This window comes from Tauraco erythrolophus, chromosome 10, assembly GCF_009769465.1.
Source record: "Tauraco erythrolophus isolate bTauEry1 chromosome 10, bTauEry1.pri, whole genome shotgun sequence".
Lineage (NCBI taxonomy): Eukaryota > Metazoa > Chordata > Aves > Musophagiformes > Musophagidae > Tauraco > Tauraco erythrolophus.
This window is the reverse complement of record NC_141474.1, coordinates 6,856,384-6,915,004: the sequence shown is the minus strand read 5'-3', so window position 1 is coordinate 6,915,004 and position 58,621 is coordinate 6,856,384. Positions and strand designations below refer to the sequence as shown.

Here is a 58,621-nt window from a genome sequence, read left to right as displayed (position 1 = left end):
ATTATTTTTTCACTCTCAATAAAAGCCAACAAAACAAATAAAACAATACGAGGCAGGCACTGATTGGAGCTGACAGAGCAGTGTCCTCTTTTGCTGCGGTCACAGGTCTGGCTCGGGATGGGGCTGAGGGACCTTCCCAAGACTCTTGGGCAGCCCAAATCAGAGCAGGAACATTGCTTGAGATATCACTGCATGTGTCGATGGGCACAGTTCTCTGGCCAAGAGAGAACAGGTATTGTTTCTTCTTCCTCCTCCTAAGGCAAGACCTGGAGAAACTTGCTGCTTTGAACCAGAACATTTCATTCTACCATCTTAAAAAGAATCTCTTGGACTCTTTGAATTAGTTCTAAAAGTGACTATTTCATGTGCTTTTTCTTTTTCTGAGCTAGTCCAGCCACTGAAGGAAGAACTGAAGTGCTTCCTTTTGGTCCAGGTGGAGTATTTTGGGATGACCCAAACCTGGTGTTCTCATGGATAATTTTCTTTTTTCTGAAGCTTCATGGATCGTGTTGTCAGGCTTTTATTTTTTTCTCCACTGGAAACAGGCTCTTCAATCCCAAATTTATAATCTCATACCTCCATAGGCGAAACTTACAGAGAGGGAAAGCACAAGACACTCTAACAAAACCTGCCTCAAAGATCTGCCTGATCTTTCCCCTGCTCAAATGGCACTGCTGGAGCTTCCCTTCGCAAGCGAGCTAACCAGAGTCAAACGAGTTAAAGACATGAATTTGTTCAATACATGGAGCTTATCCTGATGGGAAAACGTCCTCCCAGGAACCCAGCAAAACTGCCTGTATTATTATTCATAAAACAGGTGTAGTGTTAAGTGATCTGCCCTTTCTGACCCTCTCAGCAGACAGTGCGGTGAGATGCAGCCGTGCTTCGTCTGTCCGTGTGACAGATTGCAATGCTGCCGCTCGGCGACTCGGGGAAGTTTGGAGGAAAGGAGGAGTGACAATGGGAAAGAAAGAAGGATAAAAATGAAACATTTTGTTTTAACTCCCACACGGGGACATGATTCATTCCCCAGTATTTCGTTGTGAAAAGGAGAGAGAATCAAAAAAGCAGGAGAAAAACAAAAATCCAAAATTATGAAAACTCTAATACCCTTTTTTTTTTTATGACATTGGAAAAAAACGGAGAATTTCAAAAGAGGTGAAAAGCATTGACTAAGGGGCTATTTTTAATTGAAAAGGTAATTTTCCATTAAAAGGGAAGTGTTTAAAGACAGGAGCTATTTAGCCTGCTCATTGTAAAACCTTTGCCAGAGTTTGAGAGACTGCATGCAGACCATGCTGGGGTGGTACCCACACCATGGTGCTGGTTAAACAAAGCAAGAGGTTACCTCCAGCCTGGACTGCTACAGGCTTCCTCCTCTAAGAGCTGTGGGCTTCTCAAAGCTGGTCCCCACCTAGCAGGGTTGGGTTTCTTTTCTGATTACAGAGCCCTGGGTTTCTCTTGACCTCCCTGCTCTCAGGTTTGATAGTTTAAATCAAGGAGGCTTAGCAAGAGAAGGGCTGCGGGAGCTGATGCCGCTGTCTGAAGGTAGACCATGTGGTATTAATGTTTTTTGTTGAAATATATAGAGGAAAACTTGAGGGTCCTCATGCATGCAGCAGGCCTCTCGCTAAGATGGTGTCCGAGTGCTATTTTGGAGCCTTGCAGCACTCGGTGGTAATTCAGAGCGTGCTCTGGGTGAGCTGCTGCTGCGTAATGGGCTGAGCCAGCTGGAGAGGACAGGATCCTTCCACACCAATACTGCTGTCCCTTTCAGGAGCTCACAGGCTGTCCTCAGCACATGGTTGTTGTACCTGTGATCATAAGTGTTTACACAGAGTTGCAGGGTTGGAGTTTAGTTTGGCCAAGACATCCAAAAGTGCTTTGGGCCATACTTAGCCCTCTCTGTTAGGGGTTTAACATAGTGTGATGGCTTAATTTGAGTCCATGATGAAAGATTCGGAGTCCCTGATATTCCACATTGGCAGAACAGCTCAACACATGGGTGACAGAGAAAATAAACTGGACAGAAGAGTGGGATCCAGCACCTAGCCCAGATGGCCCTGAACGTGCCCACTGCAGTCAGTGCAAGTGGAGCTTGCTAAGTCCCATGAGTGACTCACCTACTTGTCTTGATGTAGATCTCGGACTGCTGTCTGCAAGCAAATCCAGACCACTGCCTGCAATATGAACAGTCACTTTTTGAAGTTGGAAGGGGGCATACGATAACCAAGAGTGGGTCAAGAAGTCTCAAAGTGGCCATTTGTGGCTCCTGGGTGCCCCTACTCTTAGTAGTCTACCTTCAGATCCTGGAAAGGCAGGCTCTGGGTTCTGGGCCACAAGGTCTCCAGGTTGTACTCTGAGCAGGGCTTGTCCTCTTTCTCTTCATGACTAGTGGGGTTTTTTTGAAAATTTTGTGTGCTTGATCATCTGCTTAATGCATATCCCACCGGACACTCCCCCACACTGTGGCTGGGCAGCGAGACCACTTGCTTGTCTGAAAATGTCACTAGGAGGTGGCTGTCCTATGCAGAGGAAAGAAGTCACTGAGATACTGAGCTCTCTCTGCAATCATTGAGGACCTGGGGTTTGATGTGATCTCCTGGATTTGGCCCTAAACCCTTGGATTCCTCAGGGATTCCTGTTGTGGGCCTCTGTACAATGGTGTCAAAATGCTGCCTAAGAGCAGTTCTTCCCTTAGATTTGCAAAGCAGAGGGGCTAGTCCCTACAGGCACCCTGAGGAGCAAATCCTGCAACAGTTAGTAATAACTCACTGGTGTAGTTTTCCTTCAGCATGAATTGCTGCAGAGGAACAGGAGCTTGGCATGGCTGGAGCTTACCCAATCTGCAGCCCTACAAAAACCTGATTTTCATAAAATAACAGAAATTACAATCATGGATAAGCCAAAAAAACCTTTTGTCCTTGCAGCGCACACATTCAGCCTCAGCTTGTGTGGAGTTATAGCTGCACAAAGAATTAGAAAACAGCACTAAAGAACTAAAAAATCAAGAAATACGGATGTTTAAGTCCCTTCCAATTTGGGCATTTTTCCTTGCAGATGTATATCATGATGGTGCCTTCAAAATCCACTTTTCAAGCATAACAAGGAGAGCATAACAGGGTCCAGCTGCCAACCCTTCCTACTGATACCTGGCTTCTCCTCTCTCCTCTGAGTTTTGTTCTTGCCAGATTCCAGTTGCTGGGTCTTGCCACCGCTTTTCCTGAAGATCCGATCCTTGAATTCCCCGTGAAAACCCTCACAGTCTCAGGTTGAGCTCTGACGTTTTTTCCTTTGCTCTGGGAATAGTAAATAAATCAGGCTCGGTTAAAGACTGGTGAAAGGCAAAGTGTCATATTCTCTTTCCCACCATGCATCACATCTCGTGAGCTTTCTGAGTTAGCAGCAGGTCACCCGCAACCATGGACAAGCTTTGTTTTAGTGCACAGGCCAAATGTTTCAAAGCATTTATTAATTCTGAGCTGCTCGTTCTGTAGTGCTCCATGAAGGGGACTCCAAAAACTAGAGGGTTTAGCCACTTACGATGAAGACCTTGGAAAAAGGAAAAAAACCCTTAAACTCCATTGCTTGTGCGAAGCTGGAGTTGTTTCTCACCCAGAAATCAGGATGATGTGTTTTCCTGCCCTGTCTTCATTTGGGTTCTGTAGTGGCTGCTTCGGTTTCTACTGAAGTTCAACAACAACAGTTCTGGATTGGGAATTAAAAAAAAAAAATCCCAAAGGTTTGAGCTGGTTTGCATTGAGTTCAGCTCTGGGCTCCCTTCTGAATTTAGTGATTCAAGGGCACGTCCTATAGACCTGAGATGACTTTTAGGCACTGACAGTGTGACCCTGAACTGAGTGCCACCACCATTTGGCCTTTCCTCGAGGACCTCTTGTCTGAGCTGGGCCCCGGACTGCCATCACCATCACACCTGAGCTCCCCTGAGATACTCTCTCTGCTCATCCCCTCTCCATCCCTTACTCCCAGGTCTTACTCCCAGCTCTTCGCTGTCCCATCAAAGCCCCAGGTGGGAAGCAGGAGAGGCTGTGCTGACTTGTTACCTCCTGAAGCACCAGAGGTCACAGGGGAGAAGGAAGAGGAGGAATTGCACTGGTTAGGAGGCACGTGGGGCTCCCAGAGCTGATGGTGGTGGTGGGGTCAGACAGAGTGGCTGGGAACCAGGGCGTGTACCCTCTTTTGGAGGATGATGGCTTTTATTTCATGATGGGGAACATTGTGGTGGAAAGCATGATACGAGACAGAGAAGCCCTGACAAATCCCCAGGCATTTGTCAGCATTAGTGGACAAGGACCAACTGATATGTACGCAAGGCCAGTGGCTGCCACCCCCTGCCTCTCCCACCTCTCCCCTTACGCCCTTTGTGCAATTAGCTGTACTTGAGGCAGGCTTGATTTGGGGGATTTTTGGTGGTAAAGGGAAAGGATGTTACCACCCCAGGGATATTGGGCAGCACTGTGCCTGTGGGATGATTTCTGGCTTGCCTCTCTACCCAGAGCCAGCCCACCCAGTTGGGTGTGCAGCAGCTGATGCCTATAAAGGGCTGTGATAGTGGCAGGAGGGAGAGGGTGGTGTAGAGGGGTGTGTTTGTGTGGTGGGCAGTGCTTTGTCTTCTAGGTTGAGTTGGCTTCAGGCATTAGAGGCATCCTGGTGATGCTAGCTAGCGTCAGGACATCCAGTGCCTGCTGTCCCCAGGGAGGTGGCTGGAGTGTGTGTAAGGAGCACAACTCATCATCATCATCTTCTTCTTTGGTCTCCTGTGTGCTTGCTTCTGGGTCTAGACCTCCCTGCTCCTGTGTGGTTCTGCATCTACTTTGCTGGGCAGAGTTAAGGTGGTGTTGGAGGAAGGATCTGCCTCCCTACTGTCCAGGACCATGTCTGCTGCTGTGACTGTGGTTACCCACCCTTGGAGCAGAGCGCTGCTGACCTCCTTCTGACAGTGAATAGCAGGGATGTGCTGGTCCACCCAAGCTCCTCAGCACAGGATATGAGAGATAGGCAGCCCCAGCGGGTAGGCTGTGGGGAGAGATGTGCTCTTCCAACGCTGCAGGCTTGTTAATTTGTTAAGCAGCTTCTGTTTAATGCTGTTTTTCCCAGATTATCTGTCTTTTGTAACACCTGACTGCCTGCAGACCCTACAGCTAGAAGGAGAAAGCCTAGTCCTGCTTCTCCTCTGGTTTAATTCTCTTCAGCTGCTGATGCTGTGTGCTGCTGTGCCTAACTGAGCCCTGGGTGAGCTAATCATGGAAACCTTGGCCCTCAGAGGATGCAGTGAGCTAGCTGAAATACTCCCCCCAGTCTTTTGTAGCACCACTGCTCAAGGTGAAGGTGTATTTTGAGAGGGGAAAGGTGAAATTGCCAGGGGACCCTGTAAATGCTGTCAGTGAGGGGGTTTGCAGAGTGTTTGTTGCATATTTTACTGGTTCACTGGGTGATTATCCTTTGCACGAGAGAGAGTGTCTCCAGCACCTGAGATCTGTGTGGTAGTTGGTGTGTAAATCACAGGCAGCAATACGCTGGTGCAGACCCCTTGGTGTTACGCACTGGGCCTGTCCCTCAAGCCTGATCCTTCATAGACTGAGCTGAGAGCTGTGCAGCCTCCAGACCCCTCCTTGCCTGGAGAGGAGGAGGGAGGGGAACATCACGGAGTGACAACATCTAGGGAGGAATGACTTCCCTCCCAGCTGTTCCTTCATCTCTGATCAGACCAAATCAGCTGGGCAGTCTGAGCACATAAGCAAGGTGTCCTAGGGCTATATAGTCCTTAGCAGTGCTGAAGGATGTTCCCATTCTGTGGGGCTGACCCCTGGCTGTGTAAGGAAAATCTGCCCTGCCCAGCTCTGCAGGTGGGATTGGATGGCTGTGCTGGTTTGCACAGGGGGGAAGAGCAGTGTGGGGTGCCCAGAGCCCCTGGTCACGCTGCAGTCCTTGCTGGGCTGGTGTCTTGGCAGCGTGACTCTTATAGATATGGCTGCCCAGAAACTTGGCTGGAGCTGCTCAGAGACCTTCAGGAGAGACAAAGCAAGAGGCTTCAGAGTTCAGTGCCTCCTTGCTGCAGCTCAGCCTTTCTGGTGTGAGGGATCAGAGCTGTTTCATGCTGACCTGTGTGATGATACCAATGCTTTTGCGCCCAGGCTCCCTGTGTAGTTATACTGGGATACAGTGGGGCTGTCCCAGGGCTCTATTTCCCTCTCCCATGGGATTTTGGCAGGGCAGTGATATACCTGTGCTAACCTATGGCCTCTCCTTCCTAAGAGCTTCCAAAGGACATGACCTTGGTCCTTGCATCACCCACGTCATCTGGGCGTGGGGAACACTTGGTGACGAGGATGCCTTATGGAGAGGCTGGGAGCTCTCCTGCCCCTGGTGCCAAGGTCACCGGTGAACACGGGAGGTGAGCCCCTAAAAACCTCCCAGAGCCTAGGCTGGTCTCTCGCAGCTCTGCAGCCGGTTTCTCTCCCGCCAGCTGGACAGGGGACACCCAGCCCTCCGCCGTGCCGGGGGAAGCCGCTGCCCGGGCTGCTCCGGCAGCGGCAGGTACGCGGCCCCGCTGCGGGTGGCTCCGGACTTGCGGGGCCCGTGAAACCCCCCCAGAAATAGCGAACACCTTCCCCCGGGCACGAGAGAAGGGGAGAGCCGGGCGGGACGGGAAATCGACGGAGCTGCGGGAAGGCTCCGAGTTTCGGCTTCTCCCGGCCGGACGGGATCTTTCCTCTCCGGGTTTCCCCTCCCCGAAACCGATGCGGTTTAGCGGAGCCGGAGCGGCGCTTCCCCGGGGCCGCCTTCCCCTGCGGCTCCGCGGTACCGACACCCGTAGCGGACCGGGCCCTGCTCGGCGCCGGCGATGAGCCCTGTGGGGCAGCTCTTCGGCTTCGGGTGTGTTTTCCCCCCCCCCCCCCCCTCTCTTCCCATCACTTTTTCCTTAAATACTCCAGAGCGGTGGGAGCGAGACGCTCGGGGCAATGCACAGGGCGGGGAGCGCATCCCTGCCGGGGACCGCATCCCGCCCGGACCGGGGACCGGCTTTCCCTAAAAACTCCCAGGCTGAGCTTCTCCTAGAAGGAGGAGCTGATTTCCAGCCGGTTTCACTACCGGGAGAGCCGCGGTGGCGGGGCACCACCCTCCACCTTTTTTTTAAAAAAAAAAAAAATTTTTTTTCTTTCTTTTCTTCTTTTTGGCTTGCTTTCTAAGAAAAGAAGAAAAAAAGCCAGGGAGCGGAGCGGAGCCGGGGCTGCCCCAGCTCCCCACGGGGCGGCCCGGCCGTGCCCCCCGGAGCCGGGAAGGGCCGCCGGCCCCTCGAGGCGTGGCGGGGCCGGTGCCTGCAGCCAGGCAGGAGAGCGGGGAGGAAACTTATTTCGAGTGGGGTGGAGAGGGGAGGGCAGGGGGTGGGGGTCGGGCAGGGAGGTATCAGCTCCAGGAAATGTGCCTTGGCAGCAGTCGGACGGGCGCTTCCCCGCAGGTTGGTGCGCTCCGCTCCGGAGCCGTCCAGGACGTCGCGGCTCTCTCCCCAGCCCGGGCAGCTCCAGCAGCGGGGAAGCCGGGGGAGGCCGGCCCCGGGAGGCAGGAACCGCCGCAGGACCCCTCCGCAGCGGTGGCTGCGGACACCTCTCCCGCCGGCTTCCCGCAGGAAGGCGCCGCCGGGGCAGCCGCAGGTAAGCGGCCGAGCCCCGCAGACGGCAGCCCCGCATCCTCCGGTCCCGCTGCCGCGGGGGACCCCGGCGCCGGCCGCCCCCCGCGTCGGGGCCGCGGGGCCGGTGGGACACTGGCGAGCGAGCTCGGGGCGGTGGCTGCGAAGCCGGAGCGAGGGGTCGGAGGTGGGTGGGTGGGTTTCAGCGGTGGGGCGGGACGGGGGGGTGCGGGGAGCCTCGGGAACGGGCGGGCGGGCAGCCGGGGCGGGGAAGCCCCGGCTGGGGGGCGGCGGGGCCGGCGACCGGGGCTGAGCGCGGCGTGTCCGGGCTGTGTTGGCAGGCGGGCGACGCGGCCCCCTCTCCCGGCCCGGCTCCCCACCATGCTGGACGGGCTGAAGATGGAGGAGAGTTTGCAGAGCGCCCTGGGCCCCGCGGCTCCCTTCTCCTCCCTGCTGGGTAAGTCAGGGCACCCCGCTCGCCCTGCTCGGGGACCCCCCCAGGGTGGAGCACGGCCGGGCGGGCCCCGAGAGATGGGCATGGGGGGAGTCCGAGGGAGTTCGGGGGCAGCTTTACTCCCAGCTCGTTCCTGCCCGGCGCCGCGCCGCTCCCTTCGCCCGGGGAGTGCCCCCGGCGCCCGCCTTCTCCGCTCCCGTTTCGTTCCGTGTTTGCATTAAATTGTCCGTGCCCCCCCTCAGTGCAACGAAGGCCTTTCCTTCGTATCGAACAATAAGTAATTTCTTTTATTTTTTTTTGTTTTTCGTTTTTAATATCGGTTTCAAACCATCGCCCTCTCTCCGAGCTGCAGCTCCGCCGCCGCCTTTCCAAGAGGAACGAAATTGGGAGCGATGTCCCTCCTCCGGAGCTCCCCTAAAGCACAGGTTCCCCCTGGATCCCGGAGCAGCGCCCCACACACCCCCGGCCCCCCAGCCCCCCTCCGACCCACCAACCTGCTCGGGGGAAGCGAGAGCAGCAGGATCCTCCATCCACCCACCCCTCGCCCGCTCCGTCTTCCCGTCCAACTCTCCCTCCACCCACTCCAGTCCCCGGCTCCTTTCCCGCAGGCAGAGCCGCGACCCCCAAATCCGTGTGTGAAGGGTGCCAACGAGTCATTTCGGACCGGTTCCTGCTGCGCCTCAACGACAGCCTGTGGCACGAGCGGTGCGTCCAGTGCGCGTCGTGCAAGGAGCCCCTGCAGACCACCTGCTTCTATCGCGACAAGAAGCTCTACTGCAAGCTGGACTATGAGAAGTAAGTGCCCCCCTGCTCCTCGGTAAGCCCCCCTCATCCCGCTCCCACCGCCCTGCCAAAAGCGCGGGGGGCTCAGCGTCCTCCCGCGACTCCCCGCTTCCCCTGCCCCGTGCGTCCCAAGAGGTGTCAGCTTTACGGTGCTGCGTGGCGAGTTGTGCTTCTCCCCCGCGGTCTTGTTGCACCCCAGTTCTCCCCTTTATAGAGATGTTTCGTTGTGCTCAGTTTGTGCCTTGGAAATTTAGGAGCCTTTTGTTGGGAACCTGTGAGACTCCTGGTAACCCCGGGGCTGTGGAGAGACAGGGACAAGCGTATTCCCATCTCCTTTGGCTGTATTTTCCTACTGAGTATTTGTGGGAGGAACGTTCTGTCCTCCCTGATTTGGTCCTGGACAGGACTATTTTCCTAATATCCTCACAGGCAGGACAATGCTGTTGCTCCCCGCGGTCAGGTGGGGAAACTGAGGCAGTCGGCAGGGACCAGGGAAGGCCCTGCTGAGTTTGGGGTGTTTGCTATCACACACCAGAGGCTTTGCCTGCATCTGGGGCTGCGATGGAGCAGTAAATTGGATGTAGGTAGTTAAAGCTTCCAGCCCCGACACTTCCCCTTTGGCAAGTGTGGGGCTGGGGCGGGGGGGGGGGGGGAAGGGAGGGGAAGAAAGATGATGAGAAAATTTATTTTTCTTTTTTTTAGAGGAAAAATCTTTCCAGTGGGAATGGGGAGAAGGCTGTTGAGTCTTTCGTCTCCTGCAGCTGCTTTCGTTTTCTTCCTGCTCATCCTCTTCTTGCCGTCCTGCCGGACCCCACTCCCTGGCCGGGTTTCGGAGCCGTTAAATTTATGTTGCCTCCAGGCTGGTTGTTTCTTGAGGAGGGTGTAGGTGGGGGGCCGGATCCCTTGCTATGGAGATAGCACAGCTGCTGGAGCCCTGCAATTTAATTCCCAGGTTGCCAGTTTATGAGAAAAAGAGTTGTCGGCGATGCTCTCATCCCTGGCTGTCGGCGGGTCGGCGAGCGTGCCGGGGGCTAGCCCTGCTCTCCAGGCCTTCTTAAAGTTTTTTTTCCTTTAAGTCCCGTATTGTGGGTCTGAGTTTAATCACTATGGATACAAGGCAAATTGAAAGCAGAATTTGTGCGCGTGACCTTGTTTTCAAATGTTTACGAAAGAGCGGAAGAATTAGCTGCTGCGAGAGTGGAAAGGAGAGAGCTGCGTTACGGGGGATTTTATTATTTTTTTTTTAGGCAAAAATTTTATGAGATTGGGTGTGCTGCATGTTTGTCCATAGAAATTTAGTTACCAGTTCCTGTACATTTCCAACACAATTTAATTCGCGTTTTCTGCTTTCTTGGTGCCTCCAGTTGGAGCATTAAGGAGAAATTGGGGTGGTTGTTACCACAGAAATGCCTTTCCCACTTGCAGCGCGCGTGGGTTTTACTTTCTGCGTGTTTGGCTGCGGCTTCTGAGCGCTGGAAGCCGGAGCGCTGAACCTCTCCTCCGATGTCTCTTGGCCGTGAAAGAAATCAGTGCCACAGTTGGCTTCTTGCTGTGCCCATCTTGCTGTCGGGATGGACAAGGATGATTGCAGAAAAAAAAAAATAATGCCACAAAAATATCAAATATTTCCTAGGCTCCGGCAGTGGCACCGTTTTTCCTGGTTATTTCGCGGCTGCGTTTGAGTTGGTAGCTTCTGCCTAAGTCAGGCAGGCGGTTTCCCCGTGGTGGGATCGTTTTAGCCCCGAACTGCTGCTGGCCTCTTCCCTCTCCTGCACCCGCCTGCCCCTTGCTCTCATGTTGTTGTCCCCTTGAATTTTATTTTATTTTATTTTATTTTATTGGCATGGGGCTGCAGATCCGCGTCCCTGCTCCCTTCATTCCCCTGGTGGGGCTCTCTGCCGTGCCGGCACTGGGGACAGCAAGGACACAGGGCAGAGTCCTAAAGAGCTCTTTCCTTCAGGCTCTGTGGAGCTTTATATGTGACTCTGTATTTAACAAAAAACCTTCTTTCTTTGCCCAAACTACCCATCCTGTTTTTGGGCTGAGCCCTTTCCCCAGTCCTGGGTGCAGGAGCCCCGTGCCTGCCTCCGCCGCAGTGCCGATGTCGATAATGGGGCTTTCAGTGTGAAACACACGGGGGAAGAGCTGCTGTTCTTGGACCCGGCTAATTATCTCGAGCCGAGAGCTGGTTAATTATCGTGAGTGACTGACACTCCTTGCGCAGCGCGATGGTATGAAGCGGCCGATCCTCCCAGCGGCACCGGCAGTCGCGCTAGTGGAGCCCGGCTCCGGAGGCCTCTCCGTCAGCGCGGAGGCAGCAGCACTCGCCAGGCTGGGATGTCTGTATGCGAGACGCCGGTGTTGGGGGTGTCAGGGAAGCGGTCGAGATCATAGCTGCCAGTGTCGTGGTGTTGGTGGTTTTGTGTTTTTTTTTCTTGATTTTTAATTGAAAGAAGGGATTTCTCTTCCAGGTGGTGACTGTTGGGATGTTTTACCGCAGATGGGTATGTGCAGTGTTTTCTGTCTTTGCTTTCTGTTTGAGTTCCGTTTATAACAAGGCAGCAGAGGGTTAAGGACGGAGCGTGAGACGGCAGCGTTATGCCTTTAGTTATAAATACACCCGTGGAAAGTGTTACGGACAGCTTTAAGGGAGCATCTGACTTGCCGGGCTCTAGAAATTGAGGAATCATTTATTAAAACAGATGTTTTACATTTCTTTGTCTTTCATAAAAGAGGAAGACCTTGGGAGAGGACCTGGAGAGGGATGAATTAAAGACCAGGGATGCTGAGCCAGGTCCTGACATCTCTTTGGGGTACCCGGGGCCGCAGCTCAGGACCCACAGGCCGATCAGACAATGATGCTGATGGGGGACTTGGAGGGGCTGGAGGTCGGTCTTGGACCAGTTTCCCCAGTGCTGGCGGGGAGGGCTCCTGGGGAGGGACTGCTCGAGCCCGTGCCCCTGGGACGGCATCTATTTGGGGCAGAGGACGTTCGTTACAGAACATCCTGAATCCTGCGGCAGCCCCCGGCGCTTGTCCAAACCTGATAAGTCTCAACTATGACAAGGTTCAGGCTTCGCCCTGGCCGGCTCCCCGACTGCTGGGCGGCCCCGGGAACGCACCCCGGCTGTGGGGCCTCCGTGCTGGTGATTTGTGGAGGGGAAGGGGCAATGTCAAACTTGGCCATAAATGGGGAGGGAAACTGGAAGTGATGGGAAGAGTAAGGCTGCCCTGGAGGCTCAAAATCCACATGAGGACAGGAATGGCTGAGCCCCACTCACCCAGAGATGTTTCACAGTGGGCTTGTGTGGGGCGACCAGAGCCATAGGGAGGACCTGGAGCTACGGGGACATCCCCATCCAAAGCCCCACTGCGGGCAATGCCGACAACGTGCAGAAACCCCGGAGGCCGGGAGCGCTGAGAGTGGCGTGGTCGTGACGGGGGGCGCAGCTGGGGAGCGTGGCGACGGCGGGACGGCTTGGCACGTCCCCAGCCACGGCGCAGAGCCCCGGCCCCAGCCCCGGCTGGCGGGAGCAGATGGCCAGCACATCTCGGAGCAGGCCTGGCATGTGGGCGCCGGCAGCGGAGGGGCGGCCGCGGCCCCTGAGTTGTCGCCGGTGCCGTGCCGGGCTCCCCGGCCGAGGGAGGCAGTTGTGTGATGCTCGCCCTGTCTTCGCACGGCTTGATGGCTCTGTGCCGTTGCCAACTTCTGTGCCGTCATTGCAAATCTCTCCCTGCTTGGTAGGCGCGCCCAGATCCCCTGCTCCCGGAGTCATGAGGTTGCGTGGGTGCATCCACCTCCTCCTCCATCAATTAAAATGAGGAGGTGCGTCTGGCTGCGAAGGGGGAAAGAAAAAAAAAAGTGTGTGAAGAAACCCATCGGTGTTGGGTTTTAAAAATCACATCCAGCATCTTCATGTGGGGGATGAACCTGAATCCCGGCAGCGTGGCCCCAGCAGACCACGGCTGGCTCTGCCCAGGGGAAGGTGGGATCTGCCCGGCTCGGAGGCTCGTCTGGCAGCTGCCACCGTAGAGGAGAGAGTGGGAAGAGGTTCGAAACATGGTGGCTGTTTATCTTTGCTTAGCGTGGGTAATGAATGTAATTGTGCAATTAGCTGCAAACCGTGGTGCTGCTTCCCTGGCCCAGAGAGGTTGCAAGGGGGCTAATCCCAAATGGATTGAAGGAATAAGGTGACGCCAACACTGAACGCTTTAGGGCAGCCTGGTCCCACTGACTGGAGACTTCTGATGGTCTGGGGGGTTTGTGCTGGCAATACGCTGTCTTCTGCCTTCTCCAGCCTGGAGAAACGGGACTTTCTGCTCCTCTTGTGCCTGATGGGAGAGAACGGCCCGTCCAGAGAGCTACAGGTCAGTCCGACTATGGTGCAACGTGTCCTCTGGAGGTCCTTTTTCCTTCTTGTATGGAGATGATGGTGGTAACTTGGGTTTCTCCAACTGGCCAGGGGCTGGGGACGGTCAGGCTGGCCTGGACTGGGTAGCAGAGCACGTGGCAGCTCTGCGGCATGATGTCGCTCTTGCCGGTCTCTCTTTTCCCATCCTTCAACCTTTTCTTCTAGCGCTTCCCGTCCTTCTTGGCCACTCTCCATCCCCACCCAGCGTCTTGTCTTCCGTAGCAAACCCCTCTGTCCTCACCCCCTTTCCCACAGCTCCCAGAGGGAACATGCCGACTCTTTGCAGGCTGGGATGAGTGTGGCTCTGGGGCAGCTGAATTTGGCCTCATCCTTGCTAGGGATGCAGTGGTGGGTACCACCGGGCTAGGACCCGGTACCAGTCCTTTGTTTTGCTTTATTAAGTTGCCTTGTTGTGCCAGCAGGGGGGAAAAACAGGGAAATGGTGGGATGTGGTGATGAGAGGGGCATTACGGAGGCGGCTGCGGGATCCACGCTGGAAATGCCAGGCAAGCAAAATTCATGCTGCCCCCATCCTCCCGCTCACGGGGCTCCCCCTTTCCAAGGGGAGTGGAGAAGAGATTTGGCGTCTTGCCCCTTCCCCCTGCCCTTAATTAGATTTGTGTCTTACAATTAACATTTCATAGAAAGGCCTGGAAGGGAGCGATGTTTGGCAGCTTGGGAGCGAGGCAGCTGAATATACTCGTCAGCTGTCCCTTCGTGGTGGGGACAGAGGTGGCTTTGGGCTCACCCTTTCTCCTGCCTATTGGCAGGGGTGCTGGCATCTCTTTGGGGTGGGATGCTGTGCGTTGGTGCCGGCAGAGCTGGGACCTGAGCATCCTTGGGACCCTCTACAGTTTCTGCCATCTTATTTTGGACCTGCAATGATTTTTTTTTTTTTTTTTTTTCCTTTCTTCCTCCCCTCATGGTGCGGCATGATCAGCCCTGGCTGGGGCTGGGGGAACTGCTTCAGATCTTTGCAATCCCAATGAAGGCACGGAAGAGGAATAGGCTAGGGGGAAGAAAGGGGGGTTTGTTTCATTTTGATGAGAATTTTGTCTCCACCAGCTGGAGAAACAGCTGGGGTCCTCTCCTGCCCCAGCTCACCAGCCCTCTCCTCGCCGGTCCTTCACCTGCTCGCAGCCACCAGGCGCGGGGAGGGATTTGCCGAGCTGTGGATTTAAGAGAGTGCGAAATTTGTTTTCTTGCTCAGTCCTTCCTTGAGAACCTTTCTGCCAGGGTCTAAACCCGACGCTGTGGTCACTTCACAGCCGGTTTTGGGTGTTAGCCGTGCTGCCGGTGGCTGTGCATGCTGCCGGGTGTGCTGAGCTCCACCGGCTGCCCCCATCTCCGCTGGCAGCGGTGGGGTGTCCGTGACATACCCAAACCCGCAGTGGTTTCTGACTCTGATCCTGCACACTTGCCCCAGGGAGTGGCCAGGGAGATCCCAAAGCACCTTTTGCCTGGAAAGGGGAGAAGGGGACTTTAGAGGGCAAGGGTTGGTGTCCTCTTCTGCTCCCAAGGGTGAAAGTCTTGATTCTAGCTGAGGATGGGGAGAACCCCATGGTTTGAGTCAGGTTTGGGTCTGGATTCATAGTTCCCCACTTCTGGTGAACCCTGCAGTGCACAGCCAAGGCAGGGCACTCGATATGTTCCTGTCCCCATACTGGTGCCGATGTCCCCAGCCCGTCTTCTTGTCTGCAGAGGACACGAGCCAGAGACAAAAGAGAGCACAAAGGGACAAAGAGCATCTGAGAAGAATATCCAGGGCGCAGGATGTATTGAGCCTGGTCTGGAGGACTGTGCCTCTGCCTGCGATTTAATAAAGCATCTCCTCTGTAGCAGGAGTAAAGCAGGGAGAACATATTTGCATTTTATTAAGGTGAAATACTGGGGTTGACTCAAATTTTTTTTTTTTTAAATATGTTTTCATGAGAAATTTACATTTCTGCGTATTTGTAAGAGATTTCAGACGGGAGAGGCGGAGGGGACTAACGGTGCTCCCTGACGTGGCAAACACTGCAGAGACGTGTGTGAAAGTTTGTACCCACAGTTACGGTGTCCTGTAACTTTGATTTTGTTCCTCAATACTTTTGACCTGGAAGGAATCCTGCCTGGGCACAGGGAAGCCAGCTGGTCCCCAGGTATCTTCTCCTGGTGCTGTTGGTCCTCAGGGGCAATGGATGCACTTGGGTTGTCTCATCTGTCTCTGTGAAACCGTCAGGCATCTCATTGCAGCTCTGTTTGAGGTTTGGGATGGTTGGTGGTTTTTTGTTTTTTGTTTTTTTTAAGATCATCAAACCTTGGTTGCCCAGGAGAGGAGTTCTGTAATCCCTGGCTTCCCACCTCAAATATTTACGGACAGCCAGATCCCGAAGCTCTTGCAGAAAGCGTGGGGCAGAGTGACTGCTGAGCAGTGCCGTGCCGTGCAGGGTGGTGCCAGCAGCAGGGGCGCAGTGTTGGAGTGGGGGCACCAGTCTCGATTTATTTGGAAGGTTTTCTATCACAGGGTTCCATCTTCTGGCTTATCTGTTTTGCTGTGCGTTTGTTAATGAAAGACCAATTTCTTCAGCTTGTCAGGGATCCTTCAGGTGCTCCGTGTTTTGTAGGCTGGCTATCTGAGAGCGGTGTTTTCTCCCACAAAGGTTGGGATTTTCAGGGGGTTGGAGTGTACGTTTCTCGATGTAGGGGTGAATTTTTGTCACGCTCGATGCAAACAATGTATTTTCTCGTACTGCGCTGTGTGCTTGTGTGCACCTACCTGTTTTCAGTAGACTATTTCCCATACCTGTGGATATCATCCTGGTTTAGGTTCAGGTCTCTTGCGTTGGCGCTAGGTCTGGCTGTGATGAGCCATGGTGAAACGCAGGAGAAAGAGCTGAGACTTGGCTCCTTCACCCATGAGATGGAGCTGGAAACACGAATATAGTTAAAAAAGGCTTCATTTGTCATTGCAAGTGCTTTAGGCTTTAGTTTGAATTCTCAGTCTCTCTCCAGATGTGCCTAATTTTAATGTCATGCTTACCTCTGTGTGTTCCGCCTTGGACTACCTTTGACCAAAGGTGACCGAGAGGTGGTGTTGCGGAGATAACAGCTTCTCCCAGTCATTGTTTAGGGAGGAGAACCACTCTCCCCTGTATCCTGGTACATCCTGGCAGGCAGCGATGCTTCCTCTCATCCGAGAGTCGCTGGGGCTCTGTGGCCACCGACGAAAGGTTGGCCTTGTGACGAGGCATCCTGCTCTTCCTCAGGGCAAATGTCAGAGGAGGCTTCCTTGGCTGGTACCGGTGCTCTGCGAGCCCATTGGGGCTCGGCATTGATCCTTCCCAGCTGTTCCCCTGTTGCCGTCGTCCCTACATTGTCTCTTGCTGCTCCCTACCCTTCTCCTTCCCGTGCGGCCTTCGTTTCCTAACGCTGCTCCTAGGGAGCGCTTTCTGTCCTTGACAGCGGAACAAATCCCTTTTCACACAACCATCACTCTGCGGCCCATTGTCCTCCACCCCCGCCGCCACCGTGCAAAATCTCCCTCCCCGGTACGTCTGTTCCTCTGGAATGATAACCACCATCGCAGTGGGGCAGGGAGCCCCCGAAATCCCTCTGGGCAAGGTCTTCTGCCCCACGAAGGAGCAAAGCAGGGTCTTAAAATTACAGCAAGAGGCAACAGTGATTCCCGGAGAAGAGCTTTGTTTGACACCATTTGGGTGTGATTCTTCTCTTTCGGAAGTGCATCCTTTCCTCTGGTTTTGTGCTGCGGAGCTGCTGGGATGAACCTGGAGCCTGTGCGTACCGAGGGCTCCTTCTTCCCTGGCCAGGGCCAGAGGGGGCTGCGTTACAACTTGATTTTTCACTGCGTAGCATCGACCAAGGCAGCTAAGCAGGAAGAGGGAGGTGAGAATTTTCTCTTTGCTATTGAAAGCTCAGGGAAGCGTTTGGCAGGAAAAATTTGGAAAGGAGAGGAATAGGTTAAGGGACCTGAAGGCAGTTCTCAGATGCGGCAATTTTTTATTTGAAAGAGTGAGTGTTAGAATTTCTTCCCCCCCAGTCCACACCATCATAAAAACATAAGGATGCTTTGATTGTCAGAATTTCTGCTCGGCGTTTGCCAGCTCTGTTAAGAGTCTTTATTCCTGGAAAACAGTGTCTTAGCTATGCAAAATGCTGCTAACCTCTGCAGTAATGTGTGTAAACGATTGGACTTGATGATCTTGAGGTCTTTTCCAACCTAAATGGTTCTGTGATGCTGAAGAGGAGAGGAGGGAGAAGCAACATGGGAAACAACATGAGAAGTCCATGTTCCCAATTGACTCCACAGTGGTGATTTTAGCACCATTGGATGAAAAAAATCCACAGATGCTGATAGTGGAGGTGACTGTTGGATCTTCTGATCTGGATGTTTGTCAAGGTGCAACCCCAAATATCTTGCCCAGTGATTTCTGTGTCGAGCCCGTAGTTGGGACTGCCCTACAACGCACTTCTGGGGCATCTTTTCCATTGCTGATCTTAAAGAGGACTATCCAGGCAACAGAAGAGGAGGGAACAGCATGTATGCAGCATGTGTGTTGGGTGCACAGGACCCCAGCCCCGTGCTGGGTGTTGAGGATGGGGTGATAGTCACCTTTCTGCTTACAGACCACTTTCTGTAGACTCCTGCAAGGGTTGAGGGGGAGGGAGGAAGCTCCTCTGGAGCACATGGTTCGGCCAAGCCAAGGTCTGAACTGCCTGATGAAGATGCTGAACTCCAGGCCTTGGCTGCAGGGAGAGCTGAGAGCACCTTGCTCACCTGAACCGTGTCCATGAACCCAACCATCCCCTTGGCCCAGGCACCTGTGGTCTCTGGTGCAGTGGGATGGCTCAGGTTCACGTGTCTTGAGCCTTGCTTGTGCCAAGTGGGTGGCCAGCTGGGTTGGCAATGGAGAACTGAAATACTGAATTATGTATATCTGAGCATCTCCACTGCCGGGCAGAGCACTGGAGTGGTATCGAGCAGATCCTTTTAAATAGCAATGTGGATGTGGGAGCTTGGTTAGGAAAGCCATTAAGCATTTGAATCTTCTTGATGCCTGCTCAGGTGAATGTTACTCCTTTCTTCTGTGTCCATAATTGTGAAAGGCCAAAAGAGCAACCTCAACGGACTGCCTTAAAAGTTTAATGAAGCTTAAAGTCTTGTAGCTTGGGCTCTTGAGTCCAATCTTGTTTCAGCCCTGGCCCTAGGAAGGAGTGTTAACCAGAAAGGAGGAGAGGCTTCCTGCACGCGTTACCTTGTGGACATTAAAACCCACGTTAGCGGGAGGTTCTGTTATGGAGATGGATTAGGAGAAAGTGATGGGAGAGGAGGTCTGAGATGGGTGAAGGGCCGTGCATGGGGAAAGTAGGCCCAGGAGAGATGAGTATCTTTGGTAAGGAGAAAGCTGCCCCTGGCAGAGACGAGATTCTCTGGCCGCTGCTGTACAAGACACGTGTGATGGACACCCTTTGCTCTGCAGCTCCAAACTTGGGCAGCGCTGAGGGATCTGGGTGGCTCACCCGCTCTGTCTGGTGTGATATGCTTCTCACAGCATCCACCAGAGATGCTCCAGGCTGGGGAGGGTTGCTGGAAGTCTCTGACTGTGTCCCAGCAAGAGCTGAAGTGTCTATGTCCTTGGCAGGGTCTTTACCGGAGTTTCCTCTGCAGCACCAAACCTATCTTTATTTTATTTTATTTTCGGCCGACTGAGATGTGAAGCCGAGGCCCCAAGCAGTTGACGGAGCTTCTGGCTGATACGGGACTGGGGGAGAAGGACTCTCTCTCCAGATGTGCTGCATTGCAAGTCTCTGCTGGATCTGGTTTTGAGTTTCGTGGTGATGGTTTGCAGTGGGAATGACCTCTGGCCGAGCATGCTGGGCTCCTGCCTGTTCCCAGCACTTCACCTTTCTCCTCCTCTTGCCTCGCAACAGAACTGTAGCTCTTTATGACAGGAGAGAAGATGGAAGAAGTGTGGTCAATGCTTTGATGCTGGGGTATAAATGAGGACACAACTAGCCTCACAGGATTGTTTCTCCATGGCCAACCAAGTTGAAAGGCACCGATGCCACCTATCCTCATCCAGGCAGGGTGACATGAAGTGATGAATCTGGCTGCTAAACCAGAGAGTCCAAATCCATCCTGCTCTGCTGGGATGGCCCATCCCCATCCTCCAGAGAAAGTGCGATTTCCCTGCCAATAATGTCTCTATGCTATTTCCAACTGCATAACAAAAATCCCAGAAACTCCCTGAATCCTTGGCTTTGAAAGTAAATATACTCCCACCTAGAACTGATTTATTTTTGCCTGTTTCAGGCACTTCTGCCTCCAAACATCAGCCTCGGTCCTTCCCTCCCCGGCCTGATGCCTGCAGAGACCGTTCTCACGCAGAGCAGCCGCTGTCCTCACCTCGGGGCGATGCTTCGCAGGTCTCCTTGGTCGACCGGGGAAGCATATAGGGCATGTTGTGGGTGAAGGGTGCTAATGAAATGAAAACCAAATCTACATCTTCCCCTTTAGTGCCCTCGTGCTGGAAAAGTGCCGCAAAAGTCAACTGACAACGCATCTTGCTGAAGCTGCGTGTTTGTTTTTTTTTTTTTTTCCATGAGGATTAGTGGTTCAAGAGCGGGGGTTTTCAAACTGACAAGCCCTTGGCAGAGAAATAATTACAGGTTTTTTATGCTTTGTGTTTCCTAAGTAGTTCTAAATGACTTTTTCCCTTGGGGCACTTTTTTTTAAGCCCACAAAAAGCGGGGAAAAAATGTGTATTTCCTCAGTGTCCTTGAAAATATGCAAGATGGTTGTGGACACCATTCAAGTTTCAGCTATAAGATTTTTTTTTTTTTTTGCGTGTATGTGTTGTCTTTAATCACGTCCAATCAACTAAAGTTTCTTGGCTGATGATGCTTCAGAAATGGATCTTAGAAATGGGAGATGGAGGGAGATAGATGTGATCACTTCTCGGCCATCTCAGGAATGTGGCTTTTGCCTCTGCACTATATTCCCTGGGGTTTTTACCCCACTCCTTGCTGTGAAAAAGGATTTCTGGGTCTAGTGGAGCTGGTTTTCCCCATCAACATCCCTTATTTGTTTGCACTGAGTTGCTGTGCATCCCGCTGGGAAACCCTCACCCTGCCCCTTCTGTCAGCATCTCACCTTTCTCTCCAGCCCCCAGCCACAATTCCCGGGGGGCTGTGGGCTCGCCCAGCCCTGGGTCCGCTCCTCACCTGCATCTCCATCCTTGCTGCTTTGGTCAGCCTTTTTAATTTTCAAAAAGGCAGTGTGATGTGTGAAAAGTCACCTGGGGCTGGTTGAGGGGCAGCTCCAAGGAGCACGTCAGCTCACGCCTTTTATCTCTAGCAAAATTCGCCTCCTGTAAGTTTCTGTGCAAGCTTTTAACGAGGTGCCCTAATTGTCTGAGCGCAGCCTACACCTCTGTGTTGCAGCACGTTCTACAGTGGCGCAGTCCCAGCCTGGAGCTCTTTACTCCCAACTTTTTTGCCCTTCCCTGGGAAGAGCCCTTCAGAGGATACGGTCCTAAATCTGAGCTATGCCGCGCCTGACTGGGGAGAGGATTTCCATTCATCCATCCATCTATCTGTCCATCCATCCCTGATATTAAATGCCACTTGCGATCTAAGGGGGTACCTGGGAGAGGACCCCCCTGGTGTTTACACTCACCATGATACAAAAGGGCAGCACCGGGGCCCGGCGGGGCTGCGTTATTGCATCCGCTGTCGGGGCAGCGCTGGGATGCTCCCCTGGGATTACTGGTGCAATATTCCCATCGTTGGTGAGGAGGGGGGCCGGGCTGCTGTTAATAACGGTGTTACTCTACTTTGCCTTCATTAAGTGAGGGAAGCCTCCATTCCTTGCTTCCCAGATGTCTCTGGGTCTGGGCTTCGTGGTGAGAGGGAGAGGATGGGAGTGAAGGTGGGGAGATGGTGTTTGAAGTAATTAGAGCTGTTTGGTGGAGATGGGGAAGGGGGGAATTGTGGAGAGGGGGTGATGGTGATATCGCATTGGGGATGGGGTGTCCTACCCCAACCTGCTGCAAAACCTGCCTGTGGGCTCTGCTCAACCCACCTGGCTCCTCTCCCTTGAGGGTACAGCTAAGGGGTGGTGAACGCCTCGCTTTCCCTGCTCCCCCTCTTCCGAAGACCCTCTTAGATTAGCTAAAGTCCAATTGACTTTGCAGAGAGACCATGCCATAGCCCCAAGGTCTCTTGTGCCCTGCAGAAGGACACAGTGCCAAGCGGGGACCTGCCTCTCCTATCTCTTCTCTGCCCCAGCCACCATTTCTCAAGGGAAAGCTTTTTTTTTTTCCCCTCATCTTCCCTCGTCCAGACACTGTGAATCCCACTAAAACTTTTGACTGGAGCAGGGATTACGTGCTCAGGTTTCAGCCCTTGTCTATGAGCGGTGTAAACTTTCTGCCGGAGCTCAACTGACATTTTGTGGGAGATAGGAGAGTATTAAGTGTTGGTCCTTGCAGATAAAAATAGCCACTGGCCCGACGACGTTTTCTGTCGTCTTGTTGCTGGTCTGACCCGGCTCCATCGGCTCCATGCCGGTGTTCCTGACCTGGTCTTTTCCTACCATTGGGCGCTGGGGGCACCTGCAGCCCAACCAGACGTGGACCCGCTCGGAGCATCCCCAGTGATGCTTCTTTCCTCCTCTAAGCACCATGCCCGGGATGGTGCTGGGCTCTCAGTGTAGGCTGGAGGGCAAACTGGATTGGGAACAGCAGTTCCCTGGTTTATGTTCGCAGGGGCTGGAAGGAAATGCTGTCTGTCCTGCTCGCCGTGGGCCCGGCATCCCCCTTCCCTGAAATCAGAGCCTGTGGATCACAGCGAGTTGCCCGTTATGGCAAACCTTACTAACGTAGAAGCAATTCCGATTGTAGGAGTCCTCACGTGTGCACACGTGTCCGCCTGTCTGTTTTTCCCGTTGCTGTGTTTCAGAGCCGATGTTTTCATCCTGAGGTTATAGCCAGAGCTGGCTCGGGGCCTCTCGGCAGCATCGGCAGAGCTGACTCTTGCCGCTCCAGAAACGCGGGGCTGGGGCCGGTCAAAAGGAAGGGGAAGGAGAGGAGGAGGAGGGAGCGGCAGGGTCTGGCTCACTGCTGAGCTGGGACCAGATCCGCTGCTGGGAGAGGCTCTCCCACCCTGCCTGCCCTGTGCCTTTCCTGGGCTTCAGAGTAGCATCCGCCCGTTCAACCTCCAAAAACAGCCAGTGTGGCTCTGGAAGAGTTCGTGTACAACTGGTAGGATGGCAGCAGGGATGACTTTTGCTGGTGTTGAGTCTTTTTTTCCTCATGACTGGGCTGGTAAGTCCCCAGGTATTGACCTCTGTGGCCTGGGCACCCTTTGAAGATGCCTCCATTCCCTCTGCTTGTTCTTCTGATGTCCACCACAGCATCGTTCTCCCCGAGGACCTCATGATGGACCTCCTAGCTGCACAGTCAGGCTGCTTTCAATGCAACTTTTTAATTGCAGTCCTTAAATACCTTTCTCAAACAAGCAAAGGCTTTTGGGAACAGCATCTTTTCCAGATTCCCTTCGCTCTCTGCTTCAAGGCCCACCTGCTGCTGGAGGACTCATCATCCTTCACGGTGTCAGCCATCAGCTGGAGCGTCTCTCCCGCCAGATATAAGGAACAAGGTCCTCATGTGTCTGGAGCCGAACCGATGCGATGGCACTTGGCCACTTACAGTAGTGGGCGATTACTGAGCCCCTGCCAGGAATTCTTCCAGTGGGATCGGGAACGCTCTCGGGTGTTAAATTTGTCCTGCGGTGTGTAACCTCTAAGTAGAGCCCATCGTGTTTTGTAACAGATCATATGATGCCGGCGGTGGCAGTCGTCCCCCTGTGTTTCAAGGTCAGTGCTGAGCACGGGGCTGGAGGGGCAGCTCTTGGCCACTGAGCCGGCTCACGGGGCTCTGCTCCCTCCTGGGCTAAAGCCGCGGTGGCCTCGGGAGCTCAGGTTTGGAGATGGAGGCTGTTTTGCTCCCACAACTCGGGCTCTCCCTGGAGCGCTCCTGGGATCAGCGGGGCTCTGGGATGTAAACCCTGCCTGCGTCTGTCCTGCAGCCCCGTGAGAGATTCTTGGGTGCTGCCAACATGCTTGTTCCCACATCTGTAAACCGCTGTCCCTGAGGCTGTGCATCCCATGAGAGTTTTACTGCATCATGCTAAGGACAGGACCTTCCAGCATGCGTATAGATGGTATTCCTTCTCTCTTAGTGCCTTAAAATACCTCCCAGTAAGGACTTCGTCTTGTGTCCCTGAACCTGGGGGAACTGCTGTGCCAAGGAGGGCTTGCTGGCAGAGGTGAGGAGTGCAGGGTCCTTGTCTCGATGGACAACCAGTGCAGGGATGCTGCCGCCTGCCCTGTCCCTTGGCTTCTTCACAGGAAAACACAGCCATCCCTGTGGGAAGAGTCTCCCACGGTCTTTATCAATACATAAATGTTTTAGGCCCGACACTGTATCGAGCAACGAGAAGGGGCTTTTCAGACAGGTCATTAAATAAGAGTTAGCGGGGGTTTAAAATATTAATGGGCAATTGGCCCTCACCAGATCTCTTGTTACGCGAATGTTTTGTTTGTAATTTGGACCCGAGCTGGGATGTGCTGAGAGATGCTGAGGCTGCAGCCTGCGCATGGGAGTTAACGTGGTGCTCTCTCCTGCCAGAAAATAATAAAAGCCAGGGACTGTCTAGGGATCCGTGCGTGAAGGATTAGGAAGAGGATATGCACGGGCCTGTCTGCAGCTGGTTGAAGTCTAGCGCAGAGGGCTAAGCCTGGAAATCATTGCTTGCGGATGGCTGCGAGGGGGCCAGCGTGGAAGGGAGCGCGTCTCCTAAAACCTGGGGAGCTCTGCAGCCAGTCGGTGTTTGTAGTGGGAGGCAGCGAGTCGATCCGCTCTCCCTGAGAGATGTCTGTGCCGGTCGGGAAGGAGGAAGTGCCATGGGGTGGATGCTTCTGCCTCTGCTTTCCAGGTGCTGCAGTTGTTCAGGGTGAGTGGAGGATGCAGGGCCCTAGGGATCGGGATTTTGGTGTGAATGGAGGATATTTGGCTCCAGGGACTGGGGCTTTGGTGTGAATGGAAGATGTTTGGCTCCAGGGACCAGGTTTTTGGTGTAAGCAGAGGATGCTGGGCTCTGAGGATTGGGCTTTCTTGAGCGAGCAGAAGATGCTGGGCTCCAGGAACTGTGGTTTTCCAACTTTCTTCAGGATGCTTCATCAGATCTCCAGATTCTGATGGCAGTCTGGCTTCATCCATAGCATCACCTGTGGCTCTAAAGCTAGAGGTCCTGGAGTCAGGTGGTTCAACGAAGCCGTCCCTTACCTTTCAGCAGGGAGTGCTTCCAGCTTTCTGGCTCTAGGGAAAGCTAGAAGGTCTTGTGTTTTACTTCTTCATGTTGGCAGTGCTGTTCCCTGAAATGGTCACTTCGAACTGGCTTGGGAAGCTGGAGTCACAGCTCTCCAGCTTAGCAAGTGCGTGAAGATTTCCTAACATCAGTTATTCAGCATTAGGAATAACCTTGCAACCACCATGCTTGTGGAAGGTGTCTGCTGAGATGGAGGCATCCAAATTCCCTAAGACGAGCCAGGCCTTTATGGCCCTCATCCAAGAGAAGCACGTTGCTTTTGTGGCAACTATTAATTGCTTCCTGAATTTAAAAAGCATAAACAAACTCGCTTGCCAGGGAATGAGTTACCCAGCGTGTAAATGCTTTGCCATTAATGAGTGGCTGACCCTGACCATGATGCGAAGACCAGAAGAGCTTTCAAAGAATTTACCAGAAACCATTTCAGGGGAGGCTGTGTGTTGTAAATCCTTAAGTAACGGGACGGAGGGAATTAGATTAGATAATAGTTTGCAGAAACTGGGCACGATTCCCCATTGAGGATCTTGAGATCATTAGGAGCGTAGCTTGGTGAGGCGAGGCCCCTGTGTGTCCCGATCCCAGCGACCAGTGAGTGAGTTTACAACCTGGAAAATGAGATTATGGAAGGGTTTGTTTTACACACCGCAATAACAAGTGGTGTTAGGCAGCAAAACAGGGTCCTGTTACATCCAAAGGCGCGTTGTAAAGCCGCAGCAGTTCCTGGAGGAGCAGCTCAGGACGGGGCTGGATGCACTGGGTCAAGGATGCTCGTTGCATCCCGCACCCATCACAGCAGCACCAGGGCACCTCATGGCCTTCGGACTGTGTGGTCCCATGCCTCTGCTGAGCTCACCCCAGCTCCGGGAGCCGCTTCAGGAGACTTCCAGGTGCTACAGCAAGGGCGGTGGTGTCCTATCTCGCTTTCACCCTCTGCCCCGATGAATGTCTTTCCACCAGCTGCCAGCTGTCCTAAAGCTTTTTGCTGGTTTCTAGGGGGGTTCCAGCCCCTCCTCGCCAACTCCTCCAGCCCATGGACGGAGCCGCTGAGCTAATTCACAGGGAGATGCTGGCACGTGGGGCTGTTTGCTGCCTCCCTGCTCCAGCAATGCCTTTCATTTGCTTGCTGCCTCCACTGGTTTGCTCTTCCTCAGGCTCCCCTGGCTCCAGCAGGATGGGATTGGGTAAGCTTTAGGGATGCCGGTGGCTTTTGGTGTCAGATCTGCCTTTACCATCTGGAGCACGTGTTGAGTTTTCCCCAGATGGTTGGAGATGGTGCCTGTGAAGAGCCAGGGAGCTCAGCAAACGGCATTAAACCACTCTCATTTGAAAGAGCAGGCACGGGGGGAAAAAGAACCCCGACGTTTTGCCCACGGCAAAGAAGTATTTCCCAAATCCAATATCTATGCAATGAGGGGTAGTGTGATGGGAATTGTGCATCTTTTCGTGGGGCAGTGATTGCAGGGAAAGCCGTCAGCAGTCAGGCCGCCTCGAGCCCTAATAATAGTCTTGCTGGCTGCTTGGGGCAAGGCGCTGGTGCTTAAAAGATCAAATGTAGTGGCTGAGGTTCGGCTGCCTGTTACCGTCAGCGTAGCAGATCACATCTGGCTTGTCCGTCTGTCCTGGCACGTGTGTGGGTCGGTGATGTTTTCAGGACGACAGCGCTTGACAGCAGGGAAGGTGTCTGTCTAGGTTAGCGTTGGAGTGTGTGGTTTTACATCTCCAAATTTCACTCTCTCCACAGCAGAAGGACAGAGTTCAAAGAGGCTCTGGCCTTCCCAGAATAGGAAACAGCAGGATCCACCCCGAAGCCTTTTCTCGTCTTACCCAGAAGGGTCCCACCCCAGCCAAGAAGCCCCAAATCCAGCTGGGTGTGGAAGTGGGGGAGGAAAGGTCCATGCAAGGACCATGCTTCGTTCCTACCTCTCCAGTGCTGGTTGTTCCCCAGCACATGTGAGGTTGTGTTTGATGTGGGTCTGAGCTTGGCATTTGTCTTTATTCCCCTTTAGAAAGGGAGGAAAAGAAACTCAGGAGGCCCCGGTGAGCTAGGCTTGGAGCGGGACAGCGCTCGCTCCACAGAGCAGGCACTGGCGTCCAATTTTCTGTCTTGCTTTGTTTAATGGACCCGCGAACCCGTTGCAAAGCCGAGATTGCACAGGCAAGCACCCTGCGGCCAGATTGCAGGGTCTTGCTTAACCCAGAGCTGCCGGGTTTCTCCCCGCAGTTTTCATGTGAGGTCTCAGCTTCACCTTTTCACCAGTGAGAAATTCCCCAGAGTGGCACAGCCGACACTGGGAGATGGGATTTTCTTTTGGAGGTGAGTTTTATTCAGCACCTTTCCATGCTGGTGACATGGTTAAGGCAACAGCTCCCTCGTTGCCTTAAGCAACTTGGAAGGTATCAGCTCAGAAGGTGTTCAATGGATTGGCAGGTGACGTCATTAGGTTTCAGGGGTAACATGCTGTGGTAGTAAGCAGGGACACTTGCTCAGTGGTTGATTCCCTAATCTGGGGCTCCGTGTTGCTTTGGTTTGGACTCTGTTCATGCTCAGATAGTTTTCTTCCTGATGGGGACCTTCCCCACAGGCTTTCGCTGCAGGCTCGAGCAGGCGCAGGCTCTCAGGCTGGCTTTGGCTTTCTGCCTGCGAATACACAGCCTCGTGTCCTGGGGTGACATTACTACTGTGTTTCTGCTCTGTGCAAGTTCTTTCCCACCTCTGCATCCTGCCGAGGACTTCCAGGACAGAGGAGGCACCTGAGGGAGGGGAGATGCTGTAGAAATCAAGGCACGGTGACCTGGTGTGTTGCGTCGATTGCTGTGTCCATCACCTCTGCCCAGTAGGTCACATCCCCGCCTGGCTTTGGGGACGACCAGTCCCAGAGGCAGGGAGCACCCAGTGCTGATTTTTTTCTGGGAAATAGGGGTAGAGAAATACAAACCTCACATTTCCAAGCCATCAAGGACGTCTCTGGAAGAGGAGGTGTGGAGGTGCTCAGAATGCAGCTTGTAGAGGGACTGGGGTGAGTTTTGGAGGCTTGGAGTCCCCTGCACACTGATGCTGCCAGGAAAGGCTGTTTTTATCCGGCATTTTCCACCTCTCCGGAGGGCGAAGGGCTCTCTGGCAGGGCTGTGCAGGCAGGAGGCGGGCAGGGAAGGGAAGGAAAGGAGGAGAGGATAACGCCCCGGCCGCGGGCCTTGGCCATTTCTGGACAAGTAGGTCATCTGGGTGTGGGAGGGGAGCCGATGTCCAAGCCAGCCCGGAGAGGCTGAGGTTTTGGGTGTATGTGTGATTTGGGGGAAAGTGAGAAGGGATTTCTTAGGCGAGAGGAATGTGAGTTTCCTCCTTCACATATGTCTCCTGTTCTTCCAGTTTGCAACAAAAGTCATCAAATTGCCCAAGACCTGGCAGCAGGGACAGTCCGAGAACAGCCCACAAATCATGGGGAAGCATCTCCCCGCCTGCTTCCGGATACTCACACATCAGAAACCATTTTAATCTCTCTTTGGATGATAAAACTCCTGCCCCTTCCCGATGCCGGGCGGTGGCAGAACCCAGACCTCTGGAGCTTGTGCATGTTGTACCCCTGTCCTGGTGGGTTAGAAATCTGGGTTTCACTTGAATTGGTTGCACTTTTAAACCCTCCAGATGGTCCTGAGAAGGGCTGGGGTGCTCAGACGTCAGAGGTGGCAGCAGCCATTTGGAGGAGGCACTGCTGGTGTGGCTGGTGTGACTTTCCTTGTCCCCGGGTGGGGGGGACAGGTGGCAGTGACTCAGGTCCTGCTTGATCCGCCTGAATTATTGGGTACTGGGAGATGATATACTGAATCCTGAGGATGCCCAGCTAGGGACCACCAGGGTTTAGGGGTGTGGGGCTCCAGCTGAGAGGCTGAGGAGCAGCCGTGTGACAGGATGGAGGGTGTCCTTGCAATCCTGCCGGCTACTGGGGTTCTTTTGGCAAAGAGCCATTGGCGAAGCTGAGCTGCAGAGTTCAGGGGAACCTTTTTGAGCTCTCTTGTTCACCCTGTGGATCATGGGGATGAGCAAAGTCCCTACCACCTTTGTAACTGCCAGGTCAGGACTGCTGCTAAAGGGATGTTTCATATCGTCTCATCTGTCTCGCCTGGGGCTCCCAGAGCAGCTCCAGTCCCACCATCCTCCCCCTCTGAGCGCTCCCATCCTGCCTGGTTTTGCAGCCACCTGGTTTGCACCAGGAGGTGCTGGTCTATTAGCATCCCTGTAAGAAAGGCACTCAGGGTACCCCGTTTTGGTTGTTTGAGTTATTATAGGATTTTCTTTAGAGGATCTACAAGAAAGCTGGAGAGGGACTTTTTACAAGGGTGTGTAGTGACAGGACAAGAGGCAATGGCTTTAAACTGAAAGAGGGGAGATTTTGATTAGATATAAGGAAGAAACTTTTTACAATGAGGGTGGTGAGACACTGGAACAGGTTGCCCAGAGAAGCTGTGGATGTCCCATCCCTGGAAGTGTTCAAGGCCAGGTTGGATGCGGCTTTGAGCAAGCTGGTGTAGTGGAAGATGTCCCTGCCCATGGCAGGGGGGTTGAAACTAGATGATTTTGAAGGTCCCTTTCAATCCAAACCACTCCATGATTCTATGATTCTTACAAGAAAACAACTCTATCCGTCTTATTATTAAGTGTAGACTAGCAGTGATACCAGGTCAAGGACCGCTGAAGGTGTCCCACCCCTCATCTCATGTCCCATAAGACAGCACTGGTGCAGGTTTCACCAAGCGGTCCAGGGCCTTGTGTGATGGAGGAGATGTGGGTGGGCTTTGGCATGACTCACTGCTCGGAGGAGAGATGTTCGTGTGATGGGGCTTCCCAAGCCCCAGGCAGGGGAAAACAGCTCCAGATGAAGTCGAGTTGCATGGAACAGCTCTACTTGGGATGTTATTTTTTCCTGCAAGGCACTGCCACAGACCAGCAGGATGCCCTGTGGGTCGCCAGCACGCAGTGCTGGTCCTTCTTCAACTCTCCCAGTGAAACCTTGCAGGCAGCCCCGGCTCGCTGAGCTGCTCGTGGGCAAGACCCCTGAGCTGGTTTCCTTCACCTGCCTGGCATGCCGCTCCCGCGCCCAGCCGCTTTCCGCTTCCCTGCTCCTGCCTTCCTCCTCCTGCCTCAGCATCTGCTCTGGATGTTTTTCCTCTGGCCTGCAGAAGCTGCATTTTTCCAACCTGAATTTCCTTTGGTTTTTCGTGGGTTTTTTTTTTTTTTTTTGGTCCCTCCAGGGTCCCCTTCAGATTGTTTTGCTCCATTCCATCCTCTCCAGTTTATTATCTCCTGCTAACGTTATTAACATGCTAATTAGTCCCTAATTGCAATTGCCAATGAAGATGTCAGATAGGGCTGATACTAACCCTGATCCTTCACAGCACTCTTTTTCTCTGAATTCTGCAGATTATTCTGTACTTCCTCCATCATCCTGATTATTTTATCTGGTTTGGCCTTGCAGATCGATGCTCGTGTCTGCGTAAGCACTGTTGCTCCCCTAGTAAAGACTGGCTGAGACACAGCATAGGGTGGTTGATGAAGCCCCTGTGGCCAGGTTGGCCATGGGTGTAGCTCTGAGAGGCATTTGCTGGCTGGTCCCAAGGTCTCATCTAAAAGGGAGGTTCGTGCCTGGCTCTCCGTGGCAGCCCCTTTGGGAGGCAGAAGGAAAAGGACTTTGGAAAGTTAAAGAGTGGCATTTGCCATCCCGCCTATACACTCGACCCTTGGACTGCTCGGGCATTGTGCAAAGGTCTTCCATGGCTATAAATAGGCAGCGAGGTAGGCAAAGAGATGGTGAGATGGGACGAGGACAGGCGGCGAGCCAGCCTTGCCCGGCATCTGGAGCTCTCATCGCCTTCGTGCGCAGAAGAGGTGCGCTTTGTTCCGGCGACACTGCTCTCGCCAGGCAAAGTTTGCCCCCGCAGAGCCTATTTTTGAACACGACTCCCCCTCCTCGGTTACCTCTTGGAGGTCCCGCAAAGAACCGGGGCCGGCTTACGGCGAGATGCCCCGGCGCTGCTGCAGGACGTGGGGCCACGTGCTTGGAATAGCTCTGTGCAGACGTGGCCTATGGAGATGAAATGTGGCTCTTGACCGATTGCGAATAAATCAGGGTCAGGAGCTTGAATGCTGGCCAAGAAACCCAAAGGGATAAAATATAGCCTCTCTACAGACTGTTAGCAAACAGCACGTGGGCTGAGGTCTGCTAGATAAATTTATGCGCTGTGAATTGTTCACCCAGCTGTAGTGGAGGGATGGACGGACCCATGGAGAACTAATAACCATATGTGGTGGACATGCCTTTGGTGCTGACCTTTAGAGGGTTCAGTAAGGCTGGGAGGTGGCATGATGATGTCTTCCTAGGGATGTCACCAAGAGGGAATGGATGCACGTGTTGCTTGGCGCGAGGGAGGGAGACTTAGGCTGCCTCTGCCCTGCCTGTCCAGGAGATGGGCTGGCAAAATAAATTCATACCCCTGACCTTGGTTTTCCCATCGTGTCATTTGACATGAATTGAGGACGAACACTGGGCTCTTTGCCTTCTCCTGCTTGTTTTGGAGCTCGTGGGACTCGATGGCCTGAGAGCTCCTGTTCCTTATGCAGACCAGGGTGATAATTTTAAAATGAGAGGAGATAATAGGGAAATAGTGAAAAGATGGGATTCTTCCCCTATCCCAGGCTGTGGGGAGGTGCAACACTGGGAGCTGGCAGCGCTGCCCTGGCCCTGTGGGCTGCCTCCTCTCAGTTGCCCCAGATCCCTCGTAGCCACAAAAACACGGACTTCACGTTGGGATGAAACGTCCTGGCGGCAGAAGGGGCTCCAGGCAGACCGACGTAATGAGCCTTTGGGCTCGGTTCAACTGCTTTAAACTGGAGAGATGGGCCAGAGCCCAAAACACGAAGCCAAACAGCCTTGTACTTGTCCAAGCTGCAGAGGAGTGTGAGCGGTTCATGGCTGGTCCCTCCTTTCTCTAACCAGGCATCTGCTTCCCACCCTCCGCCCCGGGACTCTGGATGTGTGCATGCTGTCATGGGATGGGACCAGCTTATACATTATATGTCAACATCTTATGTATTTACATCTCTGTCCTGGCTTTAGCTCAGCTTGCCGGGGGGACCCGACGCCCCCGTGGGTACCAGACCCCGTGCCCTGGGTCTGACTATGGGAGGACGACCACTCTGGTTTTTTGTCTCATTTTACGCCAGAGCTGCAGGGGGAACCTGAATTCCCCCGGCTGTGATTCAGGGAAACGTGGGGAAGAAAAGAAATCCCGTGTTTTTAGGGGAAAGAGCATTTCTGCTGGATGCTGGGCTGGGCAATCTGCCGATATTGAGGGGGCTGCCGGCCGTCTTTGCTTTCTGAGATTTGCAGCATTTTGAGACTGAGAGCTGGATAAAGAGGCTTTTCCCAGGCTGGGCATCCCCGGCAGCCTGGGAGTCCTCTCCGGGGCGGACCATCCGCCAGCTGTGCCCAGCATCTCTCCTGCACTATGGCAGCAATGAGGTCCATGTCCTGGCCCCAGCAGGATGCGATGGGGACTCCCACCTCGGTGGCTAATCCGGCAGCACCCCCGCCACCCTCCCTGCACTTTTGCCTTGGGCTGTGACTTTTGACATGGGCAGGATATATTTAACAGTGTGCTCCGAATGCGTCGCCAGTGGCCACCTGGCCAGTGGTGACCTGTGGGGCTGCGGCACAGCTCCTGCCGGGGTAACACCAGAGCCAGCATCGCCATCCCGGCCGGTGCTGAGGACAAATAAGACCCCCCAAAAGGCTGGTTCGGCTCTCCACGTGCGGGGTGAAGGATCCCCACTGCGTCTCGCACCACCATGCGATTCAATGATCTCATTTGTCCTTTTATTTAGACCGCGTCGGAGCAAAACGCAGCGAGTTTTGAACGCTGAGCGATTTTTCCACCGAGGCGTCTTTCCTTTCTGCCTGCGGCAGCGAAGGTTTTGACAAAACCTCCCAAGGAAACCACAAATAAAACCCAGAGCGATGAAATCAGTGTGAAAAAGGGTGACGTGGTGCTTGGGCTGGACGTGCCCGTTGCTTTTGGTTAGGCAGCTCAGAAAAGCCCGGCACTGCACAGGCAAACCCTGAAGGTATTTTGGGGGGAAAAAAAGACTTTTTTTTTTTTTTTTTTTTTGTAATTTAAAGCACGTGACTTTGTAAGAAGGTGTCATCGTGGTCCTTTGCTCTGTGGCCAAGCACCCCAGTGTGTACTCCTTTATTATCAGAGTCTAGTCCATCTCTTAAAAAAAAGGCATCTGCCAGCTTTTCAGGAGAGCTAATGTTGCTGGGGCAGGCAGGCAGAAGTGTGTCCATTCCCTGCTGCCCAAAGCCGCTGGCTTATCACCCATCAGCAGAAATGAATGAAAATGCAGAGCTAGAAGGGACTTCCCAACAGCTGATGAGCAGGAAGGGGATGTCTAACCTCACGCCTGCCCCAGCAAGCTGGTGCGTTTAGTGTTTCAGTGAAAGAAATGAGGCTTCTGCTGGGATTGGGTGGCTTTGGGGGTTAATGCATCTGCCGACTGCCTGGACATGTTTGTATTGCTGGTGGTGGCATTTGTGGTCTCCCTGGCTTGCAATCATTAGGTTCCAGAGTGAACGATAGGCTCAGGGTAGTTTACACTTGTCTTGGGTGTGAGGTAACATCCCAGCTTTAATTTAATACCCTTCAAAGATGTTGCCTTCTAGCTAGAAGGATCATCAGCATCATTTTTGCAGTTGTCTTCCAGAGGGTCCCGCTGGGGGTTCACAGAGCCCTGCCCTGACGTTGTCGCTCTGTGGGCTCCCGTCCCAGCAGCTCCGACTACTAGCTCATGTTTTGGGGCCAGGTGAACCTCTTGCCGGCTGAAGGCGTTGAGCCATCCTCCGCGAGGGCTTCGCAGCTAATTGGTACAATCAATATTTGTTTTGCAAATGAAATCGGAGGGAAAGAGGGATTGAGAGCGCCAGAAATTCAATTGACCTGTAAAAACAGATACTGTGTAAAGGGAATCCTTTCCCTGCCGAGCAAATATTTAGAGAGGAGAAGCAATAAAATGAATAAGCAACAAAGTAATATCCTGTCTCGACGGCTGCCGGAGGCTGTTGGGAAGGGCTGCTGCCCCCGACGCTGCAATAACCCCAAGCAGACGAGCGGCAGGAACCGGTTTCCTAGAGAAAGCGTGTTTGCTTTTACCGTCTAATCCATCAAAAGCTCATCCTGGTGCCTTGGCAGCACTGGGACACGTCTCAGGTAGCCCGGCAAGCTGGGTGCTGGCCCCGCATCCCTGCAACAGCAACTGGGGCACCAGCCTGATGGTGGCACAGGGGACACGGCTGTTCCTGTCCCCTTGGCCCCTCTTGGCGGGGTCTCTGCACCTCCAGCACCCTGGTGATGGGAGCATCCTGCGGAGGTCTGTGAGGGACATGGGTGCTGGGGCTGGGGAGGGGTGCATGGGGCACAGCATCAGTGGTTTGCATCCAGAAGGAAATTCCAGCGCACCTTAGTGAGGAAAACAAAATGGTTAAGGATGAAAAAAAAAAAAAAAGAGTTTTTTCAGATCAAAAGCTCCAGAAAAAATGTTATGGATAGGGAGTGGTGAGATGGAGTCCAGCCAGGGCTTTTGCCAAGTGGGAGCAAGGCACTGGGGTCCCTCTTTTCCAGGTTGCTCAGCATCCCTGGACACAGACGTTCAGTACCCAAGTGACTTGAACTGGAGAGGTCCCCTGGAGCTTGTGTCTGAATTGAAAAAACTCTGTGTAAAAGAAAGATTAAAAAAAAAAAAAAAAAAAAAGCAATGTATGTACATACATATGTGTATATGTGTGTGTTATTTTTATATATATATATATATATGTAAAAAGATCAAGTAGAAGGAAGAGAGTAGATTTTAAGGGAAAACTCTCATCCAGCTCCAGTGCTGAGCACCTTTAGGCCAGTTTGTAGCCTTCTGAGCATTGTCCCCATGAGATGGATACTGACCCTGCTAATTGATGTCAGGGTCTGAAACCGCTGCTTGTTTACTGGCATCAATTAGAGCCTTTTTTGGGGTGTCTATGGCTGCTGAAGCCGTCTTGAAACGCAGTCACTGCACAGAAGTCAAAGAGAGGCTGGGATTCACATTGGTGTAATGTTGAATTTTTAAAAGTGTGTTACCTAAAATGTGGATTTTCCTCCCAAACTTCCCCAGACTGAAGAGGAAAAAGCTCTAAAGAAGAAAGTGAATTTTAAACATTTGATAATAACATTTTCCTGAGGCTTTACCCCTGTTTATTGTGAGACCCACCTCCTCTAGGGATGCTTGATACCTCCGGGGAGCTGATGCCCAGCCCCACGAAAGGCAGAGCAGCTCTGCTTCTCCACGCATCAGATGGCACTTGGGAGCGGGTTTCTTGCAGGACCTCCGTGGGTGAGCGGGCTGCCCCTGCATGTCCCCGGGCCACCCATGCCATGAGAACCCCGCTCCGCTCACCATCATCTGTTCTCCTCGCCCTGTCTCGGGTGCCACCGAGGCTGCAAAACACACCCCAGGCATTTGTTTCTCCCAAAAGCGCACGCTGAAGAGGGCTGCAACATGAGATCAGCGGAGAGAGGCGGGGGGGGGAAGAAAAGACGGCTTAAATTTAACGTCTTTTTAGATGAATATTTCCATTCATTCCAGAGCATATTCCTCTGGCATTTCCAGCGCCGAGTAGCTAACAAACTTCACCGAAACACATGTTATAGTGCTCTCTAGTGCACGGAGCTATGAATGAAGGATGCCCCTTTTGAGATATCTCGATGCGCAGCGTGGCTTTTGCTCCGGAGCAGCCTGTTAACCGCAACAGCTGCTTCCCATTGTGGAAAAGCTCTTGGAGGAAAAAAACTAAACAAAACAACTACAAAAACTCCATCCCAACAACTTGACAACACGCGCAGATGATATTTATGCAAAACTCCTACGCGAGGGTGAGCTGGGGCACGTGGAAATAAAAGATCAGGCAAGAAATAAAGAAATAACCCAGCCGGGAGAGCGATATCTCCCCGCCGGCAGCGCCCGGCGTGCTCCCGTGGATCTCTGTTTGCCGAGCCGATCCGAAGCAGCTGGTCTCTATGTCCGACTTAGTTTACTCTGTTTAGCTTTTCTACAGACGAGTGATTTTTATAGCCGCCGGAGCGCTGGGAAGCTCGACAGGATATTGGTCACCTCCTAATGAGAGTTTGCCACGTTGGCACGAACGCCCCGTGAATTTTAAACGCCTGGGAAACGATGGCTCCCGTGGCCCCGTCTGCGGATGCTCAGAGCGCCCTTAGGGGGAACCTAGGATTTTCTGTTTAAGAAAGGAAAAGACAAACCTTGGTTGTATCCGAGGTGACTCGAGAGCAGCCGGGAGCCCCAGTGCTGGGGCACAGCTGGACCTGCTGCACGTTCACCCGCACTGCCCTCCATGGCGATGCTCCAGGAAAGCCCCCCAAAAGCCAAGGGAGCCCGTAGTGCCCTGGGCAGTCGGGGATTTGGGTCACCCTGAGTGTGAGGTCGGACTTGCGGGACCAGGCTGGGGGTGGACTCGGTCCCCTGGATTTCCCTGATCCCTTTTTGAACCTGTTGATACAGGGTGGAGGTGAATTTATGGCATCATGGGGATGTTGGGACTGGATGGGACTGGAGGTACCTCTGCTGGGAGTGGGGCTGGCTTGGATACTGGATCAGGTTGCTCAGGGCTGGGGCCAGCGAGTGCTGTCTATCGCTGAGGAAGGAGATTTCACAACTTTCTCTGCTTGGTCCGAGCACTCTTTCTTTTCCTTTCTTTTGTCATTTTATTTTGTTGTTGTTGTTGGTTTTTTTCTGTTGCCCTCCTTTGGAAATTCTGAATGGAAAATAGAAAAGTTTGAATTTTTCATTTTGTTTCTATATTCGTTTTCCATCCCAGGAGATTTAGAAAAGATTCAGAGGCAAATATATTGACTTGCAAGAGGGGGTACCCTAGCTGGAACAGATTGAGAACAGCTCCTTCCGCCGTGGTGGTACAGCGCATCGCAAAACCAGCGGGTGCATAAAATCCCCAAGGGGGTAGGAAAACCAACCCGCAGGATATTTTAGCCAGGATTTCTGTTTCTTAGAAAGCAAAAAACCCCACCAGGTTTCAAGATCATCACGTTTCCTCCACCAAATGAATGACACAAACAGCGTTTCCTCCTTTCTGAGTTATTCCTGCCCTGCGTAAAAAGCCGAGCGACTTGGGGCGGTGGCAGTGATGGCGCATCCTCTTGCTCCTGGTGACTTTGCTTTTCCATCATTTGCCTCCCCATTAATCTCAGCACAAACAAAGGCTCTGAAGAGACAAGCTGAAAAGCTCCTGGGGGTACGTTTAAATCAGTCCTTTCTAATAATGTCTGTCGACCTCTCTGTGGAAGCACTGCTCCCCAAGGAAAGGACACGGAGCCGCAGCAGCGTGCTGAAATATGGTGGGGTGTAATTAATTCTGACCTCTGGCTCCCGCTCGCTCACTCTCAATATTAAATTTGACTAGTGATATTGTGGTTTTTCAATTATCCTTGTTTTCTTGGGGGCACGGCGGTGGAGGGAGGGGGGGTTGCTTCTCGAAATTCAGCTTGGTGGGAGACGCGTCGGTTGGGATGTGAAACTGCCGTGCCATGGGCTGGATGGGATCGATCTTTGGGTCATCTCCGTTGGGATGGTGTTTGGGCTTGGGCACAGTGTTGTGTGTCCCTCTCCCCCTGCTAACTGTGTCCCTCCCGCCTCCAAAACCAAGTGCTCGGTCGGTACAGCGATGGGGCCAGCTCCCTGCCCGATGCTACGTGCTGTCAGGGGCTAGGAGGGGGCACAAAAAGATGCAGCCTTTAGGGGAGCAGGGAGGAAAATCAGCTTTTTGGTCTTGTTCTTCTGGCCTTGCCGCAGAGGTCACTTTCTGGCCAGTCCTGAAGTCAGCAGAAGATTTTTATCAGGCTCCCTGAGGGCCTGGAGGGAACCCAGAGCCATCAGCTCCTACGGCACTTTGTTGATGAAAGTTTTAGTAGCATGTCCTTGATCAGAAATGGAGCAACTTAAAGCAGGTTTAGAAGCCGTGTGCTTGCTCAACCTTTAATTTCGGTGCGGACAAGGCTTGAGGGTTGCCAGTGTGTTTTGGCAGCGGCTGTTCGTGGGGAAGGCTTTGTTTGTCTGTTTGTTTAACCCCACCATTCTAGCAGTGCCCCAGCGCGTCCCAGCTCGGTCTCCAGAGGGTCTGGGGGGTGTTCAGCGACCACTTTTGGACCTCGTCCAGGAGGCAGGGATGAAGGTGCCCTTTCCTGGGAAGGCTCGGATGGCTTGTGTATAGCAGAAGGAGGGTTAAACAGCCCGGCACTGACCCCCTTCTTCTCCGCTGTGCCCCTGCACCGCCACCTCCCCAGCATTTCCCTTGTCACCGATGTCTTCTGCCACGGCACCAGGCACCGGGAGGGGACGCAGGAGCTGCTTAGTTGCCAGTGAGCACCAGGGTAGGAGCTCAGTTAGGGATGCTCCTGCAGGATGCCCGTGTGTGGACCCCCAATTTAACCCCTCCAGAGTCCCTGGATGGGGCTGTCCCCCTCTGTGCCCCTGCTGTGATGAGCTCTCCAAGGGCGGGAGGTGTGCAAGGCTGGGATGTTGGATGGGGCAGGACCACTGGGTTTGGACCCCAAGAGAGCTGGGTTAGATGAAGAAAGGTGAAAAGCAGGACCCTCAGGCTTCATGTCCCTTCCTTGCTTTCTCCAGCCTCTCAGAGAACACAGCCACCAGTCACTCAGGGTGGATTTGCAAAAGGCCAAGGGCTGGCTTTTTGGACTCCCCATCCCCAGTTGCCAGCAGCGGCTCAGCTGGACCCAGAGAGAGCTTGCACCCTGGGGCAGTGGAGACATGGCCGCATCAGCCCCCGGGATGAAATAAGCCCATTTCAGCCCAGTTGCCATGTCCCCTCAGAGAGTCGGAAGACACATTCAGGCAACAGGAATGAGAAGGGCTTGAGCCGGGGGGAGGGAGGAGAAGGGAAATTAAAAAAAAAAAAAAAAAAAAGGAAAATGCCACTTGCTGCAAAGCGAGTGAATTCTCCAATAAACCCGAATCTGCTGAGAATACATTTTACAAACATGCAGCGAAGTTGGCCGCTTTTGTTTGGGCGTTTGTTAAGCATTAACTAAAGAATGCCATGGTCCAGCCTGCTCGGTGTGAAACCTAATTCTCCCCCTTTCTGGAGCCATGGCATGGAGTGCTCAATTTTTTTCTCTCTGTAGGACTGCAGCCTTCTGGTACTCCAGCCAAAAAACACTCATATTTTAGCAAGCTTAGCCCCAGCCCCGTTGCCAGGCAGTAAAGCGAACACTTGTCCGCCTCGGGGGGAGGGAGCTGGAAGCCAGGGAAGGGTCAGGAGAACAGTCCCAGGGAAAACATCCCTCCTCCGTCCCACCGGAGAGCTCTCCAAGGGCTTGAGGTGTGCAAGGTGGGGAGATGAGGGCGGCTGTGGGTGCTTTCCTCCATCAGCCTGGGAGCCCAGAGACCCAGGGTGGGTTTGGAGGTCCCCAGGATGGCTGATGCCCGGTTGCTGTCCAAATTGCTCTGCCCGTCCTCAGGACACGGCTGCCTGCCCTCCGCAGCGCTGAGATGGACTCATCCCTTTCCTGGCTGCTCCCACAGCCTTGGCACCCCTCCTGCCAGGGCTGAGGGTCCACATGGTCCCCCCATGGTTGCGGCCAGGGGATGCCCTCACACCAGGGGTGCATCCATGACCCTTCCCGGCAGTGGTCCGTGCCCCACAAGAGCCAGAGAGGGGGACAGGGTGAGGTGAGCCCAGCAGCAGCAGGACAGTGACTCGTTCCCAAGCCATGGATGCCGGGTTGACAGCAACTGGCATTTTTCCACTGCCAGCCTGTGGAGGACGCGGTGCTGCCATCCCCCCTTCTACCGGGTGACAGTGAGCGAGAAGATGACCCAGTGCCAAGACAACTCAATCCCACGTCCTCACTCACCGCTGAGCCCTGCAGCTAGCAGCCGGTGCCCACCGCCAGCCTCCTCCTTCGCCCCTCGCACGGAGCGCAGCCATCGGCTCATCCCCATCCCATGGTCACGGCTCTGGAGGTGATCACAGCTTTGCTCTCCAGAGAGCAGTCAGTTGGGAATGGCTGTGAGCATGGCTGGGCTGGAGCTTCCCGCATCTCCAACAGGTTGGTCAGGGTCTGCTCAGGCTCCTTCTGGTTCATGGTGAGAACATGAGATGAGTTGGTCAGGTCTCTGCACCGAGGTGCTGGAAAACCCAGCATCCCTGCGGATGCGTCCGCTGCGGGGCAGCTGCTTTGTAGGGATCGGTGCCAACGGTGCCCGCTCCAGCCCTTGGCCAGGAGCCTGTGGGGTCCCTTGCGGGCTGCCCCTGCCCCTCTCACCGTGTCCCCGGGCCGGGCTGGCGCGGACAGGTAGGAAAGCATCCCTCCGTCCAGCAGAGCTGCCTCGCCTTACCCACCACCTGAACCAAGCCTCTGTGGCTGTTTGAGTTTTGTCCATCAGGATTTAATATCGGCGTCGCCGACCCACCGCCCTGTCCCCGGGGAGGCTCCGAAGGGCCGCGTTTGTATGCGGCGCACGCAGACAGACAGCAGCCGGGAAGCGCCCGTCAATCACGGCCCCTTTCAGCCTGTCACCTCGAAATAAAGAGAGAAGGAGGAGGTGGTGGCTGCGGTGGGAAACGGGGGCTGCCCACCGCGCTCCCCCTCCGTTGGTGCCCCGGGGACGGGTTGCGCCACCCCAGAGGTGGCTTTGGCCACATGTCGATATTTCTAGGTTTCAGTGATGCTGTGCAGATGGAAACTCGTATTTTTGTTCCAATTCTTCCTAACTTGGGTGTTTGGGCTTTTTTATTTATAAGTATTCACTGTCAGGGATTCGTTGAGGCTTTTACTGAGCTGCCCAGCATCCAATATGGTTAAACAAACCCGAAAGCTACCAGCCAGCCCTGATTTAGCCTTTGAATCCCATGATATGGAGGGAAAAAAAAGACCTACTGGGGGCTAAAGCCTGCAGTATCCCTAGGATGGCAGAAACAAAGACACTCCCATTGCAATTTAAGGGTGGTTAATTTGTTCTTGATTTAAAACCTGTTGAAGTCGCTGGGCAGAGCCCGTCCTTCTCTTCTGTGCAGCCTCCTGTAGAGAAACGTGATCTCAGAGTCCCCTTTGCAGCTGCAGGGAGGCACAAAGAGGTGGAGAGGGGAGAAAAGACAGTATTTGCTCTGCAGCCCACTGCTTGCAGCGGGAGGGAGTGGGAAACAGAGCTGCAGATCCCTGGGGTGGAGGGAAAATGTCTCTGGATCCAGGCTGGTGCATCTTGCTCAGGCACAAATATTAAATTAATTGCTAGATCTGGGGTTGGAAGAAAATTTTCCTTCTGTCCTGTCTCAGGCTGAGCAGGAGTGTTTCAATGGGGTTATCCATGCTGGGGTTATCCATGCTGGAGTTATCCTATGTGGGGTTGTTCCCTAGTGGGATTACCCACGTGAGGGACTACCAATGTGTTCGGTTGTCTGAGCACACTCTTCCTCCCCAGTTGCTGTAGAGGACCTGGTACTGTCCAGGGCTGGTCCAGGGCTGTAGGGAGCTGAGACACCAGCGATGCCCTTTCCTCTCTCCCCATTCCTACCTGTGGTAGGCTGCAGTTTTTATGCCCGTGACATTTTAGTGCCTAAGATCTGGCTTTATTGTGGGGTTATAAGGAGCTCTTCACGGTTTCACGCTGTGGAGAAGATTTTACGGGGATTTCTCCACATCTCATGTTGCCCAGGGATGGGGCAGTCCTTCACGGGGCGATGAAAGATGCCCTGTCCCTCCCGCATCCCTCAGTGGGAGCCACTGGGGACTCAGTTTGGAAATTAAGTCATTTATTCGTCAACCTAAGTATGGCTTTAATGTCTAATATTAGGCAACCGTTTGCCTAAATCTCACACCTCCTTGTTTTGCGACGCGCTTTGGGCTCGGAAACATCATCGCTCGGCTGGTGCTGCTGTGCCTAATTGGCAAAGGTTTATGGCTCTGTAATCAGCGCCCTGGAAATAGAGATTTGGGGCACATTCATTCATGGAGATTAGATAGCGCTAACGTAATAGCTTATCAGGGTTTTATTACTGACAGCAGTTGGGAATCCAAACAGGTAGGGTTTAAACTTCATTTAAACGGGATGAGGCTGCGTTACCAGATGAATACAAATGGCCTCTGCTCTGACATAAAAGAGACATCGTTAAAGATGAAACGACCGCAGCAATATTAACACAAGAGCTGGAACAAGAGAAAACGACCCTTCGGAAGGGATGTTTCAAAGGAATATACATCCCTCTCCTCCCAGGACAGTCGTAGGGACTTTGAAAATACAGATACCTCAGAGAAAGACAGTTGCATGTAAACCTGGGCAGTTAAAGTTGAATGTACAAAAATAAAAGCTACTAATGGCATTATCTGGAATTACACACTCCCTAACCTCCAACTTTTATTTGACAATTTTCCACTTTCTGTAGCAACAATAGTGTTTTGTAGAAGCTTTCTACATAATAGGTAGGGATAACATCCCTTTCCTACTCGCCAAGGCAGGAGGGAGCCGACACTGATAAAGTGAGGATGCATTTAGGGACCCCATTCCCAGCCCTTTGAGCCCTCGGCTGTTGGCCTCCGGAGCTCGGGGCTCCGGGAGGTGATGCTCTGCGGCCGACCCTGCTGGTCGGCGCGGGGATGCAGGCGTCATCCTCCGTTCCTGCACGTGCCTTGCTCTGCCCCTCATCTCCTTGTTTTATGGGCTATCGAGCTTATCACAAAAACTTTTTAAAAATTATCCCCTTTTCTTGATGGTTTTGCTGCAGGGGGTTTCGCCTGGTCCCCTCCTTGTTGGAATGGGGCTGAGTCAGCACTTTTCATTTACTATGTGCTTTTTTTTGTGACAGGCAAAACAAGAGAAAGGATTGAAAGCTGCTGCTGGCTGCAGGGCTGCCCATCCCCTCCCCATCCCCACAGCCCCCTGGCGCCCCAGATCTCCCCCAGGGATGACACGTGGGATGGGGACCATGGAGGTGGGAGCCATGCGGGGCCAGCGGATGGCTGGATGCAACGTTCCTCACGCAGATTCCCGGGGCATGCCCAGGCAGGGTCAGAGGCAATGCTCGGAGATAACCTCTGCAGGATGCGTGCTGACTTCTGGCTTCTCTTTCTGGGCCAAAGTCATCAGGACAGGGGAATAATAACGTACAGTTCCCACAGATATTTCGGACGAGGCCGGGTAAACAGTGATTTTTTTTCTTTATGAGGCCCAAGCCAAAAAGACAAATATCTGGGGGTGGCAAAGATGTTCTGGTTCAGCACCTTCGAACATCTGTATTGGAGGAAACATCCCATTCACTTAGAGCATCCAGCCCAGAGTTTAGCTCCAGGTGCTTCCAAGTCCTCCCAAGCCAACATTGATGCTGCCACCTCCACTCTGCTTGCCTCAGTTTCCCTAGCTGTAAATCATTGATCGTGCTACTGAGCTCCTCGGTAAGGACATTTAGAATCAGAGAAAGGAAAGGTCTGTTTCAACCCAAGTGTTATTGCCACCATTATTATTATTGGCTTTTAAGTATTAAGCTAGTGTTGAAACCAGTTGAAACCTGGGAACTGTACAATTGGAGATGTCTCAAACACCATCCCATCAATGTCAAGGAACCAGCTGAGCTTTTTCTTTTCCTTTTGACACATCAAGTCTTCAGTCTGTCACTGGCATTAACCGAGAACTTGCTGCCGTGGAGAATTTTATGACATATTAGACGTTCCTGATGTGTTTGGCAACAAGGAACAGGGCTGTTGCAGTGTCCTGCTGTTGACACAGGCTAGAAGAACAAGGTGGTTTGTGGGTGACTGACAGTGCGGGTGCTTTCTGCAGGTGCTTGTTGAGAGGCACAAATGAGCTCTTTGGCCCCATTGCCATCTCCAGCATCTGCTTATGTCTAGACATGAGCCAGAGGCAGGCGGACTTGTACGGTTGGCTCGATAGAACTCACGTAGTTGTGGTGTGTCTCATGTCTTGTGGTGGCGGTAGCTGGACTACTGGGTTTCATGCCTGTTTTCTTCTCACTTGGGGCATCCAGATATTGGGGTCTTTGTCCTTTGACCGCATTCATGGTGAGCACCTGGTAACAGGTCAACCAAAATTGACCCAAAGACAGCATCCCCCCCATTGGCACATGGCAAGCTTGCAGTACATGCCGTGTCCCTGCGGGGTGCCAGCACCATTGTCCCCAGCCCCTCAACGCAATCGAAGCACCAATGGGGTGACACAGTGATCCTGCACTGATGCCTGTCTCCCCACCGCGGGTGCCCCGTCCCTTGTCCCCAGCACCATGCCACCCTCCAGGTGCAGTCATGGTGCTGCCAGGCGTCCCAGCGGGATCTCCTCTTGCTCCCCCAGGCTCTTCGCAGTGAAGTGCGCCGGGTGCCTGGAGGCCATCGCGCCCAGCGAGTTGGTGATGCGCGCCCAGAAGAGTGTCTATCACCTGCGTTGCTTCTGCTGCTGCGTCTGCGAGCGACGCCTGCAGAAGGGCGACGAGTTTGTGCTGAAGGAGGGGCAGCTCCTCTGTAAGGGCGACTATGAGAAGGAGCGGGAGCTGCTGAGCTTGGTGAGCCCAGCTCTGTCGGATTCTGGTAAGGGGCCGCCCGCGCCCGGCGTCTCCCTGGCTGATCCCACTCCGAGGTCCCTGTGAGTGTGGTGGGGTCTGGAGGCGAGGTTTGGGCTTGCTGTGGTCCAAAGGGTAAAGCTCTATGAGCACCGTTGCATCCTCCAGCCAGAGTCTCTCCCACCTTGGTGGCGATGGTGTGAGTAGGGACCTCGGCAGCGGAGGGGCTGCAGGGCTGGAGGATGCTCTGGGGATCATCCTCATCTCAGTAAGCTCATTTCTGTAAGGGTTTGTGCTCCTAGCCTACGCAGTGCACCAGCACCCCATCCCAAGGGGTGTACAGCCTCCCCGGGCATGGAGTGAGAGCCATGCTGGCCGAAGATGACATCTCCCACCTCCTTGCCCTGGGGAAACAAGAGTTTTCTAAAAAAAAAAAAATCATAGTCCCAAGCATCTCATTGAGTACCTTGGGCTAAACCTCCTGTGTCCCTCCCCTGTGTCACACTGTCCCTGCTTGCAACTCTGGAAAGACTGAGTCCAAGAAGTGAGCTCCTTCTGCTGGGACCACCCTGTTTCATACCGAGGGGAAACTGAGGCAAAGGGATAAAACGTGACCTGGTGGCAGGGAGCCTGCAAATCTTGTGTCCCCAGCATCTTTCCAGGTGGTCAATGGCTGGATCCAGACCACAGACCTGGCGTGGTGATGCTGCAGGGACACCGCAGAGCCCGGGGGGCTGCAGGAGGGGTGGCACCATGGCCGGAGGTGGGCAAGGGACTGGCATCCTGCTCCAGACAGGGTGCCACTGCTGGGTCAGCTGCCCAGAGCATCAGATCAGCGTTAAAATACGTATCGACAGTCAGTGCAAATCAAATCTGAATATTTCCCAAGGCAGGTTTAGTAAGAAAGCCCAGGAACTCGGGGGCTAGCAGAAATCCTCATGTTAACACCATCCCTGCAGACCCCTGCTCCTCTTAAAAAACATCATCGAGTGATCATATTTTAAAAATAAAGAGCGAGGCCATGGGAGGAGGTGGTTGAAGGGAGCCGATGAGTGATGGTCCAGCGCTGGAGGAGCTGGAGAGGCAGAAAAGCAGCAGGATCCGGCTCTTGCCTTAGCCCTGGGAAAATCTGTAATTGATTGAAGAATTACTATTTTTTCCTTCTGGGATGTGCAAACTCTTTCAGTTAAATTAGGAACTGATGAGGAGACGTCATGCAGGAAAATAAGTGAATTGGCCACGACGGTTTGGGTTTATTCCTAGTGGGGGAAAAGGGCAGTTTGGGAAAGGTTGGGGAGCTTTTCCTCCCCAGCGACTCATCAGCCCGTGGTCCAGCCTTGCTGCCTGAGGCTCCGGCCAAAGCAAGAGCTTCAGCTAGCAAAAACCTCCTGGGAAAATATTTATTTTGGTGGAAGCTCCAGCTGAGACCCGAAGGATGTGAAGGGCCGGTGTGGGATCAAAAGGGCACGACAACCCCTTGGCTGGTCAGAAACCCAACCTGAAACCCCTGGCACCCCCTGGCATCCCCTGGCTGGGGGGTCCTGGCCCTTCCCATCTCCCCATAGACCCAGTGGCTTAGCCCTACCATGTCCCTGCCTGGGTTTGGTGGCCACCAAGACTTTGTCTCGGTATGGCACGTGGCTCTGGGGATGGTGGCACAGCGGGGACCAGCCCAGGAGCCTGTCCCATGCCCTCTCCTGCCACATACTCCCCAGAAGACCCCACCGCCATGGCGGGGTATGCAACAGGATGTCCCCGCTCCAGCACTGAGCCCGGATACCCTTCACCAGCAGCGTCCGACGTGTGTGCCCAACCTCTCCCCTGTCCCCCTTCGCTGCTTTGAAGCCCCCCGCCCTCCCTCCCCCCGGCCGCTCACCAAAAGCCACTTTATGAGAAAGCTCAGATAAAAAGCGAGCCATATGTTGCCCGTAATCTCCCAAACCCTCGCTTCAATTACTGCCTCCCCCGAGCCCCCGCCGCCCGGCCTGAGTAAACAAGGCTCCCTGAAAGAGGACCCCGCGTTCCAATTAAAAGCGTCCTAACGTTTCTCCTTTCCCTAAATCCTCCGGAGCGAGGAATGTCCTGGCCCCGGCGGCGGGACGCGGGCTCGGCAGGTCGGACCGAGGGCACGTCGCACAATATCCGTCGCCCCAGCCCCTTCCCGGGTGACGTCAGGGGCAGCCTCAGACACTCATTAATTTCTCCCCCCTCCTTAGCGAGGAAAGGCTTGAAAGGGAGAGTTAATTAAAAGTAATACCCCGCCAAATCCAGCTTCACTTTTCCTTCTTTCCCTTTGACACTGGGAGGGATTTGGGGAGCAGGTGTTGGACGGGGAGGGCTCAGGGGGGGCGGCTGGGAGTGGGTTTTTGCCCTCAGTGTGGGTTTTGAGCATCATTTGAAAGAGTCTGTGAGCCTCTGGATCCCCTCTGCTGGGCTCTGCCTCCTGGACTGGGGGGTTATTTAGGCACTCACCTCGTGTTAAGGTGCAAAGGGGTTCAGGCACCAAAACATCTCCATAGGTTGATGTTCCTCCCCCCAATATTTGTAAAAAAAACTCTCTACCCTTCGTCAAAATTAAACTCCTTTGGGTTTCAGGAGAGCAGGCAGCTCAGCGGAGCGGAGACCCTGCTCATGCTGGCACTGAGATGGAGACGGTGGCTGCCGCTGCTCAGCCCCATTAGCCATCAGAGACTCCACACCCCGGGGGTCCCCGGCACTGAGGCTCTCCGACCTTCTGCATCACTACGTCTCTTGTGTTGGGACATGCAAGACAGCAGCAGTTTGTCTCTCCCATTGCCGTTGCTGCTGTTGCCATGCCGTGGATGTGCTACGGGTGGGTGGCAGCAGCAAGGCGTGGGCTCCTGGGGGCCAGCACCCAGCTCCGAGCTGTTTTGGGGACCACCAGTGTGGACGTCTCTCCGTGTTCCAGCCCTCCTAGCCCTTGCCACGGGGAAGGTCTCTGTATCGGCTGTTGAGCCCAGGAGAGAGCCCAGCAGCACAGAGGGAAGAGGTAACTAGTAAAGCCTTGCACCAAACCAGCACCGTCAGCTCCCTTATTGATTCCCAAACGGATGGCAGAGGAGCTTTCTAGAAAAGGCTGTGAAGTGATTTACGGCTCATGAGAGGGAAGGACCTGTGATGTCAAACCTCACAAGCGAGGTCATCACCGCGCTGGCGATGCGGTAAATGAGGAGGGCCGGTGGGATGCAGGGTAGCTTTCCCGGAGCAGCTCCTGCCCGAAGGTCCCGCGGTCCCGAGGGGCAGAGAACAGCGGAGAGATACACACCGGTGCTGGGAACCCGATGGAGCAGCACATCTCAGCAAGGACCCCAGGGGTGAAGCTTGAAGCAGCCCGGGCTTCTGTCTGGGGAGATTTAAAACTCCACGGAAAGGGGGAAATAAAAGGGAAAAGGTGCCACTTCGATTCGGGATTAAAACTTCTTGTGCTCTAAATGGAGTTGACCTCTGTGGCAGGGGAAATCAGGAGGTGGGTGTGAGGTTTTGGCCAACGTGTTGCCCTCTCCGAGCATCTCTGCTTGCCCTTCATCCTCCCTCCACCCGGTCCCCAGCTGGGCTGGGGGGACAGTCCTGGGGACACTGTTCCCTCACGTGGATGCGACTTGTCCAGATGTGTCCCCAGCTGTGGCCTGGCAGGAAAACCCTGTGGAGCAGGCAGGGGTTTGGGTCTGATGGAGGGAAAATGAGGTGTCCCAGGGTTTCACGTTGCAGCTGCTCGGGCTGCTGGGGAAAAGAAGCAGCAAAAAGCACGTTTGCTGGCTGAGTGGCCCCAAGCCATGAGCCACAGCAGCTCCCCCCCTCTCTGAGCTGCCATGGGGCAGTCAGCCCCAAACCTCAGCCCCTCACACACGTTCCTAAGAAGATCCTTGCCAACACCAGCTGGTTTTAATTCCCCCAGATTTTTTCAGACACACTGGAAAACGATGTGTGCTGCCTATTTTCTGTAAAGGACCTGCATTTTTCCCCCTCCCTTAGGCAAAAGTGATGACGAGGACAGCATCTGCAAACTGGGCCAAGCCTCGGGGAAGGGAGCGGAGGATGGAAAGGATCACAAGCGGCCCAAGAGGCCCCGGACGATCCTGACCACGCAGCAGCGCAGGGCATTCAAGGCATCGTTTGAGGTCTCCTCCAAGCCCTGCAGGAAGGTATGGGGAGAAGGACCCATGCTCAGCCCCTGGGGATGTCCTGGGTGCTGGGTGAGGACTTGCCCTGGCTGCTCTGACCCCTCCTAAAGTCCCCCCCAAAAAAAGCTGAGGGGGCTGAGACGCTGCTGTCATTCCTCTCTCCAAGGTGCGGGAAACACTGGCGGCTGAGACGGGGCTGAGCGTCCGCGTGGTGCAGGTCTGGTTTCAGAACCAGCGAGCAAAGGTGGGTACAAGGGGTATCCCCCTGCCAGTGGCCGGTACAGGGCTCCCCTCCCTCCTCGCTCCGGCCGGGAGATGATTCCACCCCGTGTTTTCCCCTTCTTCTGGGCCAGATGAAGAAGTTGGCCAGGAGGCAACAGCAGCAGCAGCAGGATCAGCAAAACACCCAGCGCCTGAGCTCAGGTACCCCCCCCTTGCACCCAGCCCTCCCCATGCTCAGGGTCTCCCCATTTCCCAGCCCTCTCCAGGCTTCCCGAGGGAGCTGAGCCCCCCAAAAAGCAGCAGCCCAACTGCTCCGACAGCTTGCTCTTATCTTCCAGCGCAGACAAACGGCAGCGGCAGCACGGGGCTGGAGGGGATGCTGAACCCCTACACTGCACTGCCCCCACCCCAGCAGCTGCTGGGCATGGAGCAAAGTGTCTACGGCTCTGATCCCTTCCGGCAAGGGCTCACCCCACCACAGATGCCCGGAGACCACATGCACCCCTACGGTAAGGCTGTGGGGTTTGCCTCTTGCCTCCTCTCCGTTGAAGAGGTGCTGGGCCGTGGTGGGAGGCTGTGTGCTGGGGGGATGCATGGAGGATGCAGCCATTTCTGGGAAATCAGAGGTCCCCTCTCCCCTAAAACTAAAATCCCTACTGCAAAAGTTGGAGGGTACCAGGTACCGTCAAGGTGCCGGAGGATAAAGTCGACTGTGAAACCCATCTGCTCCTTCCCTGCTTCCCAAGGTGCCGAGCCCCTCTTCCATGACTTGGATAGTGACGATACCTCACTGAGCAACCTGGGCGACTGCTTCCTTGCCACAGCGGACGCGGGGCCGCTCCAGGCACGAGTGGGGAACCCCATCGACCACCTCTACTCCATGCAGAACTCCTACTTCACCTCCTGAGCGCAGCGGGGTCCCTGGCATGGGGCAGCCAATGCCGCCGCGCTGGCTTAGGCGGGGCTGCAGAGCCCCCGGGAGTGGGAGGAAGGGGGGGGGGGTGACACTGCTGGGATGCTGTCAAACAATGCATTGTAGCTTGGGATTCCCGAGGAGCAAGTTAAGTTATGGGTTGCATAGTTTCATGTTTCTCTTAGGAGCCTAGGATTAGGGACAGGAGTGGTTTTTGCAGCTGGCTGGTGGGTTTTCAAATTTCAAACAGGGAAAGAAACGTCTCGTTTCGGCAAGGGGAGGAGGAAACCCTTCCTGCGGGAGCATCCCGGTGCCGTGTCCCCTCTTCGCCACCTTTGGTCCGAGTTTCGGAAAGAGCGAACTACTGATCTTCGCGGGGAGAGCCCGCAGCATCAGCTGGGCTTTGGAATTTGAAAAGCTGACCCTGCTTTGGGGAAACACAGGGAAAACTTCGCTGCGAGGTTTTCCCCTCTGTCCCCTCGACCAGCTTGAGCGCTCCCAGTTCAAACACAGGGACTTTTTAGATGTTCCCATGCGGATATAGAAAGCTAGAAGCCCCTAACATCGCCCCCATCCCCGAGGATGGGGCTGTGTGTGTGTATGTGTGTGTGCGTGGGCACACGCGTGTGTGTGCGTGCAGAGCCGTGTGGCTGTGGGTGACGAACCGCACAGCCGCACCCGCCAGATTGTATCAACAAAGTTTATTTCTAAGTCTATCAGAAATTTACTGTACAGCAAAAGTAACTTTATTTTCAGCGTGAACCATATTTAAGGAAATACTCAATGCACTTAAGTTATAAGATGAAATAATTTACTTTTTATAAACGTTGTGTTTAGGTTGCAAAAGCCCAGTGGCAGGGAAGGAACATCAGTTCGTTTCAGGTGATAGGTTTGGGTTTTGGGGGGTTGGTTATTTTTGGTGCTCTCAGGTCACCCCACTGGTTTTGAGGTGCTGTTGAAGCCCAAAACAGGGCTGGGCTCCAGGGACCTGCTTCTCCGCCAGCAGATCGATGGGGACAGCACGACGGCCAGGTCCTGTCCCCACCGCTGGACGTGTCCAGGAGGTCGGCGCGTGGTGGACAACGCTGCTGGAGCTGATGGACATGCTGGCCCGTCAGGGCTCAACCGTGCTTCTCTGCATCATCGTTCCCATGGCAGGTCCCATCCTGCCTGCCCCAGCGACCCCATCACATACCCTCAAATATGGGTGCTAGACCAGTGTGAAGGGGGAAGGAGAAAGGAGGGAGAGCCCTGCGTTTCCCACCCTGTGCCTGGATTCATCCCTGCCAGAGCCATGGGAACCTGGGGAACGTTGTCCTTAGGGTCGAGCCTTCAGCTGACACCCACCTCATCCCCACTCTCATTTTCATGCGTTGTGTCCTTTTGTGCTGCTGTTCGCGAATGATGTAAGCGACAACCCGTAGAGACACGCGAGTGCCTGTGACGCTCGGAACACCGGCTCGTCGCCACCGTACGGTCTGACACTGAATGTAGCGGGGTCCGGAGATGGCTGAACCCGGCGGGAGATGCTGACACACTGTCAGAAATCGCGTACCAAGATGAAATTAAAGAGATGACAAAAAAAAAAAAAAATCTCTGCGAAAAGAAAAAAAAAAAAAAAGCCTGGTCTTTTCTTGCATGGGGTGTCCCCTTGATTCCGAGACAGAAGGGTTTGAATCATTTCCAAAGTCAACAAGGTGTTGGGTAGGGTGTAGCAAGACTGCGGGTGAAGCTTTGACTCGGTGGGTTTTTGGTATCAAACATTCCCTGGTCTGGGACTAAACTGGCCCTTGAAGGTCCTCTGTGGCCAATGAACAGAGGTTGGTGGATGTGGAAGGTGACAAAGCTATCTCTGGCTCCCCCCCAAGGTGGCAGTGAGGGGCTTGCTGGGACTCTCCACTGAGCAGGGAAGGGCTGTGCAGGACCAGCTCAGCCATGAACAACCAGCTTTAGACATCTGTAGGCATTGAAGGAGAGCTGGAGAAGCCAGGACAGCCAGGTTATTAGCAAAACATTTTCCTGAATGCATAAGCTCTTGACTTAAAACACCCTGCAGACCTCATGAGTACCTTCACTCACAGTATCTCAGCTCACTGAGCAGAGCATGGCTGGGAGGCATTTGTCCCTCTCCAGGGCAGGGACTGCAGGAGTGGGAAAGCATTTCTGCAGGCCAGGTTGCCCTGTAAGAGCTCTCACCTGGGCTATCATTTCACCGTGAACCCCAACCCTCCATGGCAGGGACGTGGGCAACTCTATGTTAGAACTGCCTAAAAGATATGGGTGGGTATTTCTCAAGAGGAATTGGTCTCATTGCAGCTCCCTGACATGGAGAGGTTCCCCAAATATGTGCTGATGCCACCAAATTGGGGATGGGGATCCACAACTCATTGTCTGAGATGTTCAAAACAAGGTTTTCTTCTTCCTGCCCTTCATCGGTCACTGCTCTGCTGTTCCTGGCTATGAAATGCTTTCTAAGTCCCACCTGCAGAAGAAAAATAGTCCAAAATGGTGCTACTGTGTGACAAAAATGTATTTCTTTTTTTCTTTTTTTTTTTATTTTGTAAGTTGTAGTTTCTTAGGAACAGCCTGGATTTCTTGGGAGTGGTTTGGGGTTTTGCTCTATTTCAGGACGGAAGAACGTGAGACCTGACCCCACGAATAACAACTGCGGCAAAACCCCCAGCAGCCCCAGCCCAGCAGTGTCCAGTTTGTTCCAGTCACCCAGTCCTGTCTTGGGACGGAGTGCTGGGCAGTCTGCCTGACCCAAACTGCTCAGGACTGTGTTCTTGGTTATCCTGCTCCCCAAAAATGAAGACTTATTTTTAATCGCTACACAGGCTCTATTTTCTCTCGATGATAACATTTTGATTACAAAACACCTTTGAGCCCTTAGCAAGCAACAGATTGCCTCAGACGTGAGCTGGAAAAGCACAGAAAGAAGGCTGGAGAAATGTCTGACGCATAGGAGAAGGCTTTCTATGGAGAATTAAATAAGGTATATTGAGCTGCAAGGTCTTCTCTTCCAGCAGAAAGATCTCAGCTGTGCCTGCTTGCTCGTTTGGGATGTAATTAGTGAGTCACCAGGTGAAGGTGTTGCAGGAGGGAGGGTAAAACCCTATAAAAGCAGGATTTGCAGGTTGCCTGGGTTTGGGAGGAGGTGGGAAGATATGCCCTAGGAAGCTGCCTGGCCTCATTTGAGATGATCTTGTGAAGGACAGCAGGGTAGGTGCTTGTGTGCAAGTTTTACTGTGTTTCTAAAGCCCTTGCTCTTTCTAAGAGATAATTATGTGTTAAGGAATTTCTTTGTAGAGGCTGTAGTGTTTGTGCTTTACTCTTGCAAAGCACAAGGGTGATACCTGTTGTAAGTGCTAGTGTTTTTTTCATGTTGGTTAAGCATGGTTTCTTAGCTGGTTCTCTCCAAAGCCAGCTTCTCAGTGGATGGCATAGAAAAGCAACAATCCTATTTTTTGTTTTGAGATTTTAACATAGGAGGGCTCCACAGCAGCAAGGAAAAGGATTTGACCTTGATGAATTGGAATTGGTGAAATGAGGACTTGGGATTTTTCTATCACTAGACTTGGTGGTCTTGGAGAAATGCTGGCTGGTGCTAGTGGGGCAGAGGGGATGTGGGCTGGGGTGAGGGTGATAGTCACTGTAGGCAGAGATGTGCTTTGCCTTGTGGAAAGGGGGCAGATCTGGGGGAGGTGGAGTGTGTGTGGTGTGGAGGAGCAGCTGTGACCCAGGAAGCCAGCATGTCTCTGATTTGCAGGATCCAGGTGAAGGTGATGGCTGGGTTAACACCATTTAGGCTTGCAATAGAAAATCAGTGTTTTATTAATGGTTATTAAAATTGCCTTAAAAATTCCCCTCACTTGGATGCTTCTTAAAACATCATGTTTAAAGTTTTTCTTAAAAAAAAAAAAAATCTCTTAAAAATAAAAGGTTTATCTTCCCCACCTACAGCTATCTCCTGTTTGAAAAATGTTCACCTACATCAGCTTGGCTTTCCGTCAGCCTAACTACCAGTTTGCACTTACCAAATTACTTTCCCTCAAAATAAAACCCCCCTAAAACCCACGTCATAATAAAACCCGTGTCATATAGACTGGTTGCCTACTTCTTTCAAAACATAATGATGTGCTAAAATAACAATATCTCAAGGTACATGTGTGTATATGTATAAAACTATTATATTACAGCATATGATTTTGGCGAAGGATCAGTATCGTGGAAGAGTGTGGGTCTTTAGTAAAATCAGCAGAATTTATGATCTTAAACCTGTCCTCCTTCTGCAAGTTGGCCTGTGTGCTTGGCACAGCTTGATCACAAGCCCAGCTTGTGATTGTGCAATGCAGGAGCAGATGTGGGCCCTCCTGTCATCTGGATTTCATATTCTGTTGTGCCTTATTTCAGGGTGTGGATGGATTTTGCCAAAGCAAAACTGCCTGGGGCTTATCTTCTGCAAGTGATGGAGTTGCTGCATGGCAGGTGACTTCTTGTCAGGCCAAGTGTGTTGTTGGATGTCCCTGGGTGGGTGGTGGGTTTGTTGTGTTCAGGACTGCCCCCCCCGGGATGTACTTCCCATGCTGCTGCTTTGCCGTACTGTGCTCCATGCCTGAGCCCACTCCCAGCCTGGGGAGCAACTCCCTAGGACAAATGATATCTTCTTGTCAAAGCCAGGAAGAAAAGAACAAGGTCTGACATGAGAACAGGCTCTACCTTGCTCTCCAAGGCAAGGGCAATGCCAGGAAAAGGTTGGGAGCTGACCTTCACATGTCTAGCAACTCAAAACAAAGCCCCCTCTGTTCAGGCACTGCTTGGTGGCCAAGGAAAGATCAAGTCAGAGATTACTTTTCAGTTGAGGACACTGATAAGATGACACTGATAGGCAGGAACGAGCTAGCTCTGAGTGATATTATGTTAATTAACTTGCTCTTTGTGAATGGATTGTACAGGAGCTTGTGGCAGATGCAGGCTGGAGCGAAACCTCAAATGGTATTGGCCAATACTGGCTGGGTTTGCATCTGGAGATTTGAATCTTGATGGTATTTTTAGGTATTTGTGGGAGACTTGCAGTGTGCAGACATAGGAGCTGGAGCAAGCAACCTTCCTGGAAGCATGTCACCTTGGCAGCAGACGCTGTCTAGGAAAACCACCTCCAGTTGAAGGGCTGGATCCTCGCCTTGCTCAAAGCAGCCTTGCTCAGCGTGTAACTGAAGTCAGTGGAGCTGTGCTGGCTCCTGGCAGCTGAGATGTGGGCTCTAAGAGACCCTGAAAGCAGACAGCTTCCTAGCAAAGCAGAGCTTGGTGTGGTGAGGAGGCCCATGTGTGAACCCCAGTGCACAGCTGCCTCCCCAGCCCCTTGCTGCACAGGGTGTTTACAGGCTGATGGGATGGGGGCTGCTATCTTGTGTGATGTGGGCACGCACTCATGTGAAAAAAGTCTGCAGGAGAGTTTCTTATGTACTCACACCAGTAGGTTGTCTTTCTGCACATCTGAGATGGAGACAGAATGAATCCCAGGGAAGCCCCAGGCAGGGTCTTTCCCTGCAACTGGAAGTGGGAGGTAGCAAATGCTGCTTTTCTGGTGGGAAAAGGCCAAAGCTTTGGTTGCTTCTGTCACCTTTCCAGAGTGAAATCATTTGCCAGATGTCCGATACCTATGCTGATGCTGTTCTGGGCACAAAATGTCACCCATCATTAGAAAACGCTTGTCTTGTGACACATGATAGGGCTCAAACCACTGAGGATGACTGTCTTGGCCTTATGGTAGGCCTGTGAGCAACATCCCAGGTATCACCAGCTGTCCAAATCTGTGACTTGCATTTGCTAAGTCTCTTCTCCCACTGCTCATTGTCTGTCTGGAATACTCATTTCCTTCATTTCTTAAAAAGGCTTTATAAAATGGTAAGGACTTGCAAAGAAAAGGCAGGAAAAGGATTAGAAGCTCTTCAGGTGTAAAAAGGTGCATAAGAGATGCTTATCTTGTTGGAAATCAGACCAGATTCTTGTCTCTGTTCCTCTGAGTGGCAATGTGTTTGTCATGAAAAGGTTATCTTGTCAGCTGTAGACCTCCTAGACACTGATGCGGAGGCTGATGTGCTCTTGCCTGGTTGACGTGTGTAAGTTCACAGGCTGAGGATGAGCATACCCCACTGAAAACCATGTCAAAACACTCCAACCGATCAAATACTGAGAGCACTTTCAGTGAAGAACAGCAGATTCCCACCGCCTCGGGCCCTCTGAGCTGCTGCTTCAGAGGGGAGATCAGATTTCTCCACTGATGACCCGGAGAACAGGGGGCTCATTCAGAGGGATGCTTGGCAGGTTGAATCACGGTCTCGGGGCAGGAGGCAGGCAGACCAGACCCTGTAGCACAGAGATGGGGAGCTGGTGGTGAACACCCATGGGCAGTGCCCTAGGGTCCTTATCCACTGGGCTTCAAGTGGAGTGAAGAGCCAATGACCCTTTTCTTGACCAATCTCATTTAGGACTCTCGGAGAGCCCAGGCAGGGTTAGTGTTCCAGGGAGCTGAGCTTTGGTATCTCAGATCAGTGCTCTGAAACTGGCTGAACCCCAACAGCCCTGGCTCTCCTTGTGCCTCTATTCCTTGCGGTACAGATGCAATACCTGCTTGGGAGTGAGGGGGCTGTGAAGGGAGGTATCCATGGAGCCTTGGGCTTCCCCGTGCTTTCCTGAGAGCATCTGTGAGGAAAAAACTCTGCTCAAACACAAGCTCAAAATAATACGTGAGCACAGAGAGCCCTGAGGCTGTGCATGGAGAGCGAGGAGGAGATGGGAAATGGTGAACAACCACCCGTTTGCCGAATGAGGTGGGGACTGTATGGAAAATATAGCATGAGGTCATGGAACTAGAGATGCAGGGTAATGCCTGTGCCTTGGGTGGCTGATTATGTTGTCCTGACAACCTCGTGCTGGTGTCATGGGTTGGAAGGTTTGGCTCTGCAGCTGAGTGCATGTAGGTATTTGGGAAGTAACTGGAGAGGCCCTAAGGAGTTTGGAAAGAGGAGATTGGTGAAACTCTTCCAAAAGGATTAGCTGGAGCCTGCCAGAAGCTGTAACTGACTGTTGGCTGCTCTGTCTCCTCCTGGAGTAGGCGGAGGGGCGAGGAAGGAGCGGTGACATCCCAGTGCTGCCAGCAGAAGACCTGGGGACTGGGGCACATGAAGTGCCATCCCATGGGTCAAAGAGTGCCTTTGCCAGGAGCTCTTCAAAGGCTGGGTGTGGGAGAGCTGAAGGTGGGGTGAGAAGTTTGGGCAGGACACAGCAGTTAAAGGACAACAGTGAATGTGGCAGAGCAGCTCATCTAAAAGAGTATGTGAGCCGCAGGTGGGACCAGGATGGTTGGGGAGGATGGGGCTGTCACTTCCCTGTTAGGACAAAAGGAGCAGCCCTTTCATGGGTGGCCAGGAGGACTAAAGAGACACCATGAACTAACTGAAAGCCTGTTTTGGTCCTCAGGGTATGAGAATGGGGCCAATTCTCAGCACCAGTTGGCTGAGCATGGCCAGGCTACTGCAGCCAGCGTTGGGGAGGGGAACATCATGGCTAGTGTTCGACCGATGGCTTTCCCATGTCAAGCTTGGTCACCTGGTAGTGTGAGATGGGGAAGGGACACTGAATCCAGAGAAAAGTACCAGTGAGTCTTTGGCAAGGAGTTAGACCCATGAAGAAGCCCAAAGGCAGATGCTATCCTCAAGGACATTGCAATGTGCTGGGCAGCAGTGGTGGGACCTGTAGCCCATACTGTGCCCCAGAAACAGTTGTGCAAACTGAGCTGCTTTGCCTCTTTCCTGGGCTTTACAGTTCCCATCAATTAGAGGCTAATCACTTGCTTCAGAAAGCTTTTAAGTGCAAGCAAGCTTATTCAAGATGAGGAAATTACCTCCTAATTGATTATTCCTGCAGTCTAACAGCTGTTTCCCTGACTTTTTTTTTCCTTTCCTTGAAATAAAAATCTGCTGTTGGTATGACCAGCTCACCTCCAGCCAGGAGCTCATGAGGAGCTAACAAATGTTTGTGGCAGCACTGGCTTTTGGGAAGGGATTGACAGAAGCACCTGCTGGAGAGCCTGTTAGGGCTGGAGCTGGGGGGGAAGAGCTTGCTGATGAAATACGAATAATCAGAGGAGATGCTGTGTTTTCAGTCCTCTCCGTGATGGCCTCAAAGCTGTGGTGTGCTGGGGGGAGAAGGAGGAGGAAGAGGAGGTAGAAGAGTCTTGTTTCATCGCACCACCCTGGGCCACCCAAGCTTAGGTGCTGCCCGACTGTGTGCACCCAACCAGACTGTCCCTGTAGCATCAGGGTGGACACAGTAGGTGCTTTGTGGCTGGAGGGGGGGAGGGTGGGGGATCCGGTTACTTGGGAGCAACTCTGCTCCTGGGGAAGATGATTACAATGTGATGGGGGGTAGTAAGGCTTGGAAAAAAGCAGAAATGACAATGCCAGTTCATGAATTCCTCTGGGATTGTTTCAAGGTGCTTCCCAAGGAAGGAGTTGGTGGGGTCCCTGCATGTGAGGGCTTTATAGCAGGTCACCTGGTCTGTATCTACCCACTCCTGCTGACATCCGTAGTGCTGTGTTGAGTTTGCTGTGCAGTGCCACAGCATGTTCCCCCCAGGACACATGCTCCCTTTTTGGCTGCTATTTACAGGTCTGTCCTGGCTTCGTGTGGTGTTTAGTTGCCAGCTGGTTAAACCACAACAAGGTCCCACTCTGTGTTCAAAGCAAGGCTGGTGGTGACTCTTCTGTCTTTCCCAGTAAATATTTCTACCTTGCTTTTCTGCTCAGACAAGGATTATGTGATTGTCTAGCCTGTTACCTCCTTACCAAAATATTGGGGGCTGTTGTCTAATTTCTGCTGATTTTGAGAAGTTAAAAAACAGGTTTCTGTGGGTCTTGTGTAAAGGCATGCTGGACACAACTATGAATCTGTCTGCTACTTCTCTTTCCCTCCATGGGGAGACTTCAGTGTGAACACAGCCCTTGCTGGACTTGAGGAA

The 58,621-nt window shown here is 53.3% G+C and overlaps 1 protein-coding gene across 2 annotated transcripts; it reads left to right on the top strand.

Moving 5' to 3' along the window:
• The first annotated feature begins 6,761 nt into the window (after positions 1 to 6,761).
• Positions 6,762 to 49,593, top strand: LMX1A (LIM homeobox transcription factor 1 alpha). 2 transcript variants are annotated; one of them, XM_086617413.1, is made up of 10 exons: positions 6,762 to 7,129; positions 7,481 to 7,690; positions 7,990 to 8,105; positions 8,711 to 8,897; positions 44,118 to 44,350; positions 48,316 to 48,485; positions 48,631 to 48,708; positions 48,818 to 48,887; positions 49,025 to 49,195; positions 49,433 to 49,593. In XM_086617413.1, exons 1-10 carry the CDS (start codon positions 6,984 to 6,986, stop codon positions 49,591 to 49,593), a joined length of 1,542 nt encoding a protein of 513 aa, XP_086473539.1. In that variant the 5' UTR covers positions 6,762 to 6,983. The 2 variants fall into 2 exon arrangements, with proteins under 2 accessions (XP_086473539.1, XP_086473540.1); XM_086617414.1 differs by lacking the exon at positions 6,762 to 7,129 and having other exon boundaries at positions 7,489 to 7,673.
• The last annotated feature ends 9,028 nt before the right edge of the window (positions 49,594 to 58,621 follow it).

What these genes read in the sequence shown, in the direction of transcription:
- LMX1A (XM_086617413.1), top strand. Translation starts at nt 6,984, where the DNA reads ATGCACAGGGCGGGGAGCGCATCCCTGCCGGGGACCGCATCCCGCCCG. An exon ending in TGCAAGCTGGACTATGAGAA is followed by an intron (nt 8,898 to 44,117) that starts GTAAGTGCCCCC and finishes TTGCTCCCCCAG; the next exon opens with GCTCTTCGCAGTGAAGTGCG. An exon ending in CCTCCAAGCCCTGCAGGAAG is followed by an intron (nt 48,486 to 48,630) that starts GTATGGGGAGAA and finishes CCTCTCTCCAAG; the next exon opens with GTGCGGGAAACACTGGCGGC.